This window comes from Diadema antillarum, unplaced genomic scaffold (genome assembly GCF_040938485.1).
Source record: "Diadema antillarum isolate AM-2024a unplaced genomic scaffold, OU_Dant_1.0 seq00000275_RagTag, whole genome shotgun sequence".
Classification (NCBI taxonomy): domain Eukaryota; kingdom Metazoa; phylum Echinodermata; class Echinoidea; order Diadematoida; family Diadematidae; genus Diadema; species Diadema antillarum.
Genome location: NW_027271307.1, coordinates 376,178 through 434,490, shown reverse-complemented (window position 1 = coordinate 434,490; position 58,313 = coordinate 376,178). Strand labels below are relative to the sequence as shown.

Sequence of the window (58,313 nt, the reverse complement as noted above, 5' to 3'; positions counted from 1 at the left end):
TGCCAGGGCCCTTCTGAATAACTTTAGGACACGCTTTACCCCTCACAGGGAGATTCCACTTATGGGGGGGGGGGTGTTTCCCATGATTATGTAAATTACCTCCTGACCTTACACCACCGTGTATGTACCTCTACTATACAACTAGAGTACTGTGATATATCATGCACCTACATGTGTGGATAGAGAATCAAATAGATAAACATACATATAAATACTACATAATATAATGAGCGAGTGTAATCATCACAGGAAAGGGGGGGGGGGGTGAGTGCTGATATTACTGTGACCCTCACATATATATATATATAAATTGAAAGGAGGAAAGAAAGATATTATGATAGACAGATGGAGGAGAAAGCAGAGAAAGTAGATATAAAGAGAGGGAGAAGTAAAGGGAGAGTGTACCCAGTAGGAAAAAGAGATTTTAGCAGACATTATTTGAGTTATAGGACTTATACACCATGTCTACTTCATGAGAGATGATCAGACAGAACTTATGACAATTACATGAGAGTATAAGACTTCAGTATTATTAACCCTCCCTCTCAGTGGCGTATCTAGGGGGGGGGGGCAAGGGGGGCACGTTGCCCCGGGCGCCACTCCTTGGGGGCGCAAAAACGAAAAAAAAAACGAAAAAAAGAAGAAGAAGAAAAAGAAAAAAAAAAACGAAGAAGAAGAAGAAAAAAAAAAAACTCGCCCGGAAAGGGGGGGGGGGGGGGGGGGGAGGAGGGAGAATGGTGGGGGGGGGGGGGGGCAGAAAACCAAATCAAACAAGAAAAAAACAAAACATGATGATGACGCGGACAAAATAACAATGTTTATTGTGTTCACACAAGAATTCCATGTTCTGTCAGCTGAAATACAAAAATTTTCGGCTCGCTCGCTGCGTTCGCTCGCCAAAATTTATATAAATAAAGAAGGTAAGAACAAAACATGATGATGACGCGGACAAAATGACAATGTCTTTTGTGTTCACACATGTCATTTTATATTTAGCAGGCAAAATGTTTCACGGAGCAGCGGCTGCAATTTCTTTCGTTCTGAAGCGATCGCCAATTGGATCAAAAGAAGGCGCCAACGGTTTCGAACATACGGGGGGGGGGGGGGGCGCAAAAAAATCAAGCATGATAAGAACAAAAAGTAATGATGACGCGGAAGTATACAAATTTCCGCTAACTCGCTCGTACAATTTAGAGTATTTTTTTCAAGTCCACAGTTTGTTGGTATAAATCGTTATCTATAAGGCCGTCACTATATCTTAATTAGAATTGTAAGATTCAATAAGCAAAAATGACAAGAATTCAATGTTTTGTAAGCTGAAATACAAAAATTTTCGGCTCGCTCGCTGCGCTCGCTCGCCAAAATTTATCCAAAAAAAAAAAAGAGAAGAAGATAAGAACAAAACGTGACGATGACGCGGACAAAATGACAATGTCTTTTGTGTTCACACATGTCAACACGGAGCAGCGGCTGCAATTTCATTTGTTCTGAAGCGATCGCCAATTGGATCAAGAGAGGACGCCAACGGTTTCGAGCATGGGTGGGGGGGGGGGGGGCGCAAAAAAAACAAATCAAAAAAGATAAGAACAAAACGTAATGATGACGCGGAAATATACAAATTTCGGCTCACTCGCTCGTAATAATTTAGAGTACTAGTATTATAAGTCCTCAGTTTGTTGGTATGAATCGTTATCTGTAAGGTCGTCCCTATATCTTGATTAGAATTGTAAGATTTAATAAGCAAAAAATGACAAGAATTCCATGTTTTGTAAGCTGAAATACATAAATTTTCGGCTCGCTCGCTGCGCTCTCTCGCCAAAATTTGTCCCAAAAAAAGAAGAAAAAAGAGATAAGAACAAAACGTGATGAAGACGTGGAAATATACAAATTTCGGCTCACTCGCTCGTAATAATTTAGAGTACTAGTATTATAAGTCCTCAGTTTGTTGGTATAAATCGTTATCTATAAGGCCCGTCACTATTATCTTGATCAGAATTGTAAGATTTGATTAGCAAAAAAGACAAGAATTCCATGTTTTGTAAGCTGAAATACAAAAATTTTCGGCTCGCTCGCTGCGCTCTCTCGCCAAAATTCATCAAAAAAAGAAAAGAAAAAAGAGATAAGATCAAAACGTGATGAAGACGTGGAAATATACAAATTTCGGCTAACTCGCGCGTACTAAATTAGAGTACTTTTTAAATTCCTCATGCAGTTTGTTGGTATAAATCGTTATCTATAAGGCCGTCACTATATCTTGATTGGAATTGTAAGATTTGATTAGCAAAAAAGACAAGAATTCCATGTTTTGTAAGCTGAAATACCAAAATTTTCGGCTCGCTCGCTGCGCTCGCTCGCCAAAATTTATCAAAATTCATTACATTTAAATCACCCTCAAAAGACCCCTTTTAAGTGCTTGAAAAAGCATATCATGTGGACTTTGTTTAAAGTCCCTACCGGATGGGGTTGGAGTTGAACACTTTTTCAGAAATTAGGGGCGCAATTTTCGCGCTGCCCCGGGCGCCGTTTTCCCTAGATACGCCACTGCTCCCTCTGCATGCAACATCATAATACCTGTCAATAGGTTTATGTGTGTGAAATTTGTGCACATTATTTTGACTCAGTGGCACAGAAAAGGTTAAGGGTCAGTCACTTCAGAATAATGGTGTTGCTAAGGCTACAAATAGTATACACTTCAGTACTTTTGACATATCCTCAGCATTTCAGTATTATGCATGCTCATTTTGTTCACGAATTGGGCGCAACACTTCTCTGACGGGGAGAGCACTCCCTTTAACAGTCACGATATTTTTCTACCCCCCCCCCCCTCTTTATAATGTCCATTAAATATCACACAATGCAGCGTAACTAATCGGTTATTCTTTAAAGGTACCCCGACATCCACTTCCCGTCGTGTGTCCATGAATGATGATTTCTGCTAATATGAATGCAAGTTTTGTATAGGTCTCCAGTATAAATCCAGACGTTGTTTGATTGAAATTGGCATGATCTTAATGTATTTGAACTTCATTTTCCCTCATATTTCTGCACCCACCAACCTTCATCCCTGAATGATCCTTCTTGCCTTTTGTGATGTCATCAAGAGTCAAGTCAGCTGAAACGAGCATGAGCAATCACACCTAATGTACCTTGTCGGACTACTTAGTATGTGCACCAGTCGGTTACATTGCTTTAATCTCAGTCCTCTAAGAAAAAAAAAAAACTACGCACACTCAAACAAGCAAACAAACAAACAAACAAACAAACAAACAAACAAAAGCACAACAACATTGCATGATTAGCGTCCTAATACCTCTACGTAAAAAAGGAAGGAGGAGACCCTTCTTTTTTACCCCCCCCCCCCCCAAAAAAAAAAAATGGCTGGCTGACAAAATTCTTAAAACAATCTTCCGAACTATTTTTCGCAATGACCGCCATTGTTTTTTGATAGGCCTATTGGACTCGGGATACAACATCAGTTTGTTAAGACTGCAGGGGTGGATCCAGGGAGGACAACAACCGGCGCACGCCGCCCCCCCCCCCCATTTATTTTTTGTAGAAACAAAAGAAATAAAAAGAAAAAAATGGGGGAGGGGTGCGGGCGCCACCCCCCCCCCCCCTTTAATTTTGTAAACGCGCCCCCTCTTTACGGAATTCCTGGATCCGCCCCTGGACTATATTCTCCATGAATTACATAAAATGCGATCCTTCTGAATATAAAATGAGATAATTTTACTCCGGAAAAAAAAAAATCTAATTTTTCGGAACGAACAAAGTTTCTTTGTTTTTGTTTTACCATGTGCTTAAAAGCAGACGGCCTAAAAAAAGCGGGCGGGGACACTTAAACGTATTTATTTATATTCATTTATCTTTTCATTTACTTTGCTTAATATTTTCCACATCTCATCAATGACCATCAGAAAGGTCGGAGTATTTCTTCTGTACATCAGACCTGTCTTGCTATTGTGAGTTTGTGCAATAGTCATGGTAAGTTACATTATACTTATAGCCTTGTGATGTTTATCATTCAACTAGACTTTATATTCAACTGCTGATGGCATCACAAAAGACAATATTTCAAGCGGGCATAGAGGATGCAGACAGAATGAAAAATGAAATTATGGAAAATCCGCGATATCATTTTTTTTAATTAAACAATTTTAACATTTGTGAATTTTATTTTGTAGACTTGTTCCCATCAGCCATATTAAGTCAACATTGTCACGGGTACTGACGGTAAAAAGGTGTAGACCCGGATGATTATATTTGGCCATGATCACATTCACGTGGTTTAAAGTGCACGTGAGAATTGCCCCTTTACCTACATTATGTTCATGGAAATTTTTTCGCAGCACCGTGCCGGGTTGCGAAAGTGAACGCGGTGGACATGCTATGACTGGATATACTAAGTCACATTCCAGTTTATCTGAGATCACGCACTTATGAACTGCAGCGTGTGCAGGCACATCGTGATAATGCAATCTGTTCCCTCGATGGAAATCATATAATTTCCTTTATCTTGTTTCCTAAAGTACTTTCAGAAAGTCACCCAGTAAAGCATGCACCAAAAGAACAATAACAACAGTAAGAGAAGAAGAAAAAAAAAGAGACGTATTATAGATGACTCTATATTTGATACCCATTCAGGGCCTATTTTATGATTTCATCTTTTCACTCATGCTAAGAACAATACACTGAACATAATTGAGTTGTTGTTGTTGTTGTTTTAAAGGAAGAAAGAAGAGATAGAGAAAAATGAGCCCCTTATGAGCCCCAAATTAAATCACTGGGTATAAAAGCAGAACGACCGATATTGATTAGATTCAACTCAAGTGATTTATTTCCACATAGAGTAATTTCTCACACCTTCAAACACATTTAAGAGAAGAATCTTTTAACTATAAGAGGTAACTTCATGAGGGAAGTACCCCATTCTGTTGTTGGTGATTGCGTGAGAAAATGCCGAGCAAACGAACGAGTAAGAACATCAGCTGCAAGGTAAATGATTTTTCACGACGAGGCAAAGAAAACAAAATAACTGTAGAGAATTATTGTTTATTAGTAATATTGTCACAATCGATTTGATTCGGCGATGATAATTTGATGACTGGTCTGCTGATTGAAATTGTGTGAATATCACTTATAGTTATCCTCAATCGATTCTGCATCAACAAGAAGAATATTTTAACATCCGCTTTACGTATAGCATTGCTACATCATTTCCCATAAGTATTCTAACGCAGAGTACTCTTTTTAACATAATTTTAATGCAGAAAAAAGGAGAAATTGAGTGAGCAGTTTGTGTAGATAGATTATAGGGCCTATAAGCAGTGGCGTATCTAGGGGGGGGGGGCAAGGGGGGCACGTGCCCCGGGCGCCACTCCTTGGGGGCGCAAAAAACGAAAAAAAAAAACGAAAGAAGAAGAAAAAGAAAAAGAAACGAAGAAGAAGAAAAAAAAAGAAGAAGAAGAAGAAAAAAAGGGGAGGGAGAATGGTGGGGGGGGACAGAAAACCAAATCAAACAAGATAAAAACAAAACATGATGATGACAAATGATGACAAAATGACAATGTTTATTGTGTTCACACAAGAATTCCATGTTCTGTCAGCTGAAATACAACAATTTTCGGCTCGCTCGCTGCGTTCGCTCGCCAAAATTTAAAGAAGGTAAGAACAAAACGTGATGATGACGCGGACAAAATGACAATGTCTATTGTGTTCACATATGTCATTTTATATTTAGCAAGCAAAATGTTTCATGGAGCAGCGGCTGCAATTTCTTTCGTTCTGAAGCGAACGCCAATTGGATCAAAAGAATGCGCCAACGGTTTCGAACATACGGGGGAGGGGGGGGGGGAGGGGCGCAAAAAAAATCAGGCAAGATAAGAACAAAACGTAATGATGACGAGGAAATATGCAAATTTCGACTCACTCGCTCGTACAATTTAGAGTATTTTTTTTCAAGTCCACAGTTTGTTGGTATAAATCGTTATCTATAAGGCCGTCACTATTATCTTGATTAGGATTGTAAGATTAAATAAGCAAAAAATGACAAGAATTCAATGTTTTGTAAGCTGAAATACAACAATTTTCGGCTCGGTCGCTGCGCTCGCTCGCCAAAATTTAAAGAAGGTAAGAACAAAATGTGATGATGACGCGGACAAAATGACAATGTCTATTGTGTTCACATATGTCATTTTATATTTAGCAAGCAAAATGTTTCACGGAGCAGCGGCTGCAATTTCTTTCGTTCTGAAGCCATCGTCAATTGGATCAAAAGAATGCGCCAACGGTTTCGAACATACGGGGGAGGGAGGGGAGGGGCGCAAAAAAAAATCAAGCAAGGTAAGAACAAAACGTAATGATGACGAGGAAATATGCAAATTTCGGCTCACTGGCTCGTACAACTTAGAGTATTTTTTTCAAGTCCACAGTTTATCTATAAGGCCGTCACTATTATCTTGATTAGGATTGTAAGATTAAATAAGCAAAAAATGACAAGAATTCAATGTTTTGTAAGCTGAAATACAAAAATTTTCGGCTCGCTCGCTGCGCTCGCTCGCCAAAATTTATCAAAAAAAAAAAGAAAAGAAAAGAAAAGAAGAAGATAAGAACAAAACATGACGATGACGCGCACAAAATGACAATGTCTATTGTGTTCACACATGTCATTTTATATTAAGCAGGAAAAATGTTACACGGAGCAGCGGCTGCAATTTCTTTCGTTATGAAGCGATCGCCGATTGGATCAAGAGAGGACGCCAACGGTTTCGAACATTTGGAGAAAAACAAATCAAAAAAGATAAGAACAAAACGTAATGATGACGAGTAAATATGCAAATTTCGGCTCACTCGCTCGTACTAATGTAGAGTACTAGTATTATAAGTCCTCAGTTTGTTGGTATAAATCGTTATCTATAAGGTGGTCACTATATCTTGATTAGAATTGTAAGATTTAATAAGCAAAAAATGACAAGAATTCCATGTTTTGTAAGCTGAAATACAAAAATTTTCGGCTCGCTCGCTGCGCTCGCTCGCCAAAATTTATCCAAAAAAAAAAAGAAAAAGAAAAAAGAGATAAGAACAAAACGTGATGATGACGTGGAAATATGCAAATTTCGGCTAACTCGCCCGTACTAATTTAGAGTACTTTTGAAAAACCTCATGCAGTTTGTTGGTATAAATCGTTATCTATAAGGCCGTCACTATATCTTGATTAGATTTGTAAGATTTGATAAGCAAAAAATGACAAGAATTCCATGTATTGTAAGCTGAAATACCAAAATTTTCGGCTCGCTCGCTGCGCTCGCTCGCCAAAATTAATCAAAATTCATTATATTTAAATCACCCTCAAAAGACCCCTTTAAAGTGCTTGAAAAAGCATATCATGTGGACTTTGTTTAAAGTCCCTACCGGGATGGGGTTGGGGTTGAACACTTTTTCAGAAATTAGGGGCGCAATTTTCGCGCTTGCCCCGGGCGCCGTTTTCCCTAGATACGCCACTGCCTATAAGGAAGATAGATTTGGCCCGGACTTCTTTATTCATCGCTCGAAGTAATGACGGAAGACTGTGAAGTGTGAACACATTGTGTTCTACTCCAAGTTTGATTCATTACTGATATCCTTATGGAATTGAAAAAAGTAACATCCAAATGAATTATTCAGATAAGTTATTATTAAATTATCACGAAAAGACATGTTATATACATTTTCAAACCTTTTTCTCATTGTACTTTTCAACAAAATGTGCTCATTGATGTCTTAACAGAAAAAAAAAATGATTGACAAAACAACTTAGGAGTAATCACTTTCGATTCTCATTTTACATGGAATGACCATGATAAAATACCTCGAGATCTATCAACGCAGGTTCTTCGGCGATTGAGGGACTTGATAAATATAGGGCAATGTTTAAGAGCTATGCTTTTTGACCACGCCGGATATTTTGCCCATACAAATTGTTTTTTCCATCAAAACAGAATTCTGAAAATTCAAGACCTATTTTATTACAATCTCGGAATTTTCATGTATAAACTAACAACTAATGAATTACCATCTGTTTTTATCCACATGTTCAAAAGGAATCGTTCTATCCACTGTTATCCCACTCGCCAGAGTGACGCCTATCACCTTCCCCGTACTCGCACTATTTTTGCAAAGAAAACAATTATATTTACAGGACCCAGATATTGGAATGATCTCCCTCTAGATATCACTTCTTCCTTATCTTTATTCACCTTCAAACGCAAATTAAAACAGTTATTACTTAGTGGATACACACTACCAAGTTTTTAGCAACCCTTTTATGCTCCCAGTCTTTTGTCCTTGTCCGCAGCACCAAGTCATTCAAGTTATTTCATGGTACCGATACATCTTTTAATAATACAGCATTTTTGTTATTCAAACACTGCGAGATTTGTATGCAGTCTGGTTTGTGCGATATCTATGTGGTTCATTAGTTTATTACTCATCGATTTTTTGTACTTGTGTAATTTTAGTTGGTCAAGACAAACATATCCGTTCTCCGTGTAAAATTATATGCCTATGAACTCGGGAACCTACAGTTTTACAAGCTTTAAAGCTTTTATGTAGGCCCCATCATATTTCTTATACTTACAAGTGACATTTTCACACGATATGACCTTGTACATTTGTGTCAAGTATATTTTCTTTTTCTTTTCTTCTACAATCAAAAGACATGATTGTATATATTTTGTATTCTTGTTTTGTTGTCAATAATTTTGTAATGTCATCATTGAGAAATGGAAATATGAAATAAATTTGAACATTTGAACATTTGAACATAATTCATGGCGTTCATCTACACTTTTATAGCTATTCTTACCATTATTATTAATCTTCTATGGTGTCCCTTTATAATGCTATATATTTTTGAGTTACAAAATGTATATGATATATGTACAGCGCAGAAATAAAGTCCCTCCTATAAAATAAGGTATATAGTCACAAACATTAAGTTTATTTCCACGACCAGAAACAAAATGAGAAAATCGACAATAAAAATAATTCCGCAGAATATTATGATAAATACAATGCACGCAGTGTGTACCACTTCACGGAATGAGGCAATGCTGTGTATGCAAGGAGCTGCAGCTGATCAATATTTGAATATGATATTTGATTGTGATTGCATTAACTGAAATGTACCGGATAATTCTTTTTAAATGCGAAATTCAGTCCCAAAATTAGTTAGTCTGATAAAAAAAAATAAAATCTTAGTAGTTCGACGGTAAAAATCTGACTGAAATCGGATGAAAAATAAGGAAGGTATGAAATATTGAAGTTTGCTAATTTCTACAAAACAGTTCTTGTACAGTGGACATGAACATCCAAATGAGTGAGCTGACCATGTCATAGCCCCACAATTTTCCATTGATCTTGTACAAAAAAAAAACACGAAAATTCAATGTTTCTGTCACTGAAGTCTGAAACATGATGTTATTCCTGGTTGAATAACTTCAGAATAGTGATCATATAAAGGATTTGAGCCTCGGGCATAATTGCACTTGAAAGAAAAACAGGAAATGTCAACATTTTATGTAAAACTATATGGCAAGTTAAAGTGAGGGGACGACATACTCACTTTGCCATTTGCATGTAAATTCATATTGACCGTTCAAGAACCACTGTTTCCTCAAAAATTAGCGAAAGTTCATTTCTTTTTCCTTATTTTTGATCCGATTTCGATCATTTTTTTTTTTTTTTTGCCGTTGAACTCGTAATATCTTACTCGTCCTATCAGACTATTATTTGGACTGGAAGCGATCCATCTAATAGGCACTATAGATTACGAAACAAGACAACTTTGAGCTGTCGCGATAAACTTTGTCTATATTCGCGTAATATATTACTACATTGTGTGTATGTGTGTGTGTGTGTGTGTGTGTGTGTGTGTGTGTGTGTGTGTGTGTGTGTGTGTGTATTGTTGTTGTTGTTGTTGTTGCTGTTGTTGCTGTTGCCATTGCTGTTGCTGTTGTTTTGTGCATGATATAACAATACATAATACAAACTAATCAAGATCAGCTATTTTCCGCATAAAAATACTTACATGTATAATGTACTGTAGTAACAAGACTGACAAAGTCAAACCAGTATCTGTGTATCATGGAAACATAATTATTTCGGATGAAATTATGTAGAACCCACTAGAGGTGCCAAGCGAACATCAATAGTCATAGTCAAGGCCGCTATAATAAGTCAATCGACAGGAGGTTTGTATCACACTCTGGCTTATAATAATCACCCAGAGGCGGAGGCTGCCACTCAGGGTCAACTACCAGAGTTATTAGATATAGTGGCTCGAGCGGTCAGTGCCATTTCCATAAAACAAAAGCTTGTGAAAGGCAGTCCAGATCACAGAACTCTCTCTTAAATTGTGGTCCAGATGGGAAGATGATTGGTCAAAAGTATTTCTCTTATGTATTTTATTGAAAGTCAGCCAGACAAAGTCGAATAAAAGTTATGTAATTCCGGCCACTACCATGATTGGGTAAAAGTGAACCCATTTGTTACTCTTTGTCTCTGACTACAGGCATGCAGCCTGATTGGCTTGATGTAGGTCCTCTTTGTGGGGAGGAGAGATATTGTATTGATTTGCTGAGCTCAGGTCCTTTCCCCCCTAATTCCTTTCCCTTTATAAGAGCAATGTTTAACTTAAAGGTTGCTGACGATCGATTCGGCACAATTTTACTGTAACTTTGTTTTGGTGATTCACTCTGGGAAATGTCCCAAACCATTTAAAAGAGGTGAAATTGTTAATCTCCTCAGACGAGGAAGCGAGGAGAAAGCTTGTGTGAAGCTGACGACGTCTCAACATGGCTGTACGACAGAACTCTGACAAATCCGGCAGGAAAGTGATTATATTGTAATCATGAATTGTGTTCTACTGCTTAATTTCTGTGCTAATGTGGCTTAATGGTGGTGAGCGTTTGAGTAACTCTGTCAGCGACAAAGCTAGTATCAGCTTTGTCACAATCTGTTTCCTTTCAACCCGTGAAGAACACTCCATGCTCATTGTCTTAGTATAGTAATTACATGATAAGGGCCCCGTTCAAGCTTGAGCAAGAATACACATGTCAATAGATGGCGCTATTTTTATAGGCTACTGAGTATTCAAGGCCTGATACAAAATAGTATATCAGTAGTACGCGGCACTGATCCTGGTAAATCCGAAAGGGGGTATCTCACTGAGCGGCGAACGTTTGCGAACGTAGCGAATTTGGGAATTCGCCAGCTTTCGTAAACGGTTGCAAAAGGTTCGTTAACATTCGCAAGAAAGTTCGCAAACGGTTTTTATTGTCGCAAACAGTTTTTCTTGTCGCAAAGAAATTTTGAACATGTTCAAAATTTCTTTGCGAACCTTTGCGAATTTGTATTTTCGCTAACAGTTGCAAACATTCGCAAACATTCGCAAAACATTCGTAAGAATTCGCAAACGGTCGTAATACGGTGTCGCTAACGTTTTTATAGGATTCGCCACTGCTAGCGAACAAGTAACCACATGGTTCCTATATAAAAGCTTCTGAAACAGACAAGGTTCCTCTCTAAGAAAGTTCTTGAAGCTCTTGACATCTCCATCATGATTGTAATTGCTTCAAAAGCTTTTCATATTGACTAAAGTCTGTCCTCTGCAACAAGCACTCTCTGACTCTCTTTCTTTTCTTCTTCCTTTCTTGTTTTTCTTTATTTTATTTCTCTTATGCTGCACAACTCTCTAAAAAAGAAAGAGTGAAAATGTTCACTCTTGAAGGAGTGAATTACAGAAAAGAGTGAGTTTTGAGTGAAATTGGAGTGAATTTTGAGTGAAAATATCTATTTTCACTCATTTTGGAGTGACCTCAGGGATCACTCGAAAATCTTGGAGTGATCCCTGAAGTCACTCCAAAATGAGTGAAAATGAACATTTTCAGTCCAAAATCACTCTAATTTCACTTGAAACTCACTCTTTTCTGTTATTCACTTCTTCAAGAGTGAACATTTTCACTCTTTCTTTTTTAGAGAGAATAGCTGTAGCAGCAGCCTGACAAAGCAGCTCTTCAAGGATAGCAACACCTTGAGCCTCTTCTTGGCAGAAATTTATTTCCATATCCTGGAAATCCATCTTGAACGGTTGTCACAAGAGATCTGAATTCAGTGGAAGGTTTTATGTCGTTTTATGGGTCTTACTATACACAATCGCCTGGTTCTTTTCTAGGTCCAAGAACATTCGCAAAATTGTCGCAAAGGATTTGCAAACAGTTGCTAATATTTGCAAAACTGTCGCTAACATTTGCAAAATTGTCGCTAACGTTTGCAAAATTGTCGCTAACATTTGCTAACATTCGCTAATAGTCGCCACCTGTGTTCGCAAACACTTTCGCAAACATTCGCTAAAGGGTTGCTAATTGTCGCTAAACATCGCTAAAAGTCGCTAACTGTCGCTAATGGCAGAAGCGAACTTTGATTTTTCGCAAACATTCGTCAGAAAAGTTGGCGAATCTCAAATTCGCTACGTTCGCAAACGTTCGCCGCTCAGTGAGATACCAGCTGAAATAGACATTTGTGATCGAAGAACACGAACATAGCATGACATAGAGGACGCTCACGAGTAGCTCTTCAAACTCATATGATATTTGTTTTGTGTTGTTTTGATTTATATCGCACGGCCAGAGTCTCGTTAAATACTTACCAAATCATTCTTTAATTCTTGTTCACTCCTTGTTGTAATACCATGTTCAAGTTTACTTGAGTGGATATTGAGAGTCAAAGTAGACGAATGAAAACGACATGATAACATATTTCATGTAACATAAATAAGTGATCTAATATTAAAGCTTTGATTTTTTTAAACAAAATTGTGGGATTTGGAGCACCCCATCCCCCCCCCCCCCCCGCCCAATGAAAATCATGTTTTCATTCATCACTTCGGGAACAAACCCAAGTCCTTGAGTCCCTATTTCTAGGTTATTGAAACAAAACCCCTGTATGATGCAAAAAGATACTGTAAGGTCTTAAGAAGTCAGCTTTGGGCAAGAGTCTAGCCACTATTTTAGTGTGAAAATTGATGGGAGACCGATCTGTAAGACATAATCATCATCCACCTCATCGTGACCACGTGAACCTTTAAAATTCGATAAATTTCTGATCTCATGTTGAATTTGATGAAACCTCACTTGAAAATGGTGGATGTTTTCTAATGCCCTATTTAGTTTAGATAAGAAACAACTGAAGATAAGTTCATTTTTCAGTTCAGTTTCAGTTTCAGTTTGTCATAATGTACAAAATAATACCTTTTAAATGATATATTGGTCACTACATATAAAGGTACCTTTTTGAAGTTATGGTCAAAAGAAGCAAAAATTTTCTTGTTATTCTCTATATTTTTCTTGACCTTTAATTGCAAATATCTCCATTTGGCAAATATGGACTCATCGGTTTTTGCAACCAAGCTCTTCATTACTGAAGCCAAGTTTTTTTCTTTGTGTGTGTGTGTACGGCATGAAAATATTGAGGATTAACGATGAGGGTGATGATGATGATACTACTACTACTACTACTACTACTACTACTACTACTAATGATAATAATAATAATAATAATAATAATAATAATAATAATAATAATAATAATAATAATAATAATGTGTGGTTCATGTACTTCTAATATGATAATTCATCAAATTTTGCTTTAGAATTCCCAATGCTATCATTCCATCTAACATATCAGAACTTTATATGAAAAAACATGTGTTTGAAATACCACCTAGAGCACTAGTATGATAAAGCTGTTATTTTTGCGCCCAGGTAATGCGCTCGGGTAATACCGCATTTACGATACCATTGGTGTAAAATTCGCGAAAACAACATCTCGCGAAAATGTCTCTGACCTCCTCATTCGTGAAAATATCTGTACGTGAAAATAACAGCTTGTACAGTACTTTGTTATCATCTATACCGGGTATCCCAAAAAAAGCGGAACGGTGGATTTTCAGTATCTTGCGTTCTAAAAGTGATATATTTTTTGACATCATTAGAAAGAGCATCTTCCGCAGAAGACCATGACGCCAAAACCATTAAATTTGGTTGAGCACTTTTTATTCTACGCCAATTTCTGTAAATGCAGTCATTTTCAATTTTTTGCGACTTATGAGATAATAATTTGGGTGCGACACACGTTCCATACGGTGAATTGTGTAAGCTCGTTGATCCATGTCAACAAAAGATAACGCTTTCATATTGGGAGCGCGCGCACACACACACACACACACACACACACACACACTGTTTTTTCCTGGCCCGTGCCCACTGTGAAAGCTGTATCTTTTGTTGACATGAATCACCGAGCTTACACAATATTCACCATATGGATCGCGAGTCGCACTCAAATCATTATCTCATAAGTCACAAAAATCCGGCGAAATTTGACAATGACTGCATTTTCAGAAATTGGCGTAGAATAAAAAGTGCTGAACCAAATTAAATGATTTTGGTATCATAGTCTTCTGCGGAAGATGCTCTTTCTAATGATGTCAAAAGATATATAACTTTTAGATCGCAAGGTAATGAAAATCCACCGTTCCGCTTTTTTTGGGACACCCGGTATAACATGTACCAGATATCACTATATTCTTAGATGCATGCACACACAGAGATGAAAGGAAGCCTCAAACAATATCATTATTTGGCAAACAATATCATTATTTGGCAAACAATTTTATTTTCTATCTTCAACCATCTAAATCATAAATGTAACAATTTGTGTTGTTACACTAGTCATATCATTCAATAATTCTAACTCATCTAACTCATTAAAAAGAGAGAAAAAAAAATCACATCATTGGCAACTCAGAAGTTGCATATCTAAATTTCTTTCAATTTGAGCACGTAGTATGAATGCAAAATCTCTACACTGACATTGATCCTCCATTTCAACTTATCATATAGTTCAAATACTTCACTGTACGACAAAGAATAACTTACCACTATCATGGTTTACGACAACAGGGTATGGGAGACTATCATACCAAGAAGGCATCAAATATCAACAGAAGCAATTTTCTCTTCGTCATCTATTTATCTTTTTCTTTATTCCCAAATATACTTTAGGGGTATAACAAACTTGAGACATTATTTTGAATGTTTTTGGCAGCCATGGTGTATGAAAACATTCTAATCTGGCAGGAGAAAGAACATTATGAATCAGCATATCATTAAAAATTCATATTCTCATAAATTCAAGGATATCTTGATGACATAATATGCATCTGTTTCATAGATAAACCTCATCATTTACTCAAGGTACATGCACTCGATGGACATTGCACGAGTTGCTAAAATGAGGTAATACCTCCTTGAATATACCTATGGCAAATCCTGAAATTGGATTTGTGTTCTGTGACAAAAATATAAATGCTGAATGAAAGTTATGAATGGGATATAAAAAGACCTCAAAGATACTGGATCACGCAAATGAGTTAATATGTTTCAGTTAATGTGTATGTTAATATGATTCAATTTCAGTTAAACTCTGTGATATGTCTTTGGCATACTTGTAATTCATTTCATACTTATTTGCTGTAATGAACAGACACTTTCTATTGCAGTCTATTTGTGGACAATAAAGTAATCAATCAATCAATCAATCAATAAACTAATGAGTTGTTTTTTTAAAAACCATCAGATTCTGTGGGAGTTTTTCTGCAGAAATCACCATCCTGTGATCTTTAAATTGGCAACTCTACACTTTATTGCTTATCTTATATTGGCAAAAGATACAATGGCATGGTGTATGTGATAAATCTGCTCAAAATCAGAATTACAGTTTGAGACTAATAATTGCCAATTTGAGAATGAGAAAGAGATCCCAGATTTTTTGTCTTCTAAAATGTGTTGCCAATTTAACTCTAAAAATAAAAAGCCATAAATTTATCAATTAAGAGGATTATGAAATGTCTGTGACTGAAACCAAAACAGTTATAAATATTATGTGTACAACAAAGAGCTGAAATGAAAGAGAAGCTTTCACTCTACCTTTAATATGAAAACTAGTAACATAATAGCAAAATTTACAATGAAAAGATACAGCTCAAAATCACAGAAATGTGGAATCTGGGCACTGATGGGTTAAGAAAAACAACTAACACTACCCCAACCCCCCCCCCCCTTGCTTCTTTTTAAAGTGCTCAGATGACAGTCCTAATGGACTTACATACTGAAGCCGATGATTAACACCTCCACATTCAGAGTAGAGGATGCAACATGAAGGACATCCATTCCAAAACCTATCATAACAAACATCGCCATACAGTTGAAAAATGTGAGATACATACGTATGTACACTACACATATGCACATGCCAACCACTTCACTACATTTCATTAAAAAAAAAATTACCATTTTTTCATATTTCATATGTTACAGAAGTTCTCCCCTTCTAAACATGCACTTGTGTGCCACAAAAACCCAAACACTATCCATTTCTATATGTCAAAAAACACAACATTTTTTTTTTCTCTCATTAAAGCTTTGAGGTTTGGCAGGGATCTCCTTGTTCAAAGACAGAGGCGTTTAACAGAGTTGTTGTTGTTCTTTTGCTGCACAAGTTGTTGTGACAAAACAGAGTATTTTTTTTTTCACAATTGATTTTCATTCATCAGTGCTGAAGAAGTTGTGGAGACCAAAGTAATCTTTTATTTTTTTTTATGCCACAATTACTGTTTCTTCCTCAGTTCGAGGAAGATAAGTTTTGCAAGTTTTTTGTTTCAGTTTGCTCACTGTCAATACCTTACTAGCAACAGCATAAGTTCACATGGTTAACACATATGGAACAAAACATCTTCATTTTCTTATGTTTGTGCTAGCATCACATAGCACAAATAGTGTAAAGATTCCCACAATGTGAAAACATCCATGTCTATGGGACATCATCAAAGATGCTAGAGCAGCTGGAAATTGCTTTTAACATAAATTATAATTGAACTACATGTATTTGAAACTAGAAAAGCACTCTGAATGTGCAGACCTCCGCCAAGCAGCTACTTTCCACTGATGATCTTGCTCTTCCATAGAGATCAGTGATTTCCAACCATACGTATGTATACTGAAAAATCGTCCAATTTCCCAATATACAAATGTAGAAGCCTTTGTTACGTCATAACCCTCAGCTGCGAGGCGCGCCTCGCCCTGGCAGAAACTAGAGCACGCACTTAGTGCGCGTATGAAAACCTAAAAAATGTGCAGCTTGAACTCCCAAGTTCATTGACCCTATCTGCCAAAATATCGAAAATCCTTCAAAAGATCCATAGAGATTTCTGGATCACTGCAAAAATTGAATAATCTCTGCCTTGTGTCATTCCCAAACTTCCCTGCAAGTTTCATCCAAATCCGTGCACAACTTTTTGAGTTATTTTGCACACAGACAAAATAATTAACAAGCAAACAGTAATGAAAACATAACCTCCTCCCTTGCGGGAGGTAACAAGAGAACAAACATTCAGGAGTTGTGCAGTACTGAAATCATGATGAAGCAACTAACCACTTCAGATTTTGTTCTCCACCTGACTTTGGCAGCAAACAATCAATATTACCATTTACATAGTTGCAACATTTCACATGACTTAACACCAGTGAGAGACGAGCAAAACCTCCTCTCTAGCTTCATCACATCCACAAACCTATTTCACAAGGAGGGATGCAATTTCATATTTTCATACAAATACGATTGTCAATGAAACAGAATATATACACACAGATCACAGCCGATAGTACTAGTAAAGTAATAAGAATGGGCAGAACAATCATGAATTCTATGAAGAATGGGCAGAACAATCTTGAATTCTGTGAAGAATGGGCAGAAAGATCATGAATTCTATGAAAACTTGACTAAAAATACACAGGAAAAGAAAGAACGCGTGCTAAAAATTCTACATATCCCTCTGATTGACTCAACTGGCATGCAATGTGAAATACATCTTGATTCACAGCGACGGCAGCTACGTAAAGAAATAATTACAGGAATGTATGATAAACTTATAAACTGGCACACTCCACTTCCAACAATAAAGGAAAAATGTATACAACAAATAAAAATCTAACAATCTGACGTTGGGGGGGGGGGGGAGGGGGACAGTTTGACAACTTTTCATCTATTATGCAGGTTCCTTTACCTTCGTTACACAAAAACCTACCATGTTTGGCTATGAACATATATAGAGCTTGATGGCAAAATGAGTTCACTCCATTCTTGTTGAATTCAAATACTTGCCATTTAAGCTGCTAAAACACAAAGAAAACAATAAGAATAATATGGGATACTTCTAATGATAAATCAAATCAATGATGCAAACGAATCTGCTACAATCTACATGAAAAGGCCCATTTGCAAAAATTATCACAGCTATACAACTGATTCACTTACTGGTTACTTAACCCGTTGAGGATGGGGCTGATTTTGCTACAAAACGCATTTCCCATTGACCCCTGCCCGAGTATACTTGGGACACGTTATCAACAGATTAGATAAGCTGACTGTAACTGAAAACATTTTTCTTTGTGGAAGAGAAAGAAAGAAATCTACGGAGCGAAAATAACAGAAGACAATCATAATTCAGTTCACATCTTCACTAACTAACTACTCAAAACCTAAACAGCTCTCTAGAAATGAACGATCTATGGGATACTATGTGTCTTTTTTTATACAGAAGAAGCCAGACCTGACTTTGCAGAGCTGTGGAGTCTTGGGGATCGAAACTGCTTGAAGAGGGAAATACTGGCAGAAATGCCACTGACATGGTTGCACGTGCACATTCAAATAGTTTTTGCAGTATGCGGACCCACAGAATTTAAACTACACAAAAACATACACTCACAAACATACCGGTAAAACAATAACTAACAATCTTGCTTCAAGCTATTCAATGTATTATGAAAGAAGCCACCATTGAGAATGTTTGTAGGACGAGTTAAATGACAGGTCATACACACAAATATTCCATGTGTGGTTTAAATTCATGTCAAAGCTTTTTTCTGTACTATTTCACGTGATTTTTTCCCCCCTGAACTATAAGTGGTTCTGAAGTCTATTACCAGGGCTTTTGGAGGTATACAGGGGATATATGTACCAGCAGCTTACTTCAAAACGATTACATTAGCAATGCCAACATGTCAAAAATAACATGATGTATTCAAGAGGTTGTATCGGACAGTCATTAAAAAAACAACAAAAATTGTTGTTGAAGTTGTATCTGAGGATGAAAATTTTACTATCGCCTTTAACCCTTTTCCTACTGGAACCTGGTAGCCTGTGTATTAAGTCTATGGGGATTTCAGAATTCAGTATGGAACGGGTTAAGTGATTTGTCATGGCTACTGGTGTCAACGTTGCTCTCGCGGCCATTATTTTTTGTTGTTGTGGGTCAGGTTGACACACGCTGAGAAATGCCTCACCTTCAACATCACATCATGTTTGCAAACTTTCAATGATAGTTTCAATGAATATCCTTTCGTGACAATTTGATGCCAAATCAAAACAACAAATCTTATTTTAGATTTATTTCTGCGTGCTTTGTTTGAAATTTCATACATTTTCCAGTGGAGAGCCATCACCATTTTCTATCAGGCAAAATCATATTCTGGTGGAGAAAATTTTTTGATATGTAGGACCCAACAAGAGGCCCCTGTTGACTATGAACTGCTCACAACCTCGGAAGACTTCTACCATTGGAGCTATGCCCGGTTGTTGAAAGGTGTCAATATGAGTCAAGCATGCATTCACGTATAAGCATTTTTAGCATCTAAAGTTGACTCTGGAGGTCATCTAAAATTAGCAGCATCACAAACATCATGTTGTATGTATGGGACCACTAGGCCTGTAACATTCAGCTTCTTCCGAGTTTTGTAAGCTGGACGAAAAATGTAACAACATGCTTACCACTTCAAAACGTACTTCATTCTTTTGAAGTGCATTACATATTATGGCAACTGTTTGTATGGCACAGAAGTCTTGACAGGCAAATTGAATGCCTCTGGTCAAACTGAGGGTGACAATAAAGGCTTTACATGATCAAGTTCAAATGATAACAGATGTCTTCTCTCGAGACATATGAACTAAAATACAACAGAGAAACAGGATGAAAGGACTAAAAAAAAAAAAAAAAATGGCACATAAAATATGCCATTACTCCTCATAGCATAACTACATATGTGACCCGCTACAACAAAAGGATCCGAAAGTCTTGGGAGGTCAATTTGCTGAAAATGACATGACATTAGTCCGTTACTTTTCTGCTTTAATTTCACGTACAACACGGCTCATAAGAGTACTCGGTAACGAAGATATTGATGATTTTATGAGATCAGGTTGAGTGGTCTAAGAAATCAGTGTTTCGAGAAAACCTTCAAAGTGTTCTTTCTGATGCAATTGTGATCAAAGGGAGGTAAGAATGTTTTCACCTCTTGACAACAGAAGGTCCTCTCATAGCAAGCTCCGCGATGTTAATTCAAGCTTAGTGCTAACGGTCTACGCACTGCCAATCAGTAACCAGGATGCCATGCACAGACCAATAAGACCACTCCCTCATTGCTAGGGGCGGAGTATATCTGCGGCGCTAAACCCTAATCTTTGGATACGTTCCTGTTCTGTTGAAAGTCGAAAAAATCATGGCCCAGAAATCGCGCCCTTCCTTTGATCATCTAGCTCCGAAATTTCACCAAATGATAGACAAAACATTAGACTACAACATTATGCCAACAACAGAAATTCTATGGTTTTGATTGATTCTGATGATCTGACTTCAAACTTGATTTTCTCCGCTCCGCTGTCAGCGACTTTCGGATCCGTTTGTTTTGGCAGGTCACGTATCATCTGACCACACAAAATGAGAATAACTGAAGGTAGCAGAGGACACAAAAGAAGATTAGTGGGTACTGGACGAAGAGAAGGAGAACTTTGTGAGGAGGAATTCTCACCTGTGACCCTAGCCAAAATATTGTTGTGGCACAACTCTTGACCTATGACAAGGCTTCTTTAACCATGCATACAATTACTAGGAAAGAAGCTGCAAAACTTCAAATCGTTCTTCCTGAAATCATACTCGCATCATCAAAAAGCTCTTGCACTACGTTTAATCACTGCATCTGAATAAAAAAACTTTGAACAATCCCCCAAAATTATCTCTTGTATCAGTCTAAAAGGTTGATAACTTAATTTGGATACACATGTACAATGCACAAGTTCTTCTCCTAGTAAACAAACAAACAAACTAACAAACCAAAAAATGGATAAGCAAAGCGAAATATCAAAACATAACCACTGTAAAATACTTGCAACGTCTTGAAGCAGTTGCGTTACACACATCTGATGTGTAAATACTGTACATATTCCATGCACCTACCAATACTGAATACAGGTATGTGGGCATAATTCTAAACTTTTGAGGTCAGAATTCACAGAGGCAGTTAAAATCTAGTCCATGGATTATGCACATTTCTATTCCGTAAATGTGTGTGATACATTGTGTACGCCACATGCATCAAATAGTGAATGCATGCTGACATTTGTGGGTTCAAGACATGCGTATTTCACACCTGTTTCATTGGCTTAATTTCAACCGTACGCTTTACATAACCTACCAATATGAATTTGAGTTCAACTGACTTTGAGGATAGAAACGCACGTGGCATGGTCTGCCTCTAGCACGAATCTCTTCTTTTGTATAAAAGAAGGGAGTAGTCTTCATTTGCACAGCAAGCATGAAAGATCTCTAATGCATGATAATGTACTGTATATGCCAATAATTCGTGGAGATTTTTGTTTTAGTGAATTTAACAATATGTGAAAATATTAACTCTAATCTCAACATGAATGTGACGTAACTTGTACACGCATACATTTCTCTGTTCCTAACTGCACTCCACAACTGCCAATTTAACCACTCGCGAAGTTGTTGGGAAGTCCTGATTTGTAAAAAAAAAATTAAGCTTACCAAATATATGGCGTATACATGATCTAAACCATAAAAAACGACAATCAAATCAAATTGATATACCAGCATGCCAGATTCTAATAAATAAAACATGTACTCAGTCAAAATTTTGGCAGCTTGCCAGCTTCCTACTAATTCTTTTTATTCTATGGGAGGAAGGGAAGGGATTTCCAATATTTTTTCTTTCCATCAAAACTTTTAATAGTGGAAAAAAAAAAAAAACATTACTAAAATTTACCCTCAATTTGGTTTCTGATGGGGAGCTACAGAGGGGCTTTGAAAGGAAAGATTCTTTTGTTTACACTGATTTTCATGCCAGAAAGTTAACTTGGTATTTATTTATCAATTTTCTTAGTTACTGTGTGCACTGATCTCAGTAGGAGTCTGGCAAATGAAGACTACAAGTTATCTATGATGTGTAAAGGATGACAACTACTGTATACGCCGAATATTTCGCGAGGTTTTTATTTTCGCGAATTTCGTGAGTCAGGTGCTATTCGCGAAATTAAAGACATGCAAACGTATTGACTCTGATCCCGATGTGGATGTGATGTACACGTGTACATTTCTCCATTCAGTACATGACTCCACGATCGTGAATTTGACCACTCGCGAAATCGTTGAGAATTCCCGATTCGCGAAAATTTAGACTCACAAAATATATGGCGTATACAGAGTAAGGCCAAAATAAGTCTTTGTGGCCAATGTGTGGCATGCGGAGAGGTAAACCACAGCTCTTAGAAGATGTCGAAGAAGGGGAACTCGGCGTTGTGCGGCTGCAGGAGGTCGGTCAGGAAGCACACGGTCCCCGCCCACCCCTCGAAGAGGCTGAAGGGGGCGTCGGGGCACCGCGCCCCCTTCACAAACTCCTCCGTCTGCATGAACTCGGAGAACTTGAGGGCGCGGTGGATGAACTTGCAGTCGCCGGTCAGCCGGTAGGTCAGGAGGAAGACGTAGCCGTTGCCGGCGATGCCGTGGCAGATGCCCGGACCCTTGCGGAGGAGACCCTTCTGCCAGGTGAGGTCGGCACACTTCCGGCTGGCGATGAGGTGCATGGGGTCCTTCCAGAGTAAGAAGGCCTTCCCAAACAGGTAGATCACACCTGAATCGGGAAGACAGAGGGATGTCTCAACCATTTTGCTCAACAACAATCATCAAAACTGGTTCCTTATTACTCAGTTTTCCTCCTTTTCCTCTTCCTCCTCCTTCTCATCTTCTCCTTTCTCCTTTTCCTTCATCTCACTGCTCGTACTCTACTCTTTTTTCTTCCTTTTCTTTAAGTTTTGTTGATTTTTGTTTACAAGGAAGAAAGGTGTTTTTGCTCAGGTACTAACCAGAAAAATCACTCGTACAATCATCAGTATCTCTATTACCACTGATACTGCTACTCTACTGCTGCTACTGCTATTACTACAACTACTGTTACTACTATACTACTACCACTACTACTACTACTACTACTACTTTTGCCCGTATTTCCACTACTAATACTTCAACTACATTCACTAGTTCTGTTTTCCATATATATATATATATATATAATGATACAGCTTACATATGCATGTTCAAGCATATTCAGAGTGGCTTAGAAAGAATAAATTATGCGGTTGTTGATATGCAGAATTGAAAGAGGGCGATTATTTCTTGAGAGGTAGAGAACAGGCTGACTGGAGAGGAAACTGAAACCCAAATATAAATGTGGATTGGGGAAAAGCAGCAATATCAGTAGAACACACCAGTGAAAGTTTGATGAATATCAGACACTATAAAGTTTCAGTATTGTCATCACTGGATAAGAAGACTACTGCAGTTCATGATATCATCATGGACAACAATATAAATAACATATACAGTAGACCTCGCCTAAGTCGACATCGCATAAGTCGACAACTCGCTTAAGTCGACACAATAAAAAAGTCCCGATTTTTGCCTTTGTTATTCCTTGAAAATTTCCTCGTCTTAGTCGACATTTATAAGTCGACAACTCGCGTAAGTCGACCTGATTTTTCAGTGCCAACTGAGCTGAAATACGTGTAAATTCCCTCGTCTAAGTCGACATATATTTTTGCTCAAAGTCTTATCGCCATTCTCTGAAAAAGAATTGTTTTCCCGCTCCGATTCGCTGCATTTCTACTCGGTAATTCGCCAGTGTACGGCGCGGTAGCGTTCGCGCCATGCGTCCATTGTCTTGTATGCCAGAATAGAAAGGGCATACACTCATTTACACTGGAGTATTACATGTAGTACCCAAGGCAGTTTACTTACCCCTTTTCTCCCTCTCGTTTTTCTAAATACGCAAAAATTTTGTACACTTACCTATGTCCCAGTAGGTATTCATTATCCGAACATGAAATATTTTTGTAAATCCGAATATTCTGACGTTGATTATTCCGAAGCGGTATTAAAACCTGGGCCCTTTCTAGAAAATTAATAATGCAACTAAAAAAAATCAAATGCAGGTGTATCAAATCAAACGCAACTTTTGCATTTAAGCGCAAGTGCGTTGCTGAAAAGACTTGCGTCTGATAATCATATGAAACTAGAAAATAATTGTACGAACCTGAAACTAAATTGCGTTTAAACGCAACTCTAAAAATCAAATGCAAGTCCATCAAATCACACGCAACGATGTATTTAAACGCAAGAGCGTTGCAGAGAAGACTTGCGGTTTTGTACGAAACTAGAAACTGCGTTTAAAAACATCTCTATACATTTACGGAAGTGCGTTATTGTTGAAAAGACGTGCATTATTTTTTTTTTCGTAAGCAAAATTAGAAATTAAATGCAACCCTGAAAATCCGATGCAAGTCCATCAAATCACACGGAAAGCTGAAAGACGAGCGTTTGATAATCATACGAAACTAGAAAATTGTAGGGAACTTTTTTTTTTCACTCAATTGCGTTTAAACGCAACTCTAAAAAACAAATGCAAGTCCATCAAATCACACGTAACGCAGTATTTAAAAGCAAGAGCGGTGCAGAGAAGACTTGCGGTTTTTGTACGGAACTATAAGAAACTGCGTTTAAACGCATCTCTAAACATCTACGGAGTTGTGCTATTGTTTAAAAAACTTGCATTATTTTTTTATTTCGTAAGCAAAATAAATCAAATGCAAGTCCATCAAATCACACGGAACGCTGAAAAGACTTGCGTTTGATAATCATACGAAACTATAAATTGTAGGAAAATTAAACTCACCTGCGTTTAAACGCAACTCTAAAAACCAAATGCAAGTCCATCAAATCACACGGAACGCTGAAAAGACTTGCGTTTGATAATCATACGAAACGAGAAAATTGTAGGGAACTTTTTAAAACTCAATTGCGTTTAAACGCAACTCTAAAAATCAAATGCAAGTCCATCAAATCACACATAACCCTGTTTTCAAACGCAAGAGCGTTGCAGAAAAGACTTGCGGTTTTTTGTACGAAACTATAAGAAACTGCGTTTAAACGCATCTCTAAACATCTGCGGAAGTGTGTTATTGTTTAAAGACTTGCATTATTTTTCATTTCGTAAGCAAAATTAAAAATTAAACGCAATTCTGAAAATCAAATGCAAGTCCATCAAATCACACGGAACGCTGAAAAGACTTGCGTTTGATAATCATACGAAACTAGAAAATTGTATGAAATTTAAACTCATTTGCGTTTAAACGCAACTCTAAAAATCAAATGCAAGTCCGTCAAATCACAAGCAACGCTGTATTTAAAAAGCAAGAGCGTTGCATAAAAGACTTGCAGGTTTTGTCTGAAACCAGAAACTGCGTCAAGCGCATAAACATTTACGGAAGTGCGTTATAGAAAAGGCTCGCATTATTTTTTATTTCGTAACGGAACTTTCGCCGTGACCGAACTTACTTAGTCTGCACTTGCAGGGGAAAGACATCGCAACATTCACACTTTTCAAACTGCCGACACGCATGCTGCTTCACAAAATGTCAATGAAAAAATGACAACGATTTATTGTTAAAGTTTACTATGCCGAAGGTTTAAATCTCAGTCCAAAGTTAAATTAGTCAGACAATGGAAAGAGGTTTGTTTTTACGAAGGTTATAGTAGTCCGAAAGATATCGTTTTCAAACAAACTTTTCTTCTTCTTTTTATTTCAGACGGGCCCGCGCCGTACAGAGCGGTAATGTTGCGAATCGGAGCGCGAGAACAATTCATTTTCAGAGTATGGCAGTACAAATTTAAACAGAACAAATATGGCGACACATATTTCAACTCAGTCGGCACTGAACTTAATTATCTCGACAGAATCATGCGAAATCACACGCACATCTTCGGAGCAACGCACTTGAATTTAAATCGCAACGTTTAACGCAATTTTGGGGAATTTGCGTTTGATATTTCATATCAAGTTTAAAACGTAAAGTGTCTAGAAACGGGCCTGGGTTTCCGATCCCGTTCTCTCAAAATCTCTCTAGAGATTTGGGAATTGTGCGTTGTCGTTACTAACCCGAGCGAGATTTATGCATGAACTAAAACATTATTGTTGCTGATGTCAGTAGGCATGTTTTGGCGGCAAAAGGAGTAAGATTTGGGTAGCGATCCGCATCGTGATCCAAATCTTACTCTGTACAGGGGAAATTAGTTTTCATTTATAAGTCGACAAAATGTCGACTTACGTGTAAGTCGACATTCGCGTAAGTCGACATGTTTTGCTCAGTCCCGATTATGTCGACTTATGCGAGGTTGACTGTAATAGAGAATTCCACAAAATGCAATTTTTTTTTTCACAAAAGCTGTACATTCCATCAACATGTTACTGACATATGTTAAGGGTAACATTATTCCTCCTGCTTTCTGAAAGAGGTATTCAGTGAAGTGCTTTTTACAATAACGCTAGTAAAGTGAAAATACTAATGTGTTCTACTAACACTGCTGCTTTCACTCAATCTGTTCTCGTTTAATAGTTCTCTTCCTACCAGGTGCTCCGTGACACCAGTGGACCAACTCGTGCTCAGGAGGGCGCTGCTGCGTGCACTCGGCGACAGTGGGGGGCACGTTGTAGTCCGCCATTCGGCAGGAGACCACGTAGTCCACCGTTCTCCTCACGTCGGCCTCGATGGACGGGTCAGACTTGACAAAGGTGGGGTAGTTGAGCAGCATCTGGACAATGCCAGACAAGCCGTGTGCAGCACCTGTGAGGCGGAAGGAGGGGACAAGGAGGCCATATTAACACTATACGAAGCATCCCAGACAATTTTTAAGAATATCTTGTGAAAAAATATGCAGTCTGATAAAAGCGATGGATGAGGTCAACACTTCTTAGGCAGTCTGGGACCTGTTGCATAAAACCTGAGATCAAACATAAGTCAGAAAATCAAACAAAAGTTTCTGAATACTTAATTCTGATTGGCTAATACCCGAATTATGTTTGCTTGTACCTTTTTATGCAACAACGCCATGGTTGTATCTTTCCCCTCGCAAAGAGCACTATGCACTGAAACCAAATTGTTGACATTTGCTGGACAAATCCCTGCAAATGATGATGGAGCAAGCATCACATTATTAGAAACTGAGCAAGTATGGATTTAAATTTTTTTTTCTTAATGAAGTAAATTGCCCCATCAGCTGAACTCAGCTACACGTCTGAATGAGCATGAGTGAACTCCCCTGGCTGTGCTCTCCCCAGTTCCTTGGTAAGCTGCCCGTCTTGAATGATATTGTTCAATGCTTACAATCACTGTAAAAGCTGTTATTTTTGCAAGCAGATATTTTTGCGAACGAGGAGGTCACAGGAATTTTTGTGAGATGTTGTTTTTGGGATTTGACACCAAGGCAATTGTAAGTACACTATTGCCTGTCCGTTCTCATTCCGCAACTTCATGCAATCAAAGTCAAATAGCAGTATTTTTGCGTGTTTTTAGCTTTGCGGTCCAAGAGTGATTCACAAAATTCATGAAGATATTACACAATGGCAAAAATATCAGCTTTTACAGAACCACCATTTTTGTAAGAATGTTTTTTTCAATGTGTTTTGAATGCCATCCTTGGCCTGTTGTTGTGGAGACGGAAACTCACCAAGGTATTCTGTGTTGTAGTAGGCGTACATCAGGGGAGACGGGGATTTGTGCCGCTGGGCGTAGCTCCTCCCGGAGTCAACCATGGCTCGGCAGATTGCAAAAGTCACCTCATCGCTGAGAACCTTGGACCAATTAAAAGAAAAAATTAAGTTGGATCTGGGACTGCAAGTCATGTAGTATGAATTCATGTGTGGCTTTGATGCTTGATGATACCACTCTGCAAAAGTAGGCATCAAATTCTTCCAGATTTATTTGAGTTTGGTTAATACAAAACAAATACACCAAAAGCATTCTCAAATCTGCACTATCTTGACATGGTAACCAGCATAACAGCCGCAACTGCGTCAAAGAGCTAATAACATTCATCTGTTAGTATCCATTAAAAAAAAGAATGTTCCCAACAACCAAATCTGAGCATTTTTTTTTCTCTCACATTTTGCACTAAACATATCTAGAACATTTCTCCTTTCACAAAATGTGGGGGGAAAAACAACAACACTGGCAATAGTACAGTTGACATGTATGGACTTGTTTAGTAAGGTCCCTTTCAATTCTTGCTGTATATCGCCCACACGTTTTAAGTCATTTTCACCATTTGCATTGAGAAATCATTCATTGTAGTTAAGTATCTTTGTGATAAAATCTACTCCTTTCAAGTTTACTGCAGTTCAAAATATCAATTCCAGTCTACTTCATAACTATTGTCATCTTAGGCATTGCAAGATAATCAAAATTATATTTCTACACTTGATGTACAATAAGACAGCAGTTTTCCCTTTCATACTACCTGGTATTTCTTTTACATCTTTAGTCACATGTCTAAGGATGCTGAACAACAGACAGGTACAAGAAAAAATTTACATACATGTAAACATGGTTTGCTCCTTGGTTCCTTGAGTGGTACAATATTAATAACACAAATTATAATGTCATGGATCCTGGGTATAACTGGCAAACAGTTTGAACCAATCAGTCTCAAGCAAATACACGTGTGTACAGATTTTTTGAAATTCTTGAAAGGTTCACTGTTATACAAACAGGGCATGTGCTATGATGCACTATGCTGGATTGTACAACAAATATTAATTCATCACAAGTGCTGTTTTATTTCACCGAGGCCGCAGGCTGAGGTTAATGAACTGCACAAGGGATAATTTAGTATTTGGAGTTCTACAGTCCAGTGCTGGTGCATCAATAGAACGGGCTCGGTGATACGGTGCAATTAACTTGACAAAAGCTTTTGACCTCGCTGCCTGATTTGCATACAGTAAACAACGAATTTCCACAAAACCGCTGGGGAAGTGTAGCAGGACAATCGCAATATCTCACCTCAGAAGCCATCAAAGCATAAAATACATACAGCAAATTGAAGGAGAAACTGGTCTCCAAGTTGCAATGTTAGTTATTTTGGGTTTGATTGAGGATAAACCTGTGAAATCAATGTCAAAACTTAGCTTCTAAAAAATAAAATTTGGTCCTTAAAAAAGGGTTATTTCCTCACATTTTTTTTTCATTGTCCAAAAATGAAACTTCGGTATATGACTCGTGGTAGTTTGTCCATACTGTGTTCCAAATATCTTTCCTGTAATATCTGTCGCACGGTTATGTTGGGGAAAAAAATGAGGTCACTGTCATTTGTGACCCACGTAAAATCCATAGCGTAAGCGTTACGCAGTCCCATGTATTGGTTTTCGTGCTACATGAAACAGTTGACGCGCATTGCGGGGTTCGTCTCTCACCCACTCACCACCTTGTGGACCTAAACCTAACCCTGTTGCTGTGTGCCGAACCTGACACCACTGATTGGCTAAGCGTGTGTTGACCAGTAGAGAACGCATGCGCAGGAGGATGATCTAGTTGTACATGTCCAGTATTTTCTCTTAAATTTGGTTGTGTTTTTGCTCTGATTCTAACTTAACTCAAACACGAAACTTTGCAGGAAGTGAGTCTGGGCTATACAAACTAGCAATATGTTCATCAAATGCATATTTATGCTGTAGCAGACTTGTGTCGAGAAATATTTGTAACCCTTTCCCACGATCGACTCAAGAAAGATCTGGAATGATACATCAGCATTTTCGCCCAAATTCAGATGAAGGATGACATATTCATATTAGATACATATACTGACGTCTGTATGTGAAGTTTCAAGGAATTTAATGGGAAAATAAGGGAGATGTGAAGAGGTGAACTTGCAAGATTTTTTGTCCTTTGCTCCGCTCAGTGCTTCTATGACAGTGACAAATTCAAAAGCTTAAGCCCCTTTTCGCCGAGTGAATTGCACCATATTGCTGAGCCTGAGAACATGCCCTAATTGTTAAAGTAAATAGGCCCCTCGATCTACATGCATTTGCCTAGGTCTAGGCCCTAGAAACGTATCAAGACAAGAAACCCCCTCCCCCCTCCCCCTGGCTAAATATTGGTTAGTGATAAGGTAAAACTTGGGGTAAGGGTTATGTGTAGGGTTAGAGTTTATTAGGTTCGGGGGAAGGGGAAGGGTCTGGGGTAATTGCATAGGGGGTAATTGCATTAGACCACCTAAGGTTAGAAGTAGTACAGCGTGTAGATGTAGGTCTAACATTATCAGACTCACCGCACTGATTTCTCACACGCAGCGTATCGACAACCTTATTACATGCAGCTAGCACACCCGCGTATGCATATTGCTAAGCAGACTTGCATATCATAAACTGCTTCTTTCTGCCTCCTGTGCTCTACGCGCGCATACGTCGTAAGGCTTGGCCTTGTCCTACATACGTCCCTCGCTGCGTGAATTTCTGCATAGAGAAAGCGTAGGCGCACTGTAAGCATTTCGTACAGTGGCACGACCGTGCCTCCGATACCGAAGTTTTTCCATAATCACATGATGCAATCTAACCAATCACAATGCAATGTTACTCCACCTATTTATTATATAACACTTAATGGCCATCTCTCACATTAAAGTAATTCATATTTTTGAAGAGGAAACATCCATTATATGTGATGTATACAATCTACTACTCTCAAAGGATAAGATATGTTCTACTGGAGTGACAATACAACTGTATGTGTCAAAATTGAAATCTTGAACAGGAGCTGAAATTTGTTCTGCAGATCTGCAGTAGACTGAATCATTGCAGCAAAGTGTACTTTTGCTTTTAAAAGTCAACACATCATTTCAGTGATTTTTTTTTTGAACTACAACTCCTCACAGTGCTCAGCTCTTTCATGGACCAAACCTAAATTCACAAAGTTTACTTTTTCTGTTCAATCATGCTGCTTTAGAGAGCTCTGCTAAAGACTCAAATATCAAGTCATCCAGAACCAATGAAGAGCTCTTTCAGCCAATAGAAAAATCTCTCTTGTAATCATCTTCATGAATCGCAATTGTAACCTAGATATGAGTTAAGGGATGTTAAGACGCCCTACGCAATCAATTTGCAATCAAGCAAATCATGATTTGAAAACACCTAACCTTCATTTACGAATCAAGATTCTAGAATCATGATTACAATAATTTGCTTTCAGACAATGGAAATATCTAAATTACAATCATGATTACTACAGTTATTTCTTTAGTGTCTGACAGGGAGGGAAATTATGCCTCACACTCTACTACTTCTCCAAATCTCCATTTTCAAGCACTTCGATGCAAAGTAAATATCACCATCAACCACTCCCTCACCTGCTGCCCTAGCTTCTTGGTGAGCATCTCGGCGCCACACAGGTAGCCGGCCCGCCCCACTAGCACCTCATCAGAGCCACACCCAAGGTAGTCGCCCTGCTGACAGCAAGTTCCTGCAAGACTGGCGTATCTAGAAGTATACACACATATAAACAAAACAAACAGACAAAAAAAAATGGACAAAAACTTTTAAAAGATGAATGAAGTTTGATTGGTGGTAATCTGAAATGAAAAATATAATGATCCCACATGGTCTTGCATATTTCATGTCTCTAAAGCCCGCCGCACACTACACGATTTTGCCCCGATTCACCGGTCTTAAGACCTTAAGACTAGAAGTGTGACGTCACAGCCTTGCCAGTTTCCAGTCGTACGACTGGGTCTTAGCGCCAGTCGTAGAGATTTGACATGTTGAATTCCTACGACCAGTCGTGGGCTTTCAGCCATTCACAATGCAGTAAAATGCAAGCGCACGCAGTGTGCACTACGCGCGCTTTACAGTCGGGTCGTATAGTGTGCGGTGTCCGGTCGTACGACTGGTCTTAAGACACAGCTTGGCTTAAGACTTTAAGACCAGTCTGATCGTGTAGTGTGCGGTGGCCTTAAGACACATGTTCATGAACTACATTGTATGGTGCAAATGCTATACTTCATTATCAAATCACTATGTAGAGAAATCTATCCAATACATGTGGCAGGGTGCCCATTTCTGTGTGAGCACTTTCATTCATCAATGAAACAGCTAACGAACATCACATGTGCTTATAGTCTCACTTTAGAACACACACAGGAATTACTCGCAAGTGTTACCTGACACCTGATTGGGCCTTTTCATTAATGAATGAAATGGCCCAGGCCTCAAATAGGCACCCTGTACAAAGCCTGCTGCAAACAGGGTATTTTTTTCTAGTTGATAATAGAGATCTATATAAACCATTGCATTGCCATTGTGATGTGCTGCTAAACCATCATCAATAATCACCATTGTTGCTAGTTTATGCTACCACTACAATTGTGACCACTTCTACTTTTCTTTTATTCTACAGTAAAATACAGCCATCCAGTAGCTGCAGAAGTATCCTCTTGCGATTTCCAGTTTGATGCTGGTGCTGTTGTTATCCGACACTGGCTTAAATTGAGCTCTTACAATGACGGTTGGGTTAATACAGAAATATGGACCATAATTTTCAATTCCTGACACTAAAGTACATTTGTATTACCATCACAGCACAGTGAAGTCGCATAGGAATTTTGCAATGAAATAGTGACTGCACTTCGTTCAAGTCAAATATGAAAAGATGCAGCTGTGAATGCTTTGAATATTAAAGACAAGAGATGAGGAAGAATAAAAAATGAAATGCAACAGATTTCTTACTGCTAAACTATGGAAATCTGGAAAGAATTCCTTACGTCCCCCCCCCCCCCCCCCCCCCCCCCCCCCGTGTAGTTTGCAAAAAATGGGTAGATTGCTATTTTTTTTTTTTACTAATAATGGACTAAATAAAGGTTATGCCATTCATGGGAAGACTTCCCATAACCTTTATTTAGTTTATTATTAGTAAGGGGGAATAGTGGTTTGTTTATTTTGTGCAAGTTGGTGTGTGGGGGGGGGGGGGGGGGGGGACACATAAGGAACTCTTTCCGGAAATCTTAATTGTACTCCCTGGCATAGGTTTAATAACATTGTCCATCTATCTGTGAACTTGGGTGCACTTATTTGACCATGTATTAACGCTGATCAAATTTGACCACCAGCTACGTGAAAAACCTATGCTTTAATTTGCTAGCACAGTGCCCTTGTGCGCCGTGCGCCAGAAGGGGGACGCACTTGTGTACAGCAACAGGGCTGTAAATGCTTTGATTTTGTATGCGGTTGAATTTACGAGGGAGGTTGAACCTTCATGCTGGGTTTTTCATCATCAAATTTTTATGTTTCCCTCTCTTGTACTTGTACAAGTTGTAGTTTGACTCTTAATTTGTTACTGTTTCAATCTATTCATTTCACTCGGGGTGCTCACTCACCTCTACTAGTACTAAACTTACTAACCGTTTGGCGTTAGTAAATTTATTACGACCTACTGCTAGGTCACGTCACCCTGGCCAAATCAAAACTGTAAAGTCTTAATAATAATTCAGTTCCGGTTCCATTCATGCTGCATGCCGTTTTTTGTTTGTTTGCTTGTTTCTTTCTTTTTTTAACATTGCATTCTCTAGTCTTTGAATGAAGAAATTCTTTGACATTAAAGACTGACTACTTCTTCAAACGTTTGCCATGCATGCCATGAAAAAAGGTCGTATTAGTATTACACCTGCACCTAGTATTGATATTGTATGAATGATGTGGACACATGGAACTATTACACACAGTCCCATGTGCTATCATTCGTGTAGGTTTACTTACTTTCCTATGTATTCTTGTACTTTTTCCTCTTTCCCCAGAGCCCTATATAGAAGAGCTGCCACTGCAAATACCCCGGCAGAACCGAGAAGAAATGCTGATCGCATTTCTGGCGAATGTCTCTTCTCTTCATAGTCCAAAGCTACGTTAAGATACTGTTCGGCAAGTTCCAAGTATTCCTTCTCCTTTTCTGGTATCTGTTTCGATTGGGCCACATACATAAGGGCGTATGAAATGCCCGCGATGCCCACGTACACTCCGCCGTCGCACGCCTGCTGGCTCGGGACAACATTCTGTCGAAGTGCCTCAATCACAGCTACGATTCGAGCTCGAATCTGGTCGACGGGGATATGGACTTCCTCGTCGTATCCACAATCCGGCATCTTGTTTTCGAAATACCGCATTCTCGCCCCGGACGCCATTGTTCATATCGTGCGCTCCTATGCGGAAAATGTAATTGCCATTTAAAAGGCGCAAATTCGTGGCTCACTTTGTTCGGGTTTGTTTACATTGCACCACGCACTGAATTGAGGGGAGGCACGCCTTTTGTTACAGTGGTTACAATTGCCGCTGTAGGCTTAGTACAGACGTTTTGTAGGAAATCAATCAAAAACACCACCTGGAAAGTAACAAGGACGTGGTAGCCACCAGTCATAAAACATCTGGTAATATTTCTAATATTTGAACAAAATACTGTACTCGCAGAATTCTGGATGTCCCACATGTTGGCTTTCTAACCTAAGACCAGGGACACGGTGATGCATGATGGTTGTAGGTGATCGTAAGTGCCCTCAAGGGCTCAGATAGCGGATGTTATTTTTCGTTTATTTAATGGATGCATATCGTTAACCAGCCTAGTTTATGACAAAATATACTTTGAAGAGAGATAAACCGAAGCGATATTAATGAATTAATCTATTCTTATTATTCTTTTACATAATCGTATACATGCAAACATCACAATCATACATTAATTCTGAATAGGTCAACAATACATAAGATATCAATAGTATTTTCCTCTGGATATAGCATTATTATGATAGTGCCTTTTTATATTCATTCTTACATTAATCTATTTTTAAATTAATTCATCTTCGATTTTAGGGGAATGAAACACAAATAGTTGACTGAGGAAATTCAACAATACTATAGGTCCTATTAGTAGCATATAAAATCAGCGAAGCTAATGTGGATGAGAGAAGACTACAACCATAAAGAAAATTTTGATATATAATCTTATTATTATTCTCATTTTTTCCCTCATAATAAAAAAGCACTTGATTTACCTTTGTCAGAAAGATGGAGGAATAATAGTACCCCTATGTCAGTCACAAATCGGAAAAAAAATGTATACTTTTCATAAAAGAAATATAAATTTTCGCTGATACTTCACGAACAGAAGTGTGATTATGTTGAACTGTATTGATATTGTTACAATCACTAGAATCCACATATATTATGTATATCATACGTTGGTTTCTTTCCCCTTAACCAACGTACTTATTGCAACTATAACAACATCTGATTAGGTGTATTGATCTCCAGATGTCATAAATTAGTGTTTGATAGATAATCAAGCTGCACCGTTGTACATTTCAAGCACTGCGCTTGATTCCAGGAGAAATAGATGCCATGTGACTTATCCGATATTCTACTACCTTTAAGCTTTTGTGAATTTTCCACAATACGTAAATGCACGTATAGAAAATTGTGACTTTTTTCTGGCTTCGAGTCAGGCGATTTTGGTCATGCGACTTTGAGTCATTATATATAGGCGACGTTTCAGTGTCAGTTAAGAGATTTCATTTTTGCTAATCATTAGTCAACGATAAAACGGAGGCAAGTTTCAGTAGCGTATTATATAGGTCGCTGAACTACAAGTTAGTTAAGGACGATGGCGTACATAAACTCTCAAAAACGAGGTAAGTATAGTAGTTGGCGAGCGTAGGGATTATTGACACTCTTCGCAAACCAGTTGGAAGAAAATTTCCTAAGAGCTGACCAGTTGCAACTACGTTTACACACCATGATTTTGAAGTCCGGTTGGAGAGCGTTTTGCGAACTTTTTGCTAAGAACAAAAATAAAACTGACCACTGCTTGCAGAAAGGTCTGCAGATGGTCGGCAACTGGTCGGCAACTTTAGGAAGACCTTTAGAAATGTGTTGCTGATTTTTGTTTGGAGCTTGGTAAAATTAAATAGCCTATGTGTAGAACTGTATGCTCCACTTTGAGGACTCCACATCGTTCTGCACATGGATGCAAGAACCATTCGAGACCATTCGTTTTGTTAGCATTGTAGGGGTCACTTTGTGTGTGGTCAGGAAACGCCGCGGATACATCATGATACAGTACCTGTCACTTGGAACACGGTCCTTTGATGCAGACAATCTACTCTCTCTCTCTGTCTCTCTCTCTCTCTCTCTCTCTCTCAAAAAAAAAAGATACAAAAATAGTAATGTTATTACACATGACCATTGTGATCTGGTCTGCGACCACTTGGCAAATGGTCGGTTATCAGTCTTTAATCTTTAGTCGGCAATTGGTTGGCACCTATGTAGCTATTAACACACTAGTGCCTGCCAATTTCCACACCAATTGCGCGCGCACGCACACACACGCACGCACACACACACACACTCACACAATAATGCATTAACTGATTAATTATATTCAGTAAATTATAATCGGTATAATGATAATAAAGTATTTATAATGTATTAACCGATTTTAATTGTTACATTATGTTCGATCAAATTTTCTTCACTACCCTGACCGCGTGATAAGAAAATAAAAAACCAATGTCATTGTCATTGTCATTGTCTCACACACACGTGCGCGCACTCGTTGGCTCTAAGTGCACAAATCTACCTGTATTGTGACGATTGTGTAAGAGTATATCCATAAAGATCAAAATATCATTGCAAACATCAGCGGCGAGGAGGTGAGCGTTTCATTGTTTGATTGGCTCGCGTGATTCAATTAGATTTCAAACGAATTGAAAGCCAAAAACAGGCACAAAAAAAGTTTTTGTTTTTTTCACTGTTCATAAACAAACTTCGGGCCAATCATCTTATGACTTCGCTTATCTTTGCGTAGTTGTAATACAACTCTGCCGACTTTCCGTGACAGATCATGCCAAGCTATTGTACGTAATAGGCCTTAATCTGTACAGGGAGGTGAGACGAAATTAGTTTCAAGGGGATAAGTCACATTACCCCTTTCTGAACCAGTAAGTCAAATGTGCACACATTATTTTCACAAACATCCCTATGAACAATAAATTAATGAGGAAAGACCATCGACTAATTTGAAAAGCGCATCATGTTGCATCTGAGAGAAAAAACTCTATAGTAGACCCCTACATCATAAACATGAATCAATGTTTAACCACATCACCACAAATGTACACAGTTGCAATACAATGTATGATATAATGTTGGAGCACAAAGTCACCGAACATCTACGGTAGTCTGCAATTAAGACGCCTTCTACTGCCGTACTCCCACGTGGGAAGTTGGCAGAAGAGTTTAGTTATGAGCCCCTGGAAGTCACGACTACTGTATCCGGAAATTGTTCCCTCTGTTTTACACTGGTGTTAGTCAAAAATCGTATTTCTAGAGCCACCTCTTGGGTAGTCGCAATACATTGATGAATCCACGTCTGTAGTGGATGTTTGTCAGGGCGTACAAAAAGGGATTCATGGCGGAGTTGCTGTACAAGAAAACAATTGTTGTGAGGTAGGTGTTGAAAGAAACGCACAAGGGACAAGCCATGGATATGATATTGACGGCAACGTATGGTAGCCAACAAATCAGGTAGAACATCACGAGGACACCAAGCGAGATGTAAGCCTTTCGGTACCGCGCAAAATCGCCGTGTTTTTCGGTAGGCCTACGCTTGTCGTCTGCTGCACTTTGACTTTCTTTGGACGTGGAGCTAGCCTGATTGAGATCGTTTTTCCGAGGGCATGAGACGCTCGGGTTGTCTTGACAACTAGCGCGCTTCCTCAAGTTGTTGCTGCTGATTGATGCTGCGCCGTCCGCCTTGGGTTTCATTTGAAACCCAATCCTTCGTGAGCGCTTGTAAATTACGAGAGTAAGATTCATGCAGAGCGCCACCAGGATGATAAATGGGATCGCGTTTTCAAAGACGAGCATAAACAGGGAGAAGCCGAAAGCGCTGTAGTATTCCATGTCGCACTTGTAGCTGTAGTCCACCGAGTGCGTGTCGGTTATTTCCGGCCAAGCGTACGACAAGAAAATGAAGAACGCGAAGAGCGTTATCCAGGCTGCGATAATGACCAGCGTGGCGCACTTGTGGCCGAGGAGGGCGCGATAGCGGGTCTTCTCGCACATGGCGAGGCGGCGCTGCAGAGTGAGCAGAATGACAAGGAACACGGGCATGGAGGTGAGCAGAAAACTGACAGCCAGATGGAGTTGCAGATGTCTTCTCCATGTGTCCAACCCCCGTAGATATCCTCAGAGATGAAGAACGGCAGGCTGAAGCAGCCGACCATGAAGTCCGAGATGGACAGGTTGACGATGATGATGTTGGAGACGTGCTTGCGAATAGGCCTCTCGAGGACAAAGGTGGCCAGGACAATCGCGTTGCTTACGGTAGCGACGACGCAGAGAGCGGAGCAAACGATAACACGGGTAAACGGAATACGTGGTGCATTCCACGCCGGTTCGAAGGTGGTGCCTGGATGCACAATGGCGGGAATATCCCTTTCCGATTATCGCCTCGGTTTCTTTGCTTTAACGAAATTGCTGAATTCAGTAGATAGTCCAGGCTAGAAGGCACCCAACCTTGTTTTTTGATATATACAATGTTTTTTGATGGTTTCTTGTCAATTCGAGGGTGCTGATTCCAAATCCGATTGATGCCACTCGCGTAACCTTGAGCATTTTCGGCAAAATGCAAAAATCCAAAATGGCCGCCAGATATGCTAATTCGGCCGGGATAAACACAATAATGTGCATTATATGACCAATTATTCCACCAAACTTTGTACATTTCTGTTCCTAGAGTTACTCCACCCGCATTTGCAAGCGAATTTTCATTTCATATAGTTTCATTTAGCATTTAAAGCTCATTTTTGAAATCAAAATGGCCGCCATTCCTATGCTTATGTACTATATGAATGGCAAAACATATGCATGGAAATATAAAACAAATTTACTGTATTTCCAGTCCCGTACCTACGCTATCATAAAGTGTTGCATGTGCAATATGTTGGATGTCACTTACAATATATAGGGGGCCTACATACGAGCATTTAATATTCATAAACCTTACGATCTTGAACACAATTTCTTATATATTTCATTTTGTCTCAACAAAAGTCTCAACAATATAAGTTCACTAAACGTCTCGCAAGGAATCAATATACCATCATATTCTACATGCCGGTTGAATATAAAAATGTAATACTATACAATATATTAAGGAGCCTAGATACATGGTATTTATCAAATAATGTTGAAAATGGAGGGGAAGCTAGAAAGCAAAGCTTGCAATATGCATTCCCCTAAAACTATCTTAACAAAGTACAGAAAAATCCTATACAGTAAGTGCAGAGATACATAGTTGCAGACAAAAACACATCGGACATTAATGACACAACTAAAAACCCTTTACATTGTAGATTTTTTCCAGCAGGGAGTGGGGGGGGGGGGGGGAGGGAGCAGTCCTGAGGCGAGTTCGAAATGGATCATAACCTCCATCACTTTGATATGATTTAATTTAGAAGTGCCGCCTTGATATTATCGAGCAAACCTGATTTTCTTCTTGAATTAAAACAACAACAAAAACTGTTGAAGGCTTAAACGAAACTGTCCTAATGCAACACCGTACAAACTGCTCATTAAACATCAACCAAGGAGCAATGTGAGATACCTCTTTCAGTTCTCTCACAGTTCCCAGGTGTTGATAATATACACTTTGACATCATGATCTCATTCAGTCTTGTCTTAAAACTAGAACTGTCATTTTTATTGTCTTCAAAGAACCCTTTAATTGTATGTTTAGCAGCAGGCGACATCAGCCCCAAATTTGCAGAATTCTCAGGCTAAAGATGCATATTAGTCCTGCAATTGTTTTAATTGCAACCACATCTGGTGATGTTCAGCACTTCCTCAGGGGTCAGAGGGCGATTATTTGCCATAGAAACAGGATGAAGACACGAAGACTTGCTTGATCACCACCCGTTGAAGCCCTGTGGCTTTGTTGCCAGGCCAGAGACAGTGTTGTAGGTAACTTGGGTGGTATCAGAGATGACATCAGACTAGCATCTGCACCAACCTGTTTTGGGGTCAAAGCTTTCAAGTTACAGTAGGGAAATCTAGGCTTGTGGGATTTCAGGCGCATTAATGGCAGGTTGTTCAAGGGGGTATTTCATGAAGTGTTTTGTCAGATCTTTTCCTTTTGACAAACTGTTATAAGTTATTAAATCCTTGCATCTGATTGGCTGAGAGCAAATTTATCAGACACATTTGTCAGACAAAACGCTTCATGAAATGCCCCCCCCCCCCCCCATGCTATCGTGTTTGGAAGGTCAGGGTATGCGCTGACAGCACTGGTGACACTTGCCATCCTTTCCTTCCAGCGTGAGGGAGAGTGATCGAGAGCCAGTGAAGGAGGGTGGACTTCCTTAGCCTATGCTTGGAAGGCTTGCCACAGAGGGTTACCTTGAACATAGCATTGGCAAGATGGTTACTAAGATGGAAGGCATGGGTCTGATGATAATCTAATAAAGGTTGGGGCAAAGTCTCCAGAAGATGAAGTACTCCACTATTGTCTTGAGATGGGTCAGTACTCGGCTCATGTCATCCAAGGACTTTCTATGAGACGTAAAGGCGAGATCATCTGCAAACTTCCAACGTGAAGTGAATGTAATGTCACCACATATATGTTAAAAAGACCTCTAGTGGAGTTAGTTTACAGCCACCATTAAGGAGGCCATCATTCAGAGTCCTAACACAGCTGGTCTGGTTACCGAGAGCAATCCTGAATCTGCAAATGCTGAAGATTAAAGACAAGCAAGTTGTTATAACACTGCTTTCAGAATGAGGCAGCACTGTACAGATCTCAGAGTCTCCCTCGACATCATAGGCCTATACATGCACTCAAACACATTCACTCTGAAAAAAAAAACGGTGGTAAAATTCATCTACCATATATAATTCATCTGGGTTAACATTAAAAACTTTGGGGCATTGTTTTCATTTCAGAGATTTGAGAACAGGAAGTGAGGTGGTCCTTTTTTCCACTTTCCCCTGCTTCATGTTCTTTCTCGGATGAGGGGACTGAAAACTTTGTATAATATCGCTTTTAGATAATATAGAACAGGACAGTTAATTGGAAATTTCATTTGTGTTATCATCTAGGATTCAGCCTTTTAATTCAGTAAATCAGAACGAACATTTTGATGTTGAACATCTCAAGGCAAGTAAGTATCAATGTTCATATCTAATAATTCCTAATAAACGATCTTGATGTTGGCGTCAATTCAAGTTTTGGTGGATTTTTCCAAATACCTAGGGAAAAAATTCAGATTGAGGTAGCAAATTTGGATGTTTGCATAAAAAAATAAAACGGCCTTTGTTAGTAACAACCTTCTGATTTATAATCAGCACACAAATTGGTAAACAGTGTACCTGAGTGACAGAAAAAAAAAAGAAAATTTGTTTATTTCACACGCTCTGCCGTTCATATTGTGCAGGGGTATAAGAGTGGCATCCATTTTGAAGTTTTGTATTGAGAAGAATATAATAAGCCTGAAAACAATAAACTTTCTGTTTGTTTGCTTGTTTGTCTGCCTGTTTTGCTAGTGGCACTCATCAGATTTGCATTGCACATGCAAAACTTGATAAAAGCGCAGGTATGTGACTGAAAATTCGTCTTCTATTTCTATGCATATTTTTTGCCATTCATATAGTACATGAGTATAGGAGTGGCGGCCATTTTCAATTGAAAATAAGCTTAAAACACTAAATGTACCTCTTAAAATGAAAAATTTCTTGCATGTGCAAGTAGAATTACTCAAGGAACAAAAATTTAAAAAACTTTGATGGAATAATTTGTCATAAAGTTGACATAACTGGGATTATCATGGCCAAATTAGCATATCTGGCGGCCATTTTGGATTTTTGCGTTTTGCCGAAAATGCTCAAGGTTACGCGAGTGGCATCAATCGGATTTGGAATCAGCACCCTCGAATTGACAAGAAACCATCAAAAAACATTGTATATATAAAAAAACAAGGTTGGGTGCACTTTCTATGGAGCCTAGCCTGGACTAAGAATGGTTGTAGTCTGTAACACGACCAGGGCCAAGAGGTACACCTTCAGTCAAAAGGAAAACACAAACACAAACGTCACGAATCTACCGTAAAGAGAATCGTTGTGGTACAAATTAGGTGATTCAGCAAGAAACAAAGCGTCGGCCTCATGCCTAAAGGGCCTTAACACCATAGACTTTGTACACTGTTAGTGCCCTTTTGGCATGAGGCCGACGTTTTCCAAACTGCTGTCATGAAAAGTGCCTATCTCACAAGAAGAGACTTAGTCGCAACAGGTGCAACTAAATACTAGTAGTCACCGCGATTCATGCGACTCTATAAAGACCAAGAAATGGTTTTCGCCCTAACCAATTAAGAATTAGCTAGGCGACTTCAGGACGACATCCTAGATGTCTCTAAATCATTAAAGGTGACAAATCATTCTCCCTGAAGTCGCGGAGACGTCGTCGCGACGTCTCTGAGACAATTGGGAGCTTTACATTTACGACAAGGACGTTAACGACGATTGCGTTGACCGTTCTCCTTTCTCCCTGCGTCGCGTTGCAAAGTATTTTTAAATTTCTCGGAGACGCAGCCATAATAAAGTTAAATAGCGTCCAATATAATGTCGTTCGTCATATAATGGCATCAAGTAGCTATCTACGTTGTGAATTTGAGCAGATGCTAAAATGGCCCAGAACCGTCGCGAAAACTCAGACAACGCGATATCGATCTTGATGAGCGGTCTTGCGCAAGAGCAGAACAGGTTAACGTCCGCGTCGCAAATCTAAAGCTCACTGTTGTCTCAGTCGCGGAGACGTCTCCGCGACGTCTCCGGTAGGTCGCCAATGGGTCTCGGAGGTCGCGGAGGTTCCACCGACAAAATCCATCTCCCCCTCTTGGCCGCTTCGCTAACACGCTCCGAGACCAACTGGAGACTGTGAAAAGTCTCCGGAAAATCGAACATTTTCGATTCTCTTGCGACTCATCAGAGACCACGCTATAATAGTCTCCAGGAGACGTTGCAGAGACGTCTCCGGGACCAGTGAGACTCCAATCGCCACCAAGTCTCCAAGCCAATGAAATACCCACTGAACTGAATAATATTTTCTTCATTGATTCAGCTGTTCCAGGAAAGCTGTTCAGGGCAATTTGGTATTTCTGTCGGTGTTTACTAGTATATAATTATACAGGTATACTGTACAGTTATAGCGATGGGAGACGCTGCAGATGACAGGAAATAATCTTAAATGATAACACCTCTCAGCAGTATCAAGTTGACGAAACAAATTCTTCATCATGGAATGGATGAACAGATTTAATGTAGCGAAATATTGTAGGTATTTCTTTTTAAAAGAATGTTTATCAATCATTAAAGAAATTGAATACACAAATTACATCACAGTAGAAATAAAAGATACGTTTACAGAATATTTTAAGTATACGGAAATGCTGGAAACGGGAGGGAATGAGAACACGTAGTGCTTGTAGGGTGCATTCCCCCACACGTAATTCATACAACAAATCATGTAAAGATTGATATAATGCCATACATAAAAAGTGGAATTACAAAAGATACTAAGATATGGACACCTAACTAATCCGAAACAAACACTCTCTAATATCTTTTCTACCATTATACTGCACTACCATTAATGCTGCACTAGCTGCTCATTAGTAATTTAGCAACATGCAGCTACACCTGCATTGGGCTGTGCTGCTGTATCACTCCTACCATGCATTGTTAGTTGCTACCACTGCTGCCACTATATTTCTTCAGCTTCTACTATTTAGGACACACAACTCGATCCTTCTACAACTTCAAAACCGCTTTCCGTAAAATTTTCCGTAAAAGTTGGATTTGGAAATGTGAGGGAATTATCAAACAATCATACGTACAAAGAAACAAATACTGTTTATAACGATAATTATTCAGAAAACAGTATTCAGAATGTCACTTACGCTTCAGAATATCAATGAATATCCTCGCACAGGACAGTCTAAGGCAAACGACTACCAACCATTTGTATACGAAGATTTAATTGCGATTGTTGAAAGACAACTCAGAGGAACGTCGACAATCTGGGAAAATGTTTTCAATGGCAAGAAAGGGAAGAATAATGGCAAACCAAGAACAAGACGAAATTTATACGGGGCTTTTCACAAAAAAATTGCATCACGTAGAATGTTATATTTGACTTTGACGCGCTTGAAATGTCCCAGTGATAAAAAGGCATCATTTGCTTTTGTCATATTCAATTGTAATTGCTTTGTATTCAGATGTACTTGTTCTTGCTTTTTTTTTGCCCCATGAGCAGACATTACCACCAAATGTATGTGCGTTTTCATCCAAATCTGATTCGTCTTTCTTTTTGTAAATCCTGATCAATTCTAATCGCATTTGGGTCCGTCGCTTTACCGCACCAAAATGATTCAAAATAAATTTACGATAACGTTTATATCTTCCGTTGAGCTGCGCACGGTAATCCGTGCATAGTAATCGAATACAACTGTATGTCATTTATATGATAATGAACAATAAGAATCATACACACTCTGAGCAATATTGAATTTAGTTTTTTTTTTCAAAAGTTTCTGAAATATAGCTTCCCCATTCCGAAACTGTGGCGGAATTATTGCCGCCTCGCCAAAACGTACCTGGCAGAATGCCATTGCTCTGTCTCTTGGCATTATGAAACAGTAGAAATCATTGGAGCAACAAAATAGAAACTAACCTGTAAAGAAACTCACAGAAATGTGTTTCATATCAACACCGTGTCCTATACCAAATAAAGTATGTGGACATTCATATTCGACATGCTTCAGAAATCGCCGGCCAGCATGATTAAGGCAGTGGGTGAAGGGAAATGTATAAAAGCTTAAAAAAAGGATAACGACAACTGTTCAACAGTTTTATGGTGTTCTATAGGCCCGTTGTACTTTCCTGAAACTTCTCATGCTTTTTTTTTTGTCAGAAAGAGACCATTAATGTTTTTCAATATTGTCATAACTTTTTTGTCAGTGACGTTGATTTACTCTTACCTTCAGAGAAAAATAATGTTTAGACCAAGAATACTCATGGGAAAAGACAAACAAACAAACAAACAAACAAATAAATAAACAAACAAACAACCTGACACACTCGAATTTACCTGGAGGTCTTGAGAGACTGTTGGGTGATGAAGAAGAATTTTACAGCGATGCCAATGAAATACCTCCTCACATTTTTATGCAAGCCATTTGTATGGTTATCCAAAGGACTTTTACTCATCTGACTATAGGGAAGTGTTTGTCCTACTGTATAAGGCCCTTGTTAGACCACTCTTGGAATATTGCTCTTGTGTATTGAATGAACTTTCAAAGAGTGATGCGAAAAAGCTTGAATCAGTTCAGAGGAGAGCAACAGAGTTGGTATCAGAAGTTAAATTGTTGTCATATCCTGAGAGAATCAAGTATTTGGGAATTCCATCCCTAGAGTATCGACGTGAACGTTCAGATATGATTCAAATGTTCAAGATTTTGAATGATATGGAAGACTTTGATCCAGCTGTTCTCTTTGTTATCAATTGTCAAGTTACACGCGGTCATAAATTTAAGTTGTATAAAGGAAGGTGTCGAACCAGTAAAAGGTTGAACTCTTTCAGTCAGAGAGTAGTAAATACTTGGAATAGCCTTTGTTCAGATGCTGTCGAGGCAACATCAGTGAATAGCTTTAAGTCCAAGCTCAATGATCACTGGAAGCAGAAGCGTAACAAATTTAATCAAGATTGCATTAACTGATAATCCCGTGGATACAGTACATCACATGGATCTCCTCAGGTTCAGCATTGAATCCTTTGAATGGCCCTCTACAAGTTTTCAACTTACTGGGCGTCATCGTAGGTAATTCAGATAATATATTATGTCTATGTTTGACGTTGAAGCAGCTGTCCCAATCTGCCACTTAAAGTGCGCTGCAGTTCACCAGTTTAGTTTCAAGTTCACTTAGTCTTGTTTCCCGACCCTTTGCCAATCGCAGTCCCTTCCACAAAATGCGCCCTAAGTGGTGACGAAGTCGCCTTTCGGCAAAGACGTCTGCAGGACGAGGACCATCAAGTTCAACCTATTACATCTTTTCGTCGTTAGAGGGCGTTAATATTCTGGGAAGCAACATTGTACCAGGCAGATGGTTCGGTAGCCATCAGATTAAAGGGTAAATTGGCACCTCGTCTACAACCACCCTGTCCACTGTCCACCTAGTCTAATGCCATCTCGTCTAAACTCACTTCGTCTACTACCAACTCGTCTACCAACCATTTTGTCTATATGCCAATTAGTCTAATTGTCATTTCGTCTACTAGCCATTTTATCTAAAGTCCAATTTGTCTAAGTCACATTTCGTCTAACACCCATTATGTCTATTGACCATTTCGTCTATTAATCATAAGGTCTATGAATAAAATAGTCTACAGCTCATTTTGTCTAATAGCCAATTGGTCTACAACTCATTGTCTAATACTCAATTAGTCCAATAACCAGTCAGTCTACTCCCAACTGGTCTACTGCCAACTGGTCTACTCCCAATTGGTCTAATCCCAACTGGTCTACACCCAACTCGTCTACTCCCAATTGGTCTACTCCCAACTCGTCTACACCCAAGTGGTCTACTCCCAGCTCGTCTACTCCCAACTAGTCTACACCCAACTGGTCCACACCCAACTCGTCTACTGCCAACTCATCTACTGCCAACTCGTCTACTGCCAACTCGTCTACTGCCAACTAGTCTACTCCCAACTGATCTACTACTAGTTATAGTTTTTTTTTGTTATTTAAGTCTACTTCATCCAGTTTCTTTTTTCCCAGTGAAATAGGTTGAACACTCTTGGTGCCCCATTTGGTTTGAATTTTTATGTTCTAATTATGACAATTTTTTAGGAAAAAAAGATAAGGTCACAGTGTGAAAAACTTGCTGTGTTATTTTTGTGGTGGATGTGTAATTTATATCAGAAGCAATCATGCAGCATGATATGTCCAAACTTCAACACTCAATCCATTCAACTTTGATACACAATCATAAGTATGGTAAAAATGAAAAGGAACACATTAGAAGTACATTATCAGTATTCTTTATTCTGTCTGCCACGTACTGATGTATGTAAACGGTTAAATGCACAAAAAAAGGTTGAAACATATACACAAAAATATGATTCATGTACAATATATAGCTACTACTAAGATGAATAATTTACTTGCTTGCAATGTACTCAATACAAGTTTCGCGAGGAACCCTAAATAAGCATTTATGTGTCCAAACTTCAACACTCAATCCATTCAACTTTGATACACAATCATAAGTATGGTAAAAATGAAAAGGAACACATTAGAAGTACATTATCAGTATTCTTTATTCTGTCTGCCACGTACTGATGTATGTAAACGGTTAAATGCACAAAAAAAGGTTGAAACATATACACAAAAATATGATTCATGTACAATATATAGCTACTACTAAGATGAATAATTTACTTGCTTGCAATGTACTCAATACAAGTTTCGCGAGGAACCCTAAATAAGCATTTATGTGTCCAAACTTCAACACTCAATCCATTCAACTTTGATACACAATCATAAGTATGGTAAAAATGAAAAGGAACACATTAGAAGTACATTATCAGTATTCTTTATTCTGTCTGCCACGTACTGATGTATGTAAACGGTTAAATGCACAAAAAAAGGTTGAAACATATACACAAAAATATGATTCATGTACAATATATAGCTACTACTAAGATGAATAATTTACTTGCTTGCAATGTACTCAATACAAGTTTCGCGAGGAACCCTAAATAAGCATTTATGTGTCCAAACTTCAACACTCAATCCATTCAACTTTGATACACAATCATAAGTATGGTAAAAATGAAAAGGAACACATTAGAAGTACATTATCAGTATTCTTTATTCTGTCTGCCACGTACTGATGTATGTAAACGGTTAAATGCACAAAAAAAGGTTGAAACATATACACAAAAATATGATTCATGTACAATATATAGCTACTACTAAGATGAATAATTTACTTGCTTGCAATGTACTCAATACAAGTTTCGCGAGGAACCCTAAATAAGCATTTATGTGTCCAAACTTCAACACTCAATCCATTCAACTTTGATACACAATCATAAGTATGGTAAAAATGAAAAGGAACACATTAGAAGTACATTATCAGTATTCTTTATTCTGTCTGCCACGTACTGATGTATGTAAACGGTTAAATGCACAAAAAAAGGTTGAAACATATACACAAAAATATGATTCATGTACAATATATAGCTACTACTAAGATGAATAATTTACTTGCTTGCAATGTACTCAATACAAGTTTCGCGAGGAACCCTAAATAAGCATTTATGTGTCCAAACTTCAACACTCCATCCATTCAACTTTGATACACAATCATAAGTATGGTAAAAATGAAAAGGAACACATTAGAAGTACATTATCAGTATTCTTTATTCTGTCTGCCACGTACTGATGTATGTAAACGGTTAAATGCACAAAAAAGGTTGAAACATATACACAAAAATATGATTCATGTACAATATATAGCTACTACTAAGATGAATAATTTACTTGCCTGCAATGTACTCAATACAAGTTTCGCGAGGAACCCTAAATAAGCATTTATGTGTCCAAACTTCAACACTCCATCCATTCAACTTTGATACACAATCATAAGTATGGTAAAAATGAAAAGGAACTCTTTAGAAGTACATTATCAGTATTCTTTATTCTGTCTGCCACGTATTGATGTATGTAAACGGTTAAATGCACAAAAAAGGTTGAAACATATACACAAAAATATGATTCATGTACAATATATAGCTACTACTAAGATGAATAATTTACTTGCCTGCAATGTACTCAATACAAGTTTCGCGAGGAACCCTAAATAAGCATTTATGTGTCCAAACTTCAACACTCCATCCATTCAACTTTGATACACAATCATAAGTATGGTAAAAATGAAAAGGAACACATTAGAAGTACATTATCAGTATTCTTTATTCTGTCTGCCACGTACTGATGTATGTAAACGGTTAAATGCACAAAAAAAGGTTGAAACATATACACAAAAATATGATTCATGTACAATATATAGCTACTACTAAGATGAATAATTTACTTGCTTGCAATGTACTCAATACAAGTTTCGCGAGGAACCCTAAATAAGCATTTATGTGTCCAAACTTCAACACTCCATCCATTCAACTTTGATACACAATCATAAGTATGGTAAAAATGAAAAGGAACACATTAGAAGTACATTATCAGTATTCTTTATTCTGTCTGCCACGTACTGATGTATGTAAACGGTTAAATGCACAAAAAAAGGTTGAAACATATACACAAAAATATGATTCATGTACAATATATAGCTACTACTAAGATGAATAATTTACTTGCTTGCAATGTACTCAATACAAGTTTCGCGAGGAACCCTAAATAAGCATTTATGTGTCCAAACTTCAACACTCAATCCATTCAACTTTGATACACAATCATAAGTATGGTAAAAATGAAAAGGAACACATTAGAAGTACATTATCAGTATTCTTTATTCTGTCTGCCACGTACTGATGTATGTAAACGGTTAAATGCACAAAAAAAGGTTGAAACATATACACAAAAATATGATTCATGTACAATATATAGCTACTACTAAGATGAATAATTTACTTGCTTGCAATGTACTCAATACAAGTTTCGCGAGGAACCCTAAATAAGCATTTATGTGTCCAAACTTCAACACTCAATCCATTCAACTTTGATACACAATCATAAGTATGGTAAAAATGAAAAGGAACACATTAGAAGTACATTATCAGTATTCTTTATTCTGTCTGCCACGTACTGATGTATGTAAACGGTTAAATGCACAAAAAAAGGTTGAAACATATACACAAAAATATGATTCATGTACAATATATAGCTACTACTAAGATGAATAATTTACTTGCTTGCAATGTACTCAATACAAGTTTCGCGAGGAACCCTAAATAAGCATTTATGTGTCCAAACTTCAACACTCCATCCATTCAACTTTGATACACAATCATAAGTATGGTAAAAATGAAAAGGAACACATTAGAAGTACATTATCAGTATTCTTTATTCTGTCTGCCACGTACTGATGTATGTAAACGGTTAAATGCACAAAAAAGGTTGAAACATATACACAAAAATATGATTCATGTACAATATATAGCTACTACTAAGATGAATAATTTACTTGCCTGCAATGTACTCAATACAAGTTTCGCGAGGAACCCTAAATAAGCATTTATGTGTCCAAACTTCAACACTCCATCCATTCAACTTTGATACACAATCATAAGTATGGTAAAAATGAAAAGGAACTCTTTAGAAGTACATTATCAGTATTCTTTATTCTGTCTGCCACGTACTGATGTATGTAAACGGTTAAATGCACAAAAAAGGTTGAAACATATACACAAAAATATGATTCATGTACAATATATAGCTACTACTAAGATGAATAATTTACTTGCCTGCAATGTACTCAATACAAGTTTCGCGAGGAACCCTAAATAAGCATTTATGTGTCCAAACTTCAACACTCCATCCATTCAACTTTGATACACAATCATAAGTATGGTAAAAATGAAAAGGAACACATTAGAAGTACATTATCAGTATTCTTTATTCTGTCTGCCACGTACTGATGTATGTAAACGGTTAAATGCACAAAAAAAGGTTGAAACATATACACAAAAATATGATTCATGTACAATATATAGCTACTACTAAGATGAATAATTTACTTGCTTGCAATGTACTCAATACAAGTTTCGCGAGGAACCCTAAATAAGCATTTATGTGTCCAAACTTCAACACTCCATCCATTCAACTTTGATACACAATCATAAGTATGGTAAAAATGAAAAGGAACACATTAGAAGTACATTATCAGTATTCTTTATTCTGTCTGCCACGTACTGATGTATGTAAACGGTTAAATGCACAAAAAAAGGTTGAAACATATACACAAAAATATGATTCATGTACAATATATAGCTACTACTAAGATGAATAATTTACTTGCTTGCAATGTACTCAATACAAGTTTCGCGAGGAACCCTAAATAAGCATTTATGTGTCCAAACTTCAACACTCAATCCATTCAACTTTGATACACAATCATAAGTATGGTAAAAATGAAAAGGAACACATTAGAAGTACATTATCAGTATTCTTTATTCTGTCTGCCACGTACTGATGTATGTAAACGGTTAAATGCACAAAAAAAGGTTGAAACATATACACAAAAATATGATTCATGTACAATATATAGCTACTACTAAGATGAATAATTTACTTGCTTGCAATGTACTCAATACAAGTTTCGCGAGGAACCCTAAATAAGCATTTATGTGTCCAAACTTCAACACTCAATCCATTCAACTTTGATACACAATCATAAGTATGGTAAAAATGAAAAGGAACACATTAGAAGTACATTATCAGTATTCTTTATTCTGTCTGCCACGTACTGATGTATGTAAACGGTTAAATGCACAAAAAAAGGTTGAAACATATACACAAAAATATGATTCATGTACAATATATAGCTACTACTAAGATGAATAATTTACTTGCTTGCAATGTACTCAATACAAGTTTCGCGAGGAACCCTAAATAAGCATTTATGTGTCCAAACTTCAACACTCCATCCATTCAACTTTGATACACAATCATAAGTATGGTAAAAATGAAAAGGAACACATTAGAAGTACATTATCAGTATTCTTTATTCTGTCTGCCACGTACTGATGTATGTAAACGGTTAAATGCACAAAAAAGGTTGAAACATATACACAAAAATATGATTCATGTACAATATATAGCTACTACTAAGATGAATAATTTACTTGCCTGCAATGTACTCAATACAAGTTTCGCGAGGAACCCTAAATAAGCATTTATGTGTCCAAACTTCAACACTCCATCCATTCAACTTTGATACACAATCATAAGTATGGTAAAAATGAAAAGGAACTCTTTAGAAGTACATTATCAGTATTCTTTATTCTGTCTGCCACGTACTGATGTATGTAAACGGTTAAATGCACAAAAAAGGTTGAAACATATACACAAAAATATGATTCATGTACAATATATAGCTACTACTAAGATGAATAATTTACTTGCCTGCAATGTACTCAATACAAGTTTCGCGAGGAACCCTAAATAAGCATTTATGTGTCCAAACTTCAACACTCCATCCATTCAACTTTGATACACAATCATAAGTATGGTAAAAATGAAAAGGAACACATTAGAAGTACATTATCAGTATTCTTTATTCTGTCTGCCACGTACTGATGTATGTAAACGGTTAAATGCACAAAAAAAGGTTGAAACATATACACAAAAATATGATTCATGTACAATATATAGCTACTACTAAGATGAATAATTTACTTGCTTGCAATGTACTCAATACAAGTTTCGCGAGGAACCCTAAATAAGCATTTATGTGTCCAAACTTCAACACTCCATCCATTCAACTTTGATACACAATCATAAGTATGGTAAAAATGAAAAGGAACACTTTAGAAGTACATTATCAGTATTCTTTATTCTGTCTGCCACGTATTGATGTATGTAAACGGTTAAATGCACAAAAAAGGTTGAAACATATACACAAAAATATGATTCATGTAGGCTACTACTAAGATGAATAATTTACTTGCCTGCAATGTACTCAATACAAGTTTCGCGAGGAACCCTAAATAAGCATTTATGTGTCCAAACTTCAACACTCCATCCATTCAACTTTGATACACAATCATAAGTATGGTAAAAATGAAAAGGAACACTTTAGAAGTACATTATCAGTATTCTTTATTCTGTCTGCCACGTACTGATGTATGTAAACGGTTAAATGCACAAAAAAGGTTGAAACATATACACAAAAATATGATTCATGTACAATATATAGCTACTACTAAGATGAATAATTTACTTGCCTGCAATGTACTCAAAACACGTTTCGCGAGGAACCCTAAATAAGCTCAAAGGTGCCCCGCCACCCAGTATTCAAATCTGTTCAGCATATCTTTGAAAATTGATCAAAATTAAGTTCACAATAACATTTGTAAACACATGATTTAAATGCATTAAAACTTGATATTCAAGGAAACAGTAAAATGTGACTAGCGCCATTCCATGTGGAATCTGGATTCAATTTTTGTTTACAATGCTTTGGAGTATCCATCCTTAGTCGTGAGAGATGCATATTGAGGTCATCGTCATGTTTCAAAATCATTTTCTTCAAACACAAGGGTGTGATAATGGCTCTACATTATGTTTATCCTGTTGGTAACATTTTGTAGAATTGCGCCCTAATGTAACATCGAGAATAGTACTAACATAACGGTTTGTTTTACCTAGGCTACCTATTTTCAAATTGACCCAAAATAATGTGATTATGGAAATGGCTCAATGTATCTCGAAGGCGGGGTTGCACTGAAAACAGCTTGGGCTTTTGAAGGTAATTACATAAGCAACATTAATACATGTATCATGATTTTTCTTCTGGAACTTACCAGTCAACAACGGATATTATATGTATGCATGTATTGCAAAAATAAACGAACACACATTATGACATGGAAATAAATTGCACAAAAAGTACGAGCAAATATGAAAAAAAAAAAACACGGGCGACACATATTTCACGCAATTGCGCCGAGATAGTGGGTTTGACCCAAGTGTGACTGAGGTATAAGGGATCACTTTGGGGTCGTTTTGTCCGAGACTCTGTCCGTCCATCCGTCTGTCCGTCTGTCTGTTACGCGTTAAAATCTTGAATTTCTAGGTGCCATTAAGTGCTCCAATTTCAATCAAACTTGGATTAAAGATTGGTAATACAGACTTAAAAATTTTGAGGTATGCAATGGTCAACACAAGGTCCAAGGTCACCGGCAGGGGTCAATATCCTTTTTGAGGTCAACGTTAAATTTTTTGAGCAAGTTTCTATTATGGCCCATAACTTTGCATCCATTTACCCAATAATTGGGACTTTTCATGTTTACGTTTAAAGTTGTTATTTATTCAAAAATAAATCAAATGTTACATCACACAACAGTTCAGTTTCTCTCCATTTTGTGTCAATCCTCTTCCCTACAAAGCAGATTTCCAAAACTCCATTCAAACCATACACACTTCATACTCCATGTATAACTCAGCACAAACAAACACACACACACACATACACACACACACACACACACAAAAGACCTGTTATTTCAAATTATAGTCAACATTCACGAGAACAACAACTAAAAACAATACGAAATTTCCATGACATTCATTTATTCATGTCAAATTCTAAAAGTACATTTAATATCGGTTATTATATGCACAATTATACCACCATACGTCTACGATTATGTCTGCTAGTAATTACAATCAAGCAATTACAACTCACCATTCAAATACCGCACCTTGCCATCGTGTGATAACAGTCTTTCGCTAAAGGTAGACCAGTTGGCAGTAGACCAGCTGTGAGTTTAGACGAGATGGCATTAGACTAGGTGGACAGTGGACAGGGTGGTTGTAGACGAGGTGCCAATTTACCGTATAGACGAGTATAGACCAATTGGAGTAGACAAGTTGGGAGTACACCAATTGGGAGTAGACCAATTGGGAGTAGACCAATTGGGAGTAGACCAGTTGGGAGTAGACCAGTTGGGAGTAGACCAATTGGGAGTAGACGAGTTGGGAGTAGACCAGATGGGTATAGACCATATTGGGTATGGACAAACTAAGGGTTGGACGATATGATAACTAGACAAAGTGAATGTAGACTAAATGACTTGTAGACGAGGTGGGAGTAGACTAACTAGTAGTAGACAAAATAGATATTAGACGACATGGCAAATAGACATTGTGAGTGTAGACGATTTGGCTATTAGATCAATTGTTTTGTAGACGAAATGCTCCTTAGACGAGTTGGGTATTAGACAGTACGGGTAGTGGGCAAAGTGACTATTAGACAATATGGGTACTGGACAAAACGAGTTGTAGAACAAATGGGTATTAGACGAATCGGTAATAGACGATATGCCAGTAGACCAATTGGAAAATAGACATAGTGGCTGTAGACAAGGTCACTATAAACCAATTAAAGTAGATTCTGGTATTTTTTCAATTCAATAGTTTATTTCTTTCCATCATCAAAAAGGAAAAGAGAACATTTTTTCAAAGCGGTACAAGTTGTCGATTTGTCTTTCATTCGTCTGATAAGGGCTGCAGTTTTTTTTTTCAATTACAATATATGGTATATGTACGAATGATGTCATAAAAAAGAAACAATGTACTTTGTTATGGCAACAACAAAAAAGGAAATAATTATAACGATGGGAAACAGTGTTCCACTAAAAAGCCAAGCTTGTAAGACGTGGAAGACAGGAAACAACACAACGACAGCACAAAATGATTTGTTATACCAATAGAATATATTCATATTCAAGTCTTCATAATTATACTATTGTACATTTACTCATTGATGTAATGATCAAAATTATACAATGTAAAATACGTAACTTTGTATTAATTGTAATTATTAATGATAATTTCAATAATTTAGAAACATATTCTTCTTTATACCCATGTTGATCTTTGAATTTATCAAACAATGATGATAACACTGGGTTATTAATATCCAACATCATACGATAATACTGTTTCTTGGGTACATTTATTGATGAATAAAATGTCCCGTTAATCTTAACTGTGGGGGCATCCCCCAGGGGCTTAACAAAAACCTGAAATTCTCTTGCAAAAAGAATCTTTTCCATACATTATAGGCATGTGTTTATACATATCCAACAGTATAAAATATTCTGTAAATAATAACCCTCTTTCTTTTGCATCTTTCCAGCGTATTGGTCTTCCGCTTTCATCCAACATATCTACTACTTTCACAAAACCCTTATTTTTAATCTGAGAATGAAATACTGATTTGTTTCCAAACAGAATACCCCTATTGTTCCACAAAATTTTATATGCAATATCTTCCTTGGTCAGCTGATTCCAAGTTTTTAAAACATCTATCTACCAACGGGGAATATCAATTTTCAAACAACTAGTATCCACATTGCAATGGAAAATGAAATTACCCCCAATTCCATCCAATAAATCACAAATTATATATTTCCAGCCTCTGGAAACAGAAGTAAAAAACCTATTCACCCACTTAACCTGTTGAGCTTGAATCAATGACTTAATTCAAATCATTTTAAGGCCACCCTCATCCTGATCTTTCACCATCACTTGTCGTTTTATCCTGTCTGGCCCATTCCAGATGAACACATACATAGTCTTTGTTACTTCTTGCAAAAAAAGTGTCTGGTACCTGGACCATACTTACTATGTAAATAACTTGTGATAACGCAATTTTTTTTTCTCAATTTGAATTTAACCATGTAAAGATAACTGCCGAGTTCCCCACCTTTGTAACTGGCCGTTTATTTTAACTAGGATCTTGTCTAAGTGAAGTGTCAAAATCTTTGGTGAATATGAAATATCTATTCCTAATATAGTTTAAAATTTCACTGATTGGAACTGACCAAGACAATCATTCCTGTGACGTTGTGAACCAATCCACATAACCTGTGTTTTATCAAGATTGATAGACATAGATGAAACCTGTTCAAATTTGGATAATGATGTAATGATCAATGAATTTGATCATTGATAAAATGATGCTGATACTATAAACAATTCTTACCATGATTTTAGAATGGAAACATATAAAATATGTAACATAGCACATTTATGGCACAGACACTATTTGGCCGTGCATGCCAGGAAAATTGACCAAAAAGGAAGGTATACACACAAAACAATACCGGCAACAACAATAACAGCAACAATAACAACACAAAATACAGAAATAACAGAAATGAAGAAAAATGCACACACACAGTTATGGGACAACGAAGAACGAGGAAAGAGGAGCAAGGTAGACAGAGTTGAAGTAGAAACTTCATCACACCCATCCAGTGATATAATAGGTATACTTTATCAAATTCAGTTTATTGGGTGTTTTCTCGGTGTCATACAGTATGCCACGAGCTCGACATTCCACGAGTCATAGTATACATGTGCGATGAGCCCGCGAGCTCGACACTAGGCAAATACGGCCCACGAGCTCCACACTATAGGCATATAAGGCCAACAAGCTCGACACTAGGCATTTGCTAGGCAAGTAAGGCCTACGAGACAGACACTGCGTGCAATAAGAAATGAAGTGAAACAAAAATGAACTGAAGCCCCGTCATAGCAGTATTGTTGGTCTCGTGGGAATTCTGTTGTTTTTATTTTTTCCCGAAGTGTCGAGCTTCTTGGCCTTAGTTACCTAGTGTCAAGCTCATGGGTCTTATTTGCCCAATGTCGAGTCGGTGGACGGTAGGCCTGTATGACTCATGGGTTGTATGACTCGTGGGCTGTATGACTCGTGGGTTGTATGACTCGTGGGCTGATGATTCATGGGTTGTATGACTCCTGGGCTACATGACTCACGGGCTGTATGGCTCGTGGGTGCTGAGCTCGTGACGTTCACCCTTTTCCTTTCCCCCTTGTTTTTGAAAAAAAAAATGCACGAAAAGAACAAACATGTTTCCTGGTCGATACTCAGCATAGCTGAACATGGGCTATCCAGCCATCTTCTCAGATGGAAAATGAACAAAATACACAAAACAAATAAACTCATTACTCACATTTATTACAACCTTTCCACATCGCACGCAGGCAGGCAGGCACGTTCGTTCACACACACACACACACACACACGCACACACACACACAAATGATGCGAATGTTTTGAAGATTTTCGTTTTGTTTTCATTTAAAAAATATTTAGACGACATTTAGAGAAGATTACTGT

General features: G+C 37.9%; 1 protein-coding gene across 1 annotated transcript; it reads right to left on the bottom strand.

Annotated features, from left to right (window-relative positions):
• Positions 1-22,510: 22,510 nt before the first annotated feature.
• Positions 22,511-34,529, bottom strand: LOC139729958 (lanC-like protein 3). Its single transcript, XM_071640876.1, has 5 exons — positions 34,077-34,529; positions 31,676-31,805; positions 28,007-28,130; positions 26,908-27,123; positions 22,511-23,078 (listed from the first exon to the last, which is right to left on the bottom strand). The coding sequence occupies exons 1-5, from the start codon at positions 34,493-34,495 to the stop codon at positions 22,714-22,716; spliced, it is 1,254 nt and encodes a 417-aa protein (XP_071496977.1). The 5' UTR covers positions 34,496-34,529; the 3' UTR covers positions 22,511-22,713.
• Positions 34,530-58,313: the final 23,784 nt, after the last annotated feature.

Coding starts and splice junctions, on each gene's coding strand:
- LOC139729958 (XM_071640876.1), bottom strand. CDS start 34,495: ATGGCGTCCGGGGCGAGAATGCGGTATTTCGAAAACAAGATGCCGGAT. Junction 28,131..31,675: donor CCAAGAAGCTAGGGCAGCAG/GTGAGGGAGTGG, acceptor AATTGGTCCAAG/GTTCTCAGCGATGAGGTGAC. Junction 23,079..26,907: donor CTGGTGTCACGGAGCACCTG/GTAGGAAGAGAA, acceptor TTCCCGATTCAG/GTGTGATCTACCTGTTTGGG.